This window comes from Ictidomys tridecemlineatus, chromosome 16 (genome assembly GCF_052094955.1).
Source record: "Ictidomys tridecemlineatus isolate mIctTri1 chromosome 16, mIctTri1.hap1, whole genome shotgun sequence".
Taxonomy (NCBI): Eukaryota; Metazoa; Chordata; class Mammalia; order Rodentia; family Sciuridae; genus Ictidomys; species Ictidomys tridecemlineatus.
The window spans coordinates 3,698,221-3,751,462 of record NC_135492.1 but is presented as its reverse complement, the minus strand read 5'-3'; the positions used below and the strand labels follow the sequence as shown (position 1 = coordinate 3,751,462).

General features: G+C 36.1%; 2 protein-coding genes and 1 pseudogene across 3 annotated transcripts; 1 reads left to right on the top strand and 2 right to left on the bottom strand.

Annotated features, from left to right (window-relative positions):
- The first annotated feature begins 9,837 nt into the window (after positions 1–9,837).
- Positions 9,838–35,524, top strand: LOC144371447 (cytochrome P450 3A9-like). Of its 2 annotated transcripts, XR_013431445.1 has the most exons (13): positions 9,838–9,997; positions 12,571–12,664; positions 15,910–15,962; positions 17,545–17,644; positions 21,536–21,649; positions 22,094–22,182; positions 23,545–23,693; positions 28,521–28,648; positions 29,778–29,844; positions 32,185–32,345; positions 32,570–32,796; positions 34,834–34,996; positions 35,327–35,524. XR_013431445.1 is itself a non-coding variant. In XM_078033763.1 (12 exons), exons 1-12 carry the CDS (start codon positions 9,927–9,929, stop codon positions 35,334–35,336), a joined length of 1,263 nt encoding a protein of 420 aa, XP_077889889.1. In that variant the 5' UTR covers positions 9,838–9,926; the 3' UTR covers positions 35,337–35,524. The 2 variants fall into 2 exon arrangements, 1 of the variants encoding a protein (XP_077889889.1); XM_078033763.1 differs by lacking the exon at positions 34,834–34,996.
- Positions 35,525–35,774: 250 nt separating this feature from the next.
- LOC144371448 (olfactory receptor 2AE1-like) lies at positions 35,775–37,317 on the bottom strand (annotated as a pseudogene).
- Positions 37,318–42,403: 5,086 nt separating this feature from the next.
- LOC144371446 (cytochrome P450 3A12-like) lies at positions 42,404–46,523 on the bottom strand. Its single transcript, XM_078033762.1, has 3 exons — positions 46,476–46,523; positions 45,276–45,342; positions 42,404–42,932 (listed from the first exon to the last, which is right to left on the bottom strand). The coding sequence occupies exons 1-3, from the start codon at positions 46,506–46,508 to the stop codon at positions 42,688–42,690; spliced, it is 345 nt and encodes a 114-aa protein (XP_077889888.1). The 5' UTR covers positions 46,509–46,523; the 3' UTR covers positions 42,404–42,687.
- Between the last annotated feature and the right edge of the window lie 6,719 nt (positions 46,524–53,242).

The following is a 53,242-nucleotide window of genomic DNA, read 5'->3' as shown; positions in this document are numbered from 1 at the left end:
TTCCCCATGATTCTAGAAGGATTAATGAAAGAAATGAAAAAGATCTGGGGAAAAAATGAGTGAAGTGTTCTTGAGAATGTCCCTGGAAAACTCACTCACTTTTTCTCAACTTTGATTTTTTCACATCCAGGTGGAGGGAATGATTCAAAGTTTGCAGGATTTAAAAAACAGTTCATGCACATGAGAAAATGATACAGAAAACTAGACTTGCTTCATATTTCTACTCAAGAACAACTAGTGAAACTGTGGCACACACCTGTAGTCCCAACCACTCTGGAGGCTGAGGCAGGAGTATTACAAATCCAGGAGTAATTCTGAGGACATTTAAAAAGATATATCTGCCATTTGTCCCAGATATCCCACTCCTGGGTCTATACCCAACATAGAGAACATGGCAAAATCTTATCTCAAAGAAAAAGAGGATAATGACTGCAATATGTACAATACTTCAAGAAAATACAAGATTGACTCTAAATTCCCTTTTCTAATCTCTCTTTTATTTTTTTTTTCTTTTTTGCTTTTAGATATCTTAGAATAAGATCTTCCCTCTGATCTTCCCTTTTTAGTAAGAAAATATAGAAGGTGGCATCACTGTACCAGAACTTAAACTGTACTATAGGGCAATAGTAACAAAAACAGCATGGTATTGGCACCAAGATAGACTGGTAGACCAATAATACAGAATGGAGGACACAGAGACTAACCCACATAATTGCAGTCATCTTACAATAGACAAAGGCGCCAAAAACAAATATTGGAGAAAAAAAGAGACCTTTTCAACACATGGTGCTGGAGAAACTGGCAATCCGTATGCAACAAAATGAAATTAAAACGTTATTTCTCATCATGCACAAAACTCAACTCAAAGTAAATCAAGAACCGAGGAATTAAATCAGAGTCACCGTTCCTATTATAAGAAAAAGTAGGCCAAAATCTCCATCATGTCAGATTAGGCCCCAACTTCCTTAATAACACTTTTATAGCACAAGAATTAAAATGAAGAATCAATAATTGGGTGGATTCAAACTAAAGTTTCTTCTCAGTTAGAGAAACAATCAGTGAGATGAATAGAGAACCTACATCTGGGTAGCAACATTTTACATCTCATACATCAGATAGAGCACTAATTTTTAGGGTATATAAAGAAGGCAAAAAGCTAAACACCAAAAATACTAATATCTCAACAAATAAGTGGGCCAAGGAACTGAGGAGACACCTTTCAGAAGATGATTTATAGTCAACTAACAAATATATAAAAAATGTTCAATATGCATAGCAATTAGAGAAATACAAATTAAAACTACTCTAAGATTTCATCTCACTCCATTTAGAATTCAGCTATTTAAAATACAAACAACAATAAGTGTTGGTTAGGATGTGGGGAAAAAGGTACACTCATACATTGCTTATAGGACTGTAAATTGGTGCAGCCAATATAAACAATAGTATGGAGATTCCTTGGAAATCTGGGTATAGAATCACCATTTGACCCAGCTATCCCACTCCTTGGTCTATACCCAAAGTACTTAAAAACAGGATACTTCAGGGAAACAGCCACATCAAAGTGTATAGCAGCACAACTCACAATAGCCAATCTTCGGAACCAACACAGACGCCTTTTAGTAGATGAATGAATTAACAAAAAATGATATATATATACACAATGGAATATTAGTCAGCAATAAAAGAGAATACAATCATGATATTTTCAGGTAAATGTATAGAGTTTGAGAAGATAATGCTCAGTAAAGTTAGACAATCCCAGAAAAACAAATGTCAAATGTTTTCTCTGATATAAAGAGGATCATTCATAATGGGGTTTGGGAGGAGCATGGGAGGATTTTTACAAACTCTAGATAGAATAAAGGGGTGCAAGTACTAAGGAGGGGGCATGGAGGAATAAAAAAATGGTAGAATGAGGATGGATATCATTACCTTAAATACATACATGAAGACCTTAAAGATGTAAATATACTTTCTATAAAAACAGAGATATGAAAAAATGTGCTTTATATGTGTACTATGAATTGTAACTCATTCTTCTGTCATATATAACAAGTTAAAATAAAAATAAATAAAACAGAGGATTCAAAGTGGGAGTAATAAACCAACTTTGTCTTGCAGTAGAGTGCACTGGGACCTGGACTTTATGTATGAGAAGATGCATGCACCAAACCAGAGAGAGACTGCAGTGAGGTGGGAGCTGCAAGTGACAAAGGAATTTGTCTTACACTGTGTAGAATGAAGCCATAGGATGTAGAAACCAGGATGATATTTTATTTATTCTAAGTCCCTGGGGAAATAAGGAGTGGAAACCAAATGTGATGCCAGAAATACGGGATAATGCGTTCATAGTGATAAGGAACTTTTGATCCAAGAAAACAAATTGTAGAAAATTTTTTTCTTTCTCTAATGATCTAGCAGCTAAAATTATTGAAATATACTTTTTTCAAAACAAGAGAAATCTAAAATCTTTCTTCATGATCATGATCACTCTGAAATTCCAAAATTTCTATACTTTAAAATTAAGGACCAAAATTTATGTCTCCTCTCATGAAAAAATGTGTATGTATGTGTGTATATGTATACATATTATGTGTGTTTGTGTGTGTGTGTGTGTGTGTGCGTGCGAGTCTGTATATATGGGGTTGTTATGTGTGTGAGCATGTGTGTGATTTATATGGTTTGCTGCTCATTTTATGAGTCAGAGTTTAAGAACAGGAGCTGAGCATCTAATATGTATGTGTGTGTGTGTGTGTGTGTGTGTGTGTGTGTGCACGTGCGTGTGTGTGTGTGTGTGTAAATGAGTATGCATGTGTGTGTTCTGGATTATGTTACAGAATCTTGGTCTTATACTGCCGCCCACAACCAGTGCAGGCAGCTAAACTTAAGGTCACTCGTGGGAATTTCCTGGGATACCAAATAAAACACAGACACACACACTTTACCTTTAAATCAAGCTTCAGGATGGCTCCTCTGCTCTCGGCCTCAAGCTCCCCAAATGGGAGAGTGAGGAAAGTCACCAGAGGCTGGCAAGAGAGAGAGCTAACCTGTTCAGAAGTGAGCTTTTATTGGGAGGGAGACCCTCATTCTTTAAAAAGTTTCATCCAAGATAGGTCAAGAGGGCCAGGGTTACAGGTGAGAAATTCAACCCCTGGGGCTGTGGGAAGAAACACCCATGCATGAAGACACATTCGGCTACGTCAAAGATTCAGGCAATATCTAGGTCCCTACAAAAGTAACCGACAGAACCTCTTCCAATCACAAGAAGGAAAATGCCAGTCATTGAGCCCAACAGCCCCCCTAATATTCCCACATTTTTCTTTCAAAAAGAAGGCGATGGGTCACTTTTTTGAATCCCTGAATCTTTATTTTGAAGGCTCACCATCCTACTATTACAATAGAGAATTAGTAGCAAAGAGAACAACACAAGAATATAACATGCAGAATGTTTAAGAATGTTTCCAGGGTTATTTGATCAGCTAAAAAGTAGAATCCAAAAAATCAATTTTACTTTTTTTTTTACATCTTGAATACAATGATGTAGCTCCAAAAAAATCAAGCTGTTATTATTATTTTGCCAAATACCAAAACAAATGGTTTTTAACCTTCTTCCAATCCATTGGGAAGCATTGTATTTGGCTAGCAAGACATTTAAGTCTTTCCTAGAATTTCAAAGCTGAAAGTTCATTACTAATATTAATGACAGTAGCCTCTAAAGCATTTAGCTTAGTCTCAATTCTTTCATCAGTATTTATTTGATTATGAAGAGCCTTGGAAGTATTCTGAGCCAAATTATTAAGAAAATTTGCATGTTGAATATTTTGAGATATGGCCACTGAAGCTGTGACCATTGAAGCAATAAAAAAAACCAAGGCAACAACACCCACTATTATGAGCACATTTAGATCTCACTAGATAGGCATATATTTGTTGTAAGATTTGAAAATCAGCTTCAATGTACCATGGCTCTGAAATATTAGCTGGTAATAAGACAAAAGAGGGCTGATGGAGTATTCCTTTTCCTCTATTATATCTGGTGATACAGTTAGTTAAATTACATTTACTACATGTTACAAGATATCTATAATCTTTCATTTAATTTATACATTCCAGTAATTAAGACATAAGGTAATTGAACACAGGCTCATAAGCCATAGCAAAAACTTTCCTTACAATTCTTGCCTACAAAGTCTGGTAAAGACTTGTCAGTAAAATGTAAGAATTCTGAGGCAGCAATTAAGTACCAAACATCTTTCTGAATGCCACCTTTGCTGAAAGTCAAGATGTTGCTAACAAATCCTCCAGGAATTTGGCAGTCCTCTTGCATAACTGCCTTTTGTCAATTTTAGGAGACCAGTACAAAATATACCTACTATTTTTAGGCACTTTATGTTGTAGTGTAAAAGTATTTATACAATCTATCTACTTAGGAAAAGTGCCTATTTCTATTGCAGAATGGTTAGGACAATGAAGTATTATTCATGGACGTTCTGCTGAGATGACTGGTTTGTTATGGGAAAGTCCCATAACTCATCTAATATAAGGTTTTAAATCTTCTTTAACAGTACAATTAGTTGGTCTAAGTCTCCTAATTGCTGTCTTTCCCTCAAATAACACTTTAGACAGCCAGCATGTTTATCATGGAACCAACACAACATAGCCAGAATAATTAAATCCAGTCACATCTTTGAGAGTAATATGAGTGTTTGTAAGTCCTCCCATCATATGTGAGTGATTAGTAGATACTGGGATGGATTCTCCAGTCCACACACCTGGGTGTACTAGAGGTGGATCTGGAAAATATGTACAATAAGTTTCTCTCTGATTCCCTTTTACTCAACAGCTCAATAGAGGTGTTACTGCAGCAAGCATCACCATTGGAGTTTTAGTTTTCCCTTGCTGTCAAATCATTCCTGTAGCCCATATTGTCAATTTCTTCAGGTCCTTCCATGAAATTAGCTTCCTTGTTCGGTTTCTCAGGGTCCCTATTCTCTTCTTTTGAGTTTTTAAAAAATTGTTTTTAGTTGTACAGGGACAAAATATGATATTTTCTAACTTTTGAGTGAAGGCTTCTCTGGGTCGATCTTCAGTCATTTGAATCTAGGTTCAAAGTCCTCCATGCCTGATGGTGTGTTCAGCTATCCAAAAGGACAAAAAGCACCTTCTGGAAAAATACAAGCATGACCTCTGCCCCACATAATCACTGTGTCTTGTCCTTTACATTGATCAGTCTGTAAGTCCTAAAGGGCCTGTTGCTATGGAAGACATGTGTCACTCAGTGCAGTGTGACCTTCTGAGTCATAATTTAGAAAATTTAAAACAAATAGAGCATTATTGAGGTTATGTTGGGGAGTCATAGTCCTATATCCCCCTTTCAGTTTTTGTAATTGTGTTTTAATAGATAAATGAGCTCATTCTACAATGGATGGACCTTGAGGGAATATGGAATATTCCTTATGGAATAACTGCTTTATGATCAATCCAAAACTCTTGGCAAAATTGTTGAAAAGAAGAGCTTACATAAGCCAGTGGATTATCAGTTTTAATCTGTATCATAGTGCAGTCCTAAGCAACTTAGCAAAACTCTCTTTCAAAATAAAAAATAAAAAGGACTCGGTAACAAAATCAGTAAGAAATGTTAAAAGATCCATTTTACAGGTATCTGCATGGTAGTGAGCAGGTCATTCCCTGGATAAGGCCAGCCTGCAGTCCCACCAGGCAAGTTAGAAGGTCACTGGCCCACATAGAGGGGACAGTGTGCAGGCTTTTCAGGCTTTTTCAACATAACCCCATGATGCACATTTTTGTCCTCACTGATTAATTCTCTCAGTTCTCTTTGATTTATTGGTTTTGACCTCTTTTCCTTCTTGTTTTCCTGACTATTGGAATGATTCTGATGGCAAAATGGCTAAACTCCTTTTACCTCTGACTGTCTGCTGACTCATAGAATTCAGTGAATTCACATTTAGTAATAAGTAAACAAAAGGTCGTCTGTGGATTTGTGTTTACAAGCAGTTCTGCAGCATTTTGTAACTGTGTTGGGAGTGTTCTGGGGGATGTGGAAACAAATATGTTACCTATGTGAGGTTGAAACATCAACCAGGGTTTCTAGAACGTCTCTTGAACTTTCAACGGAAAATGGAATCACACGATTTTGCTCCAGAGCCCTACTTTTTGATGATAGCAATTATCTATGTAACTGTATATGGTGAGTAAAAATTTCTGGGGCTAAGTTGCTCTTTCATAAAATGATAATTATAGCCATACATAACTCATAGAATTGTTGGATGGGTTGTGCCAGTTAAAGAAGGAAAAGTCCTTACAACAACAACAACAACAACAACAAAATATTAGAATAGAAAGTAGAAAAATTGGACGTCACTTTCCTATGCTCATATATGAATACATGACCAGTAAAATTCCACATCATGTAAACCACAAAAATGGTATTCTAATTTGAATAAGATATATTTCACATATGTATAATGTCAAAATACAATCTTCTGTCATATATATCGAAAAAATCCCAAAGAAAACTTAAAAGAGTAAAAAAATAAACACTAGCTAGTTTTTTTTGAGGTAAGGGGTGTGTAGGGGTGTGGTGTACCTCTCTCTCTGCACTCCCAGTTGAGAAACCTCTCTGGACTTTAGAGCTCAGACCTTCCATGGCAGGTGTATCTTCTTTGAGATCCTGCCTATTCCACCTTTGTGAATCATGATCATAGGATCTCTTGGTTCCTGACTGGACTGCAGGAACTTGTGGACTTTAATATACAAAATAAGTAGAATAATGAGGAAGTGGTGTGTTTTATATAAATCCTGAAAGAGGCAGGCAGTCCTGAGCAAGTCCTGTGATTCAGATAACAAGACCCACGGAAATCTTAAGTCAATTCTAGGCAATATCCATCACCTACATGAGGAAAGAAGTCTAGGCAACCCAACGTCTCACACTTCCCTTCTCTTTAGTTCCTTTGATTCTGTTGTTTTTATATTTATTTGAAAAAGGAGTGAGTTTAAAAAGGAAAGAATGAGTGAGTTAAATCCTGCTACAAGTTTCAGTAAAGTATTCTTTTACTTCACAGAACTCATTCAAATTTATAATTCAAAATCTGAATTTGTGGTTTTTTTTTTTTGTTCTTTGTTGTTTAGTGTTTCATTCCACCAACAACGGTTAAAATTCATGAAAGCCAAGTTTCTGGATAGTTCATGTGTAATGCTTGACACAGGTCCTGAACATAGAGTGGGCATACATCTCATTCAACCTGCAGTGACTATGGGGTGAAGAACATTCCTCTTTCAGTCCAAGAGGATGTGTTCCTGAACCTGATAGTCTTCACACCACTCCAAACACAAAGCCCAAAATACTTGGCCATTCCCTCTCTGTGCCACAAAGCTTAGATACTGTCAGCCTTCCAAAGTTGGCAAGATGAAAATAGTCGTCACTTAAAAGAAAGAGCATTTGAGAGCTGAGTTTAAAAAATCATATTTCTTTTTTTTCTTTCATCCTATTCTTTATTTTTTCTTTTTGCATACTTAAGATTATGACCTGTGAATTTTGAATGTAAAACAAAAGCCAAAACCATGTGCAATTTATTTGCCAGTGAAAGTAATAACAGGCTTCTCAAAAGAGATATTATGTGGGCTGACGATGCACAAGAGAATGGACTGTTCCATCCCAAGAAAGAAGCTCCACCTTTAAAATTGATAAGAATGTTTTTTCTCATACTTCTATGATTACTTTATTTGGCATCCTACAATTGCCTGTTCATGTGTACCCTACTCAAGTCAGCATGGTATCTGGGGCTGAGTCTCTATAACCAAATACGTGAGCAGATCTTTATACTTAACCTATAAAACAAATGTAGGTGTCCTTCAAAAGATGAATATATAAAGAAAATGTGATATGTATATATGTATATATATATATATATATATATATATATACACACACACACACACACACACACACACACACACACACACACAATGAAACATGACTCAGCCTTAAAGAAGAATAAAATGGCATTTACTGGTAAATGGATGGAGCTGGAGAATATTATGTTAAGCAAAATAAGACAATCCCCCCAAACCAAATTTCAAATGTTTTTTCTGATATTTTGATGCTAATTCACAATAAAGTGGAGTGTAGACAAGATTAAGTAGAAGTATGTGAAGGGAATGAAGGGGGTTTATGAGTAGGAAGTATAGTAGAATGAATCTCTTGGTTTTACATGATGTAGATTTACTTGGATTGTGTAATCATATATGCACATAAAGTAATACTGTCTGATTCATTCTATTATCCTTCCCTTTTTATATTTTATTTTGAGAGAGGGTCTATCTAAGTGTCATAGGGCCTCAATCAATTTATGAGACTGGTTTTAAACTTGCAATCCTCCTTCGTCAGCTTCCAGAGTCGTGGAGATCACAGAAAGGAATAAGTTGTCCTACTGCTCAAGATAAATTAGGAAAGACTATACCAAAATAGGTGCTGTGGGAGCTGGGTTTTGAAGGGTAAGTTGAAGTCTTTTGTGAGGCACAAAAACATTCTAGGTGCAGTAACCTGTATATCCAAAGATTTATGGATGTAGCTTGTTTTGATGAAGGTCTCGTGTATTCTCATGTCAGCAGCTATGGTGCCATGAACAATTAAGAAAATTAGATGCTAATGGCTTTGCTTGAGTTCAAATATCAAATATTACATAACATTGACATTATTGATTACACAGTGATATATTAATTTTTCCACCAAAAATGAACTAAGCATATGACAGAAGTCCCAGGCCAGATACAAAATCTAGGTCTGGCCACTCACCCCCAAAATCAAACACAAAGGGTAATTGTAAAAAGCAAGTAAAGAACTTTAATCTGTGTATCCACCCCAGGAAGATATAATTTTAGGAATGTCTTTACGGTGTGGACTTGACCTGAAGGCTTTGATACAAGAATTAGAGCAGTGGGGAAGAAGTATGCATTGTTAAGCAATCCTGCCCAAACTTTAGTCTCATGGATCACTATCTCAGTTCTAGCACTGTGAGGTAGCTCCTGAGAAGTCCTAATCACTTGAAAGGGGTAAATTTTTACTTACTGCTCAGGATGTTCATCTACCAGACCTTGGATACTAGAAAGGAAATGTAGATGTCATGATATGATTTCTTTTGTTCAGGGAACACTCTCCTCATAGTGATCTGTCTACAAGGCTCTGCCATTTCTAGAAGGAATTGAAAAATGAATGAGAAATTCTAGGCACCACTCTGGGGCTCTGAAGAAAAGCTACTGTAAAAGTTGAGGATCAGGACTGGGGCTAAAGCTCAGTTGGTAGAGTGCTTGTCTTGCATGTACAAGGCCCTGGGTTCCATCCTCAGCACCAAATATACAAACGACACAAAACAAAACCCCCAAAGCTGACAATAAAATGTTCCTTCAATCTTGCCTCAATCTCCAAGGTGGTATCAGATTAGGTATATTTGGGACTAAACATTCTTATTTTGCTAATTTTTAGATAAACACTCCTTAAATGATTAACATGTTTTGTGCAAAGCTGTGTAGTCACAAATATTAGGTTAGTAAAGGATACCTAATGAAGGCAGAATACCAAGATTTATTCTTCTTTTAGTTACCCATTGGACAGGTGCTGGCCTCAAAGTTAATGAAATTACCAAAGGAAGTTGGTTTAAGTCAGTTGTTTAAAAGATAAAAAAAGGAGAGTGCATGATTCTTTGCCAACTGCAAAGAGGAAACCTGACCCCTCTAATTCCAGAAGATGCATAGGTGGCCTTTCTACTGGCTGCATGCCTGGCCCCACCTCCTTTCCTAGCACATAAATTGGCCTCACTGAATTACAGCTTGACACATTTTGCAAAAAAAGCCCACATAGCAGAAAAAAACAATTCAGAAGACAGAACTGCTGAATAAAAGTAGTGATGGACCTAATTCCCAATTCTTCCATAGAGACCTGGGTCCTCCTGGCTATCTGTCTGGTGCTCCTATATCTGTGAGTAGCTGTCCAGCCTCCCCTCCTCTGTAACCCTGGTGGTGGGGACCTAATCATGTTTCTCTTTTCTTTGTCTATTTGAAAAATCAAAAGAGATGATGGAATTGAAATTTCTATAAATCCTTAAAAAGTTCCTATTGAGCATGCCTGGCCCCATCTCCTTTTCCTAGCACTGAATTACAACTTGACACATTTTGGCAAAGAAAGCCCACAAAGTAAAAAAAAAAAAATCAGAAGACAGAACTGCTGAAGAAAAATGGTGAGTTTCTTTGGATAGAGCAATTGGTGTTGAGATTTGTTTTGGGGGGTTATCTAATTGGCTCTGTGTTTGCACCTAGAGGAATAAACCAGAATTCAGCATATACAGATAATTAATAACTATTATCACATGTAGTGGGAACCTCAGTCCCTTTGAAGCTTAGGGAATTCTGGGGACACCCAGTTTACTTAGATTTGGTCTCTTTATCTTCTTGGATTTCTGCCTATTGCAGAAGACATGCAAGAGGACTATCCCCTGTGCATGTGGTGACTTCTGCCCCCTCTTGCCCCCAGCACCATCTATACAACACACCAATTTCCCCACAGACTCCCTGGAAGGTTGACTGCACAATTCCCTCTTTTTCTCCTGACACTTCCTTCCATTGTAAAACTCAATTATTTCACCCTGAAATTCACAGAACTGTTTCCTTCTAAATGATAAGTGTCTAGAGCAGAGAATACCTGACAGAAATTTTAAGAAGTTTTATTCTTTCCTTTTGTATTATTTTTCCTCTCTCTGAGATGTTAGCCTCATAAAGAGACTTATTTCCCCTCAATATGAAATCTTCTAGCAGCCTGAACAACATCAAAAAGCCAATTTGGCTTTACTTTTTTCCTTTACACTCCAACATAAACGCATGAATTAATATCATTTAGTAGGGAAATTGCTTTTACTAATGGGATCCTGACATCATGAAACAGAGGGAAAGAGGTTATTTTGATTGTAGGTAGTAGAGACTCCACACAGGTCACATCTGACATTTGTCTCAATTTCACTCTTAAAAATAAGGAATCAAAATAGCATGAAAAATAAAAATATAGACCTGGCTTTTATTCTCTGAAAGAAAAGGTACTAAGTCAGGGGTATTGTGGCAACATGATCCTCTCTCTGTAGAACTTTTCTAGTGAATCAATGTAGTTTAATTTTGCTTTATGTAATGACAGGATTTGTACAGAGTATGTGAAAACTATACTGCCTTAAACATTCTCCTACAAAGAAGAAGCAAGTTCTTATTTAACTATCTGGAACACATTATGGGTTCTTATTTTATATTGCATATTGTCTTCTCTGTCACCATGACTGTAACTGAAATTTGGAAGGTCACCTTCCATGTAGCTAAAAGGAATTGCTGGGCATGTTGAGCTATTTAAACATGCCAGACTTTTCTCTTCTGTTCTACTACGGGACAATCTTTGCAAAACTGGTTGTTTCATGATTGAAGTAGCTGCCAGGAATCTCTCGTTCACCATTTTTCCTTTCATCTATTATCAATTCTGATGGGGTGAAGATTTTAGGATCCAGAACCCTCAGGCACAGGGCTGTGAACATGACACATCTGTGTTGCAGGTTGGCCAGCCCAAGGAAGCACCAGCCTTTGTGGGTTTTAATACAAGGAGAGTTGATGCATAGAGGCAATAAACAAAACTATTTTGTGATTGATTGCCTTGGTAACATGAAAACATGCCTGCCTCTGTGCTGCCATCTGAGCATCAGCAGTTGGAAGATCGCACTCAATGAGAGGAGGAATGGCCTAAAGATGATTCCTCAGTCATTTATTTCTCACAGAACCATAAGAGTATAAGGGAACTCAGCCTTCCTTCTTGCTCAAGTCACTTAGATTGTCTGAAAATGGACTTGGGTGACACTCAACATGGCTCACATTGGTATGACACAAATGGAAGTCCCAGTTTTCTTAATGTCACATTTGTCATTCAACAGAAATAAGAATACTATGACTGCTTCCAAATATCCATGTGAAGTCAAATTTAAAGAAGGGCTGAATGCTGAACCAGAGACATGGCATAGAAAGAAGGAAAAGTATGAAAGGTTTATTTCCAAATTGCAAGAAACAATGTTACCATAGGTTCTCAATGGACACTCTGTGCTTGAATGGATTTGGTTACCCAAAATCTCATAATGAAAGTCATGTCAAAGCATTGGCCCTTTTTTTGCTAGGAATCTCTACATTAAGGAAAGGTTACCATACCAAATACACATAGCAACTGCAATGCCCTTGCAGAATGCCAGCCTGAACTTCTCAGGCACATTCAAGCCTGGGAATGTTTATTAAGAACAAACCCAATTATTGGGGCCATGAAGACTCAAGTTCTTTTACCTAATCATTGTGTCTCTTGTGGCAGGAAGTTATCTCTAAGTGGTGTTGAAAAACAGAATGTGTCAGTTGGAGTTTTTGTTGTTATGTATCACCTACATGTTACCTATCTCACTGTCCAGTTTCTGAGTCAGAGACTGGTCACGCCCTTATCTATAGAATGACAATGAGGATGACCTGGCTTTCTATTTCACTTTATAGATATGGAACCTATTCTCATGGGCTATTTAGGAAGCTGGGAATACCTGGGCCAACACCTCTGCCTTTATTTGGAACTCTTCTGTACTACCGCAAGGTGAGTGTGCTTGAGCTCCCTCTATTTTTTCACCTGAGTACAAATGCCAGTTTAGTGTCATCAGTAAAAATGTCCATCTTCAGGAGAAAGTTAGTAGTTTTTATCCTTTGAGAAACCATGTTCAGGTTCTTCCTGGAGCATGGCCAGGTTTTCCCTGGAGCTCTGATGTCAACTCTTCAAGAGCCTCAGTGGAACAGCTCGGATCTCTGGTACATCTGCATTTGATCTTCATGATGTTGTTCAGACTTTGAATTCGTCATAAAAAACATGTTTAACTTGCTGGGTGCACATTTCCAGGACGATTATATTGTGCTTAGTATTTGAGCAAAAAGTCTGTTAAAGCGAGCATGGTAAACACCTTCAAACACTCCTATTCTTCGCAAGATCTCATGAGTTCCTTTGTAAATAAAAAATCGTCATGAGTGTCTTTGAAACTACAGTTTCTGAAGTACCCCAAGCATTCATAAGTCAATAATTTGCACATACTTAATTTTTGAATGTGCAAATACCCTGTGGTTATTTCCATGGCTTCACCCAAGTTTTACTTCCTGTGACATATTTGGAGGATTTACCAGATGAAACAACAGCATTCTGCATTTCTTCTTATCATTCAAAGATAGCACCCTAGCAGTGAGTCTTAGCAACGAATAAGTATGAATGGGATAAGGTAGCCCTTGTCTATGGATTTCACATAATTAAACACAAGATGTGTATTGGTTTTTAACAAAGGCAGTATCACATATAAAATGAGCAGTAATCACATGATTTAAAAAAATTAAAATTTAAGTTAACTGAATGGAATGTAACATGTTTCACAAGAAATGTGAATTTTCATCAAGCCTTTGTCATTAACCCATTTAGATATCTGACTCAGGGCCTGACTACTGACAGAAGTTCATGAGGTCAAAACCAGAGGCCAGAAAAAATAGGCTACACTCTGCTCAGATTATCTCTTCCTGACACTGAGGCTTATTTATCATACTCTAATTCTATAATTCTGAGCAGAATTATAGATCCCCCTGAGAATTATAGACCCCCTGACCCCCTGAGAATTCCATTCTGCTATTCCTGCTGAAAAGGCATTATTTCCTATTCATGCTTTCCAGATCAACAGTATACTAGACAGGCTGTAAGATCCACATAATTGGGGGTCTCCCTGTGCATCATAAAAACATCATCCCTGAAACATAGCAATAGGAAGATTTCTTTTTAAGTGTTAGAAGAAAAAACTTAGAGCAAGTACTGTTACCGCTGTTGACCGGTGACGAGTCCTTGCTTCCCCAATGTTGAAGAATAACACCAAAGAAGCACACCGAGGCAAGGTCAGAGTAGAAATTAGAAGTTTATTAAAGGACAGCAGAAAAGACTTCTCTGGGAGGAAGAAGGGAACCCAAGAGGTGGAATCTGTGGAAGTGCGGTTGTTTCCCCTTTTTATAGTTTTGGTGATGGAATGTAGGTTGGAAGGCCGGAGGGATGGGACACAGGTAAGCCTAATTATCACCTTTTGGGATGGGATTATAACTTCTAAGGGATGGGCTATTTCTAAATCTGTTGGGGGCTATTCATTAATACTTCTTCCAGGTGGACTTCGGCCTAGGGCCTTTTTGGGGACTTCATTAACATTCCATGAGTTGTCCTTGTTTTTCCCTGAGTAATTCCCAGCATGGCCTCTATCTTAGATTTCACTGGATATTAGAGCCAATTCACCTAACTACACTAACTACCTAACTTTAAATCTTGCTTCAGTACTTAATTTGTTGACTCCCATGGGTAGGAGTGGAATCTCTCCATCTTTTCCACTTTGAGCTGGAAAAGCGGAAGGTGACTCCATTTTGACAATCCTTACTTATTCTTTCTCACTCCACAACATGCATGAGAATCACTGTTATGATTGTGGTATCCCTCAGAAGCTCCTGTGTGAGGCAATGTAAGAAAGTTCAAAAATAAAGTGATTAAATTTTGAAAGCCTTAATCTACTCTGCACTATTTCCTCAGAAAGAATTAACTGGGAGCAACTATAAGCAGGTAGTGGGTTGCTGGAAGAGGTGGGTAACTGGGGGCCTGGATTCAGGGCATACATTTTGTCCCTGGTTAGTAGAGTTTCTGTCTGCTTCCTGATGCCACGTCCTGAGCTGCTTTATTCCTTCACACTCTTCTGCCATGTTATCCTGCCTCACCACAGACCACAGCAACAGAGGAAGTGATGTATGAACTGATACCTCTGAAAATGTGAGCCCAGTAAATCTTAGTTTTCCACATAATTCTTGTCAGGGTCACAGTAGTGAAATATCCAGCTAAACTACTCACATCAACATGGTCAACTTAGAGGTGACTGATGCTTGAACTTCCTCATTTCCCCAGTATTCTAGGGAGATTCATGAGAGAAATGAAAAAAGATCTGAGGAAAAATGAGTGAAGTGGCCTTGAGAATGTCCCTGGGAAACTCACTCACTTTCTCTCAGCTTTGATTTTTTCACATCCAGGTGGAGGGAATGATTCAAAGTTGGCAGGATTTCAAAACAGTCCATGCACATGAGAAAATAATACAGAAAACTAGACTTGCTTCATATTCATACTCAAGGACAACTAGTGAAACTGTGGCACACACTTGTAGTCCCAACCACTCTGGAGGCTGAGGCAGGAAAATCACAAATTCAAGGTCATTATAGGAAACATGGCAATACCTTGTCTAAAAAAAAAAAAAAGAGAGAATAATTTATTCAATATGTACAATACTTCAAGAAAATTCAAGATGGACTCTAAATTCCCTTTTCTAATATGCCGCAGTCTGGCTGGGCACAAATTAACCAAGCTTCCACAAAGCCTTGTAGGTTCAAACAGCAACTCTTTATTCCCGAACTCTCACCGGCACTCTACACACACTTCCCAGGAACACACTCCCTCCACAGGGCTCCACGCAGCCAACTCTCTCTGAACCCCAAGAGAACTCAACGGGAACTCCAAAGTAGCGAGTGCCAGAGGCAGCGGGATCCACCCTAATTCCAGAGCCACCCTAATCACAGAGCAGGGTCATCTTTTAACCATTCCCTCTAGCAAAATGCCAGGCATCATTCCTACTAAACTGTGGCTCTCAACACTAATATCCCATTTATTTTCTCTTCTTTGCCAGTGATGGACCATATTCCAGTCTGATTTCAAGGGATTCTAATTATTGGTTCCTGAATTAGAAGCAGGGTTCAATATTTTCAAAATAACAATATAAATTCTCTTGTTTCTCCACCCAGGGTTTTTGGCAGTATGATGTCCAATGTCATGAAAAGTATGGGAAAATGTGGGGGTGAGTATTTTGGAAACGTCTTTTGGGTAGACTTGTTGGATGAGGCACTCCAGGGCAAGAGAACAATGCCAGCCCAGAGCCATTACTGGGAACTAATTACATAAAGCTTTTAGAGGCTCCTCCTCCTGCCAAGAGTCCCATATTTCACCAGATGTCAAGGTTCATGGCCAAGAATGTCATATTTTTGACTTTTCTCAGTCTCTGATGACCCAAAAATTCTTGGCCTCACCTTCTCTCCAGTGCCCAGCCTCTACCCTCTTTTCCAATTTTTCATTAGAAGCCTTTAATACCACATAGGAGGCATTAAGTCAGACCTTCCTAAAATGTTCATCATGCATGGCTTAATCTCCTTTCAAGATTGCCACATTGAACAAAAGTGACCTTTATATAAATTTTGGGGTTATTATGTACTTTTCAAAAAAAGGCTGAGAGAGAGGTTAACAGATTGGAAAATGATTTGACCTCTGCTTTCTTTTATTTTAACTTTCTCTGCAAGTGTGAAGTCTTGGGGATTTCATTTGTTTTTCCCTGACAATTAGGAGTTTTCACTAGAAGTATACACAGGGATTTCTCTGCCTACCTCATTCTACTGACTTTGAAGAATGGATGGCCAGTACATTTTAAACCATTGTGTTTCCATGGGCTTATGTACTTCATAATCTGCTAGGGTAAAATCAGCTAATTTCAGTAGCCATTTTCTTTATAATGCTTGATGAAAGCAGCTCCAGAGGTATTATTGTACTTCTTGTGTTCTATAAGCAAGTGGAAGAAGGCTTTGCCTCTTCCTCCCTCTTTATCTTCTCTCATCAAGTCCTCAAAACAGCAGAGCTGGCCACATCATCCTACCTAACTGGCATGGCTCATAAAGGCCATGTTGTTGATTGGAAAGAGCACACAGAACTGAGTCCCCACTGATACAACTTTAGCCATCTCTTGTATCTTAAGCACTTGTAAGAACTTAATAATTTACTTGTCTATTTTTCTCTAATTTAATATACTTTCAAATCAGAAGAAACAATTAAAGCATAAAAAGAGAACCTTCAGAAGTGGATAAAATCTTTGCCTCCTGCATTTCATTTATGGTGTTAATATTCACACTATACAAACAACCCAATAAGCTAAACACCAAAAAATCAAATAACCCAATCAATAAATGGGCAAAAGAACTGAGCAGACCCTTCTCAAAAGAATAAATACAAGTGATTAATGAATATATGAAAAACGTTTCACATATCTAGCAATTAGAGAAGTGCTGAATAAAACTGCACTGATTGTGAAATATTTTTAAATACAAAAATTATTGGAGAATGAGGTAGAAAATATGTACACACCATTTAGACATCTCCAACCAGGCTCTTCTTATAAAGAATTTTTTTCATCTTTAAATATCTCTTCCCTGCTTCATTTTATATGGTCAGAATCTTGTTGTGTGTCATCACCTAACTTGAACTTGTATCTAGTGTCACTGTGCATTCTACAGTCAGGCATATGGATTATGGAATATCAGTTTGGATTCCTGGGTGTTACTCTAACTGAAGAATATGGCTTAGTAGGTTTAATGAGCTCTTCTTTCCCAACACAGATTGTATGATGGTCAACAGCCTGTGTTAGTTATTACGGATCCAGAGATGATCAAAACAGTGCTGGTGAAAGAATGTTATTCTGTTTTTACAAATCGGCCGGTAAGTATTCATTTTTTTAAATTTCTTTTTTCTTTTTTTAATTGATTTTTTAAAAATAAATGACAGCAGAATGCATTACAATTCTTATCACACATATATAACACAATTTTTCATATCTATGGTTGTATATAAAGTATGTTGACACCAATTCATGTCTTCACACATGTACTTTGGATAATGATGTGTATCATACTCCATCATTTTTGCTAACCCCCGCCCCTTCCCTTTCCCTCCAACCCCTCTCATCTATCTAGAGTTCATCCATTCCTTGCATTCAACCCCTCCCTAACCCACTATGAATCAGCTTTCTTATATCAGAGAAAACATTCGGCATTTGTTTTTTCTGGGATTGGCTAACTTCACTTAGTATTATCTTCTCCAATGCCCTCCATTTACCTACAAACGGCATGATTGCATTCTATTTTAATGTGGAGTAAAATTTCATTGGGTATATATTCCCCCCTCCCTTTTTATCCATTCATCCACTGAAGAGCATCTAGATTGGTTCCATAGTTTTGCTATTGTGAGTTGTGCTGCTATAAAACACTGATGTGGCTGTGTCCCTGTAGTATGCTGATTTTAAGTCCTTTGGCTATAGACCAAGGGGAGGGATAGATGGGTCAAATAATGGTTCCATTTCAAGATTTCCAAGGAATCTCCATATTGGCTGCATCAATTTGCAATCCCACCAACAATGTATGAGTATGCCGTATTCTCCCCATGCTCACCAAAATTTATTGTTGTTTATTTTCATAATAATTGCCATTCTGACTGGAGTGACATGATAGTGGTTTTGATTTGCATTTCTATGATTGCTAGAGCTGATGAATAGTTTTTAATATACTTGTTCATTGAGTGTATATTATTTTCTGTGAAGTGTATGTTTAGGTCATTTTAAAAAATACAAATATTTATTGATTAAATTTGTGTCTTGGAGTAATCACAGCTTCATAGAAATTAGCTCCAAAACTGTTCAGGGAAGTTTCATATAACTTTTCTTATGTTTTTCCCAATTGAAATGCTTTGAATAGCATATTATTTATCTCTGAATGTAGTCTATTCCTCTTACTAGAGTAACCAGAAATTCACACTAATACAATCCACAGAACTTATTTAGATTTTACCAGTTTTATGTGCCCGTGTACATGTGTGCCTATGTACATTTGGGCAAAATTGCTGCTGTGGATAAATCCATGTAATCATCAGCTTTCTTGGGATATAGTGATCCCCAAGGCTCCCTCTTGCTAGTCTTTTCAAGTCCTGATGGGTCACTTGTCTTTTCCTCTTAACAGGGTCTCCATAAGAGCAAGTATTGTCTTTTATGGGGGACGCTAATACATGAAAAGCTTTGCCTCTAACTTCTGTGTTGTTCTTGTTTCTCTCCTAAAAGTTATAGACTTTACAATTTACATAAAAACCTATGATCTATGTCATGCTCATGGTAAAACACGGTGAGGGTTCATTTGTTGTTGTTGTCTTGTTGTTGGCCTGTGGCTCTCCAGTTGTTTCAGTACCATCTTTAGAAAGACTGTCCTCCCTCTGATCATTCTGTTTTCACCATTGTCAAGCATCCATTTGAGCTGAGAGGGTATGTCTATTTCTCACTCTGTTTTATTTTAGTTGTGCCTGTGTTCTTCTCTCCATTGTGTTTTTTCTTGCAATGAGTCTCATTACCATTTTAAGTACCTACCTTGGGAGATGGTGACTATGTTAATAAAGCAAAGGAAAAAATATATTATCATTTTGGGGCCAGGGTTGTGTGGCTCAGTGGTAGAGTGCTTGCCTAACAAGAGTAAAGTGCTGGGTTCAGTCCCCTCCACCAAATAAAAATAAATAAATAAATAAAATAAAGATATTGTGTTCATCTACAAATATATACATATATAAACCAAAAAGTTACCATCTTAACTTTTCTATGCATGCATTTGCCCCTTAGTTCAAAAAGATGTGACACCTCATCTGGGGGAGTCCCTAGTATTATTATCAGAACAGGGCAGACTAGTGGCCTCTCTCAGTGGGTTTTATTGTAATTAAATGGTCTTTGCCTCTGGCTTATTTGTTTTTCTGATGACTTCATAACCTCAGAATGCTGAGCTGACTTCTAAAACTCCTGTCTCCTGGTTTGTTAAGTTAGCATTAGAGACTATCATACTGTTTAACTCCTAATTTTCTTTTATGTTTGTTAACCTGCTAAGACTGACTCAGTTTGTCTATTTCACTCCCACTTTATTTATTTATTTATTTATTTATTTATTTATTTATTTAGTTAGTTAGTTAGTTATTCTTTGAGAGAGAGAAATTGAGATTTTTTAAATATTTAATTTTTTTTTAGTTTTCGGCAGACACAACATCTTTGTTTGTATGTGGTGCTGAGGATTGAACCTTGGCCGCACGCATTCCAGGCGAGTGCGCTACCGCTTGAGCCACATCTCCAGCTCTCCCACTTTATTTATGTTGGTCCTTTAATTTTTCATAAAAATTCAGAATAAGCTTGTCTGCAAAAACCCACTTGGTGAGATTTTGATAAGAATTCAATCAAATCTATTGATTGATTTGGATAAAATCTATATCTTTTCTGGGTTGAATCTTTTAATTCATGTTATGCTTCTCCATTTTTTGAGATTTTCTTTAATATCTTTGATCAACATTTTATAGTTTCCAGCATAGCATTCCTGTACTTGCATTTATTTCTGTTCCTAATGTGTTTCATTTTCTTTGGAGTGACAGTGAATAGTATTGTGTTTTTAATGTTTCTTTTTCACATTTACCTTGTTTTTATATAGAAATGTAACTTGTTTTTGCATGTTAATACTGTATCTTACAACCTTGGTGAACCTATTTATTAGTTCTAGAAGTTTTAAAATATTCTTTGAGATTTTCCACATTGATAATTTTGTCCCCTGAAGACATGGTCACTTCAGGTTCTTTCATTTCCAATTTACATGCCTTTTTAAAAACATTGCCCATTGCTCCAGTAAGGATTTACAGTATGGTAATATTGGATAAGAATGATAAAAGTAGAAAACTTTAAATTGTTACTGATCTTAGGAGAATAGATTCACCATTTCACCAGTAAATGTTATGTTAGCTGAAGGTCTTTGTTGTTGGTATTGGGTTTTTTAGTATATAGAGTCTCTTTCAGATTGAAGAAGTTTTTTTTTTCTTCCTAGTGTTTTGAGCTTTCATCATGAATGAGCACTGGATGTATACCTTTATAAACAAAACACAGTGTTGGAAGCTGAATGACAGTTTCGAGCAGGTTGGATTGACAGGCCAGTCTAAAGCTGGGAAACATAGTTATCTTTCCATTTCTTTCTGTCCCTCCATGTGTGTGTAGTGGGGGATGATTCAAAAAAAAGTGCTTCCATATAATTGCATTATTTTTGAAGAATTGAGAAGAAGTTCCTAATCTTTTAAATTATTAGCTACTATATTTAAGTGGCTATATCCTGGCATCCCTTGCAAGATATTCATGCTGTACATATATGGAAAAGTATAACTGGTCTGGGCAACCTAGTTTTCCAAGGTTATCTCAATGACTGTCATCAATCAGTTTTTTCCTGTGCTGCCTGTATAGGATGCCCTAGGTCATAATGCTCTCTGTCCCCTGGGAGAACAGTTTACCTACCATGAGGGGCCTTTGTATTTACACAGCAGCTGTAATATAAATACTGAACATGAATCTGGTGGCTGGGTACCCCCTCTACCCTCACAAGAGAAGAGGAATTTGGGATAAAAGTTTATGGAGCATCTAGCACAGTGCCTGCCCCCTAGTAGACACTCAGTAAAAAACTGATTAAAAAAACTGATGCCTGTTTAACAAGTTCTCTACAATGTGGAGACTTCCAAAACATACCTCATACAAAATGTCTTTTTCTTTGTGAACTTCAGGTAGTTTTGCCGTTGGGATTTTTGCAAAAAGCGCTCTTTGCAGCAAGGGATGAAGAGTGGAAGAGACTTCGAGTCTTGCTGTCGCCAGTGTTCTCCAGTGGGAAACTCAAGGAGGTAATAAACTAAGAGGACTTTAGTTAGAAACTTAAATAAGGATTTGGGGATGGGACATACATGAGAACATCATAGTTTTCCAAAGAATATTCCACTAAGTTTGAAATTCCTAATTAAAAAAAAACTAAAAGTAAATATCAGAAAGATCAATAGAGTAGAAGGAAGGGAACCGAGGCAAGGAAGAGAGGACAGAAAGAGGAATTATTGGGACTGAGTTAGGTCAAATTATTTTTCCATGCTTTTATAATTATTTCAAAAGGAAACATTGTTATGTATAAATAAAAAGAACTAATTAAAAATTTTAAATCATCTTTTGTCTTTATGTCCTAGAAGAGATATTGTTTGATTCATTATTAATATCTCATACTTTATAATCCTGGGAAAACCAGAGCCTCGGGGACTCGATTCTCCTCTAACTGTGGGTGGATTGTGTTTTGTGCTTAGATGCTCCCCATCATTAACAAATATGGAGATGCATTGGTGAAGTACCTGAGCCAGGAAGTGAAGAAAGGGGAGCCTGTCACTGTGAAAGAGTAAGTAGCAGGCAGCTCTGCGGTTCTGAGCTCTTTTAAGACCTTCCAGCAGCCTGCCAGGGAACTGAAATTACCACTGTTGAGCTACTCCCTTGACCAGACAAAAGTAAGTGTGTGGTGTCACAACCACAATGGGACACCCAAGGAGGAGAGGCTCCTAGGATGAGGCAGGTTGCTGGGACATCTGTGTACAAAAACAGAATTAGTTTATTTGCTTTATCGTCAATGTGGATATTATGTAAGTCAAAATACATGTTTTACAATGAAGAACATGATCACTAAGAAGTTGAGGGTAGAGTTTAGGGAATGTTGGATTGGGGGAAGTCTCTGGTACCTATTAAGCAGGGATAGAATATATAACACAGGGCTAGGGTTGTAGCTCAGTGGCAGAACACTTGCCTAGCATGTGTAAGGCACTGAGTTTGATCCTCAGCACCACATAAAAATAAACTGATACAATAAAGGCATGCTATCCTCTACAACTAAAAAAGTTATTTAAAAATTTTTTTAAAAAAAGATACAATGCAAAGATATGGAACAAAAAATCTCTTTATGGTTGCACTGAGAATATCAGCAAAGTACAAAATATGAAATATTCTCACCACTTCTTCCTCCAGTCTCAACAGAAGTAAGGTCCTGAAAGGATATGGATTACAACTACCATATCATTTGTTGTATAAAATGGGTTATTTTGACCCATGAACAACCACTGATACTGTCTTGGGAAATCTGAGAGAATATGTTCCCCAAGTTGTGAGCTCATCCAAGTACATTTCGAGAAAAATTTCAATGGTTTAACTGAGGATATTCTTTCTCATTTCCTTTTTCGAGATTCTGCCCTCGGGGCCACTTTGGGTCCTGGAGTGCAGGACCTCTCAGGAGCTGTAGTAGTGGGTGCAGAGAAGGGGGGACAATGTTTCTGCCTCTCAGAACAGGGTGTTGCTTTTATGTGATGTGCTAGAGAGGAATCAGCTCTGGGCACAGACTGTGCTTAGGCAGGACCTAGGTCAAGGTCAACTATCTTGGATCCCCTACCAGGAGTCAATTATAACACCTTGGTCTTGCTGAAGATCCATACTTAATCATCTTTTATCATCTGCACTCCACTCACTGAGGTAATTTATCTGATTATGAGTGTCTGTCTCTCTGCCTCTGAACTCCTTGAGCTCACTACCTTAGTGTTCCTAACTCCCCTGGCACAGGGGCAGCTGCCTCATGGCATTTGATAGGAGCATGGACTAGTCATTTGATCAACAGATATTTCTGACAGTGTGTGAATGTGCTCATATCACTTCTTCCAGCATGTGTAGTAGGAGAGTAAAGCAGTGCAGATTAAAATTTTACATTTCTTTCTCTACTCAGAATTTTGGGGAGCTACAACATGGACGTGATCGTTAGCACATGTTTTGGAGTTAATGTCAATTCCCTCAACAATCCACAAGATCCATTTGTGAAAAAAGCCAAGAAGGCCCTTCGTTTAGATGTCTTCCATCCAGTTTTTCTTATAATTAGTATGTATATCACCGTTGCTTTTTTTCTTTTAAAACAAAAACTTCATTAAGATATTATTTACATACTATATGATTCCTTAAAATGTAAAGTTCAATAATTTTTAGGATGATAAATGATATGTGCAGCCCTCACCATTGTCAAAACTCAGAAAACTCATTATCTTTTAACTGTCAGCTTTCAAAATTATTTACCCTAAACCAACACTACTGAATTTTCTATTTCTTTAGCTTTGCATATGATGTAGACATTATAAAAATGGTGACATGAAATATGTGGTCTTTTGTGATGCAAAGTGATATCATTTAGCATTTTGTTTCCAAGTGAAATATATATCAGTACTTCATGTTTATGGCCAAATAATATTTCATTGTATAGATATACTACAAATTAGTTATCCTTTCATCAGTTGGTAGACATTTATGTTATTTCGACTTTTTGGCTATTATGAATGGTGCCATTATGAACATTAGTGTGAAACTTGTTTGTGAACTCTACTTTTCAATTTCATCTGAGTGTATACTCAGGAGTGAAATTGCTGCCTTACAAAGTACTTCTGTCAGTGTTTTCCATGATAGCTGTACCATTTAATATTCTTACCAAAAGTGTATGAGGGTTCCAATTACTTCACTTATTTTCTAACTCTTCCTATTTCTATCTCTTATTTTAGACATTGTAGTGGATGTGAGATGGCAACTTATGTGGTTTTGATTTGCATTTTCCTTTTGGTTACTGATAACAAGCAATGTTAATCACTTTTTTATTTGTTCTTTTTAGATATGCATGATATATTTATAAAAACTTAAAGTATACCTTATTCTAATTAGGATGCCAGGCTTGTGGAGGTACATGATGTGGAGATTCACTATGAGGTGTTCATCTATGTACATAGAAAAGATAATTCAGATTCATTATTTTGAAGAATGTCTATCCATATCTTTTGCCCACAATTACCTGAAGTATTTGTCTTTTTGTTTTGAGGCTTAAGAATTTTACTGGTGTGAGTCTGTACCATGTACAAGCAGAGAAAGGAAATCTTGTGCTCCATTTGTGTATAATGTGTCAAAATGCATTCTACTGTCATGTATAACTAATTGGCACAAATTAAAAATAAAAGGAAAAATAATTTCTAAATAATTTAATTGAAAAAATACTTCTTCATGTATTGCTTACACAGTTTCTTATCAGATTATGATTTGTAACAAGTTTTTCCTATTCTATAGATATCTTTTTACTTTCTTGATAGTGTCCATTGAAGCACAAAGTTTTTAGTTTTTTGAAGTTTATTCCTATCATGGGAGGTATTTCATATTCCAACCATTAAAATGAATGAGCTGGATTTCAAAATCTTCAAATGTATTAATCTCAAAGCTGTAGTGTTCACAAAAGAAAAGCAATTGACAGTAGATGCATGCAATTTGATGCCATTTATATAAATGTTAGAAACTCAACAGGTCTTGGAAACTTAACATTTAAATGATATATGATTTATGTTATTTGCTTTTATTTTTTGTGCTTCAAGTATCAAATATAATAATTGATTGAAACCATATGGACTTACATACTTTTTATTGTTTACTACTAAAAATTGTAGTTTAACTCTGATATTAAGGTTGCCCAACCATTTTAATTTAAGTTTTACATTCAGAGCCAGGTGAGGACAACATGTTATTCTTTTGAATGTGGCTATGTAGTTGTTCCAGCACCATTTTTTGAAGAGTGTCTGCCACATTCAATGGCCAGGGCACCTTTCTCAAAATTCCATGGGCCATAGACATGTGGGTTAATTTCTGGACTCTAAATCCTGTTCCTTTCATCTATATGTTTACCCGTCTTCTAGGACCACATTTTATTTTTGCTTTGGAGTAGGTTTTGAAATCAAGAAATGTGAGTCCTACAACTTTAATCTCATTTTTCAACATCATTTTAGCTATTCTGTGTCCCTTTGAATTCTATGTGAATTTTAAATCAACTTGCCAATTCCTCAAAGAAGCCAGCTAAGATTCTGTTACAAAGTTTATTAGGATCTGCAAATCAATTTCAATACTATTGCCATTTGGACAATATTAAGTTTTCTCATCCACAAACGTGAGATGTTTTTCCTAGTCATGTAGATCCTCTTTCTTTTATTTCAACAATATTTTGTAGTTATTATTGTGCTTGTCTTGCACCTTTGTTAAATTGATTCCTATGTATTTTATTCTTTTTAATGCCATTGGATATAGAATTATTTTTAATTTTTTAGTTTTTCTTTTGGATTGCTTATCACAGTGTTGAGAAATGCAGTTTATTTTTGTGTATTGATCTTGTATCGTGAAATGCTGGTGAACTTGTTATTACTTACAGTTCTCCAAGAGAAGTGGTGAGAGAGAAATGCTTGTCATGTTCTTGATTTAGGGTGAAACTATTAAATTGTTAAGCTACAAGTTTTCATAGATATTCTTTATCAGGTTTACAAAATTTCATTCTAGTCCTAATTTGCTGAGGGTTCATTACAAAAGAATGATTTTGAGGATTATTTTTCTGGGGGGAAGGTTGGTTTTGATTTTTATCAAATGTTTTTTCTGCATCAATTGAAACAATCCTCTGTGTTGATTTTTTATTTCATGGATTTGGTGTATTACACAACTATATCCTGTGTTGTCTTTGCTTGGTGTGAGTATTAGGGTAATATTGGCCTTTTAGATTATATTCAGAAATGCTGTTTTAATTTTGGAAGTGTTTGTGAATAATTGGTATTAGTTCTTTATTTTGTAGAATCTACTATTAAAACAATCCAGATCTGGGCATGTATTTGTAAATAAATTTCTATTACTAATGCAATAATATTACATTTTACAAGTTTATTCAGGCTGTATATTTACTTCTCAATCAATTTCTGTAATTTGAGTCTTTTAGGATTTTCTGCACAAATATATGTGAACAATCAAATTGTTAGAATTCTTTCATAATTTTTCTCCAATGTTCGTAATAAATTCTCCTTTCATTTCTCTTGCTATTCTTTTCTTTTTTAATATTTATTTTATTTTTTCATTAACATGTATGAGTTATGCAAATAAATGGGGTTCCATGTGATGTCTCAATACATATACACAGCATACACAAATGAAATGGAGCCTTTCTTTATCCACATTCTGCCATAGTTCTTTCCAACCTTTAATAATCACTATTATACATTCAGGTCAAATATTTACATTACACATATGAAAAAGAACATGTGGTACTTGTACTGATGTGTCTAGTTTAGTTTGTAAGCTGAACGTCCTCTAATTCCATCCACCTTTAGCTACAAAATACAGGATTTCATTCTTCTTTATGGATGAATGTTCCATTGGGCATATATGTATGTGTGGGTATATATGTATGTATGTGTTTTTTATTATAATATATATTATAAATACATAAATACCTAGATTTAATGCACATCTCAGGTATTCAAAATAATATAGAAATAAATCTGGATGTACAGATATTCCAATCATTTAGATTAAAAATAGATTAATATAAAATATGTTTTATATATCTATAGAGTATTACATTTATAAATGATATATATTTTTATAATATAACAAATTTTAAAAAACTTAATGACTAAACCCCCAAGTAATGCAGTTTAAAAATAGAAAAATGCTCCAAATAGTTATTTCTCAAAAAAAAAATACAAATGACTTAAAAATACATGAAAAAACTATTCAATATCACTTGGTGTCAAGGAAATGCAAATCAAAATTACAATAAGACATCATCTCACCCTGGTTAGAATGACCATTATCAACAAAAGAAAGAATGAATGAAAAAATAACAAATGCTGGTTAGATGTGGAGAAAAAGTTCTCTTACATATTGTAGGTAGAAATGTACACCTTCTGAAAAAGAGTGTGAAGGACCCCAAAATAAATAAAAGTAAATATACCTTCTGATCTAGATGCACACTTCTAGTACATATTGAGAGGAAATATCATCATATGAAACTATTATCCCTTTGTATTTCTTGGTCAATCTGGCTAATGGTTAGGTGATTTTTATGATATTTTCAAAGGGGTAAGGTGATTTATAGACACCTTTTGTTTTTGTCAATTATAATTCTTTTCTATTTCATTTGTTTCAACTTGGGTTTTTATGATTTTTTTTTTCTTATGCTTGCCTTTTGTTAAATTTTCCCTTTTCACCATTTTATGATTTAACTTAGACTATTGACTTGAGAACTATCTTTTATAAAACCTATACATCTGTAGCTATATGTTTATGAGCGCTACTTTTGCTACTTCTCCTAAGTGTGACATAACATGTCTTCACCTTAATTCACCTAGAAACAACTTTTAGTTGCCTTTGGATACCATGTTTCATGCTTGTCAGTTGTATCTGGAAGTTTTATTGTTAATTTGCAACTTTTGTCTGAGTTTCCTGATTTTCCATCTGTTATTTATTTCTGGTTTTATTTCTTGACAGCTGAGGAACATAGGCCAAATTGTACCTATCCTGCCTACTTTTCTTTGAATGCATAATTAAACATAGCATAGACTATGAACTGGTTTACCCAGAAACCCTATTCCAATACACAAAAGGGTAAGGGGCAAGGAAATGTAATCTTCTTCCTTTTCTCAGTCCTGTGGCATTGATGGGGCCACTGATCCCCTGCTATGGTGGCTGCAACCTTATGTATGAAGTGCCCTTGCTCAGCCATGAACCAGACACCAGGTACAGGCCACAGAGGCAATGGCTTCTGGAGGAGAAAACTGATGATTTTTCTCTTCTTATTTTTTAGAAAATGATCAATGCTCCTGGGATGTTGCCTTTTCATCAAGGTTTCTCTTTATTTTTTCTTTCTAGTGATATTTCCATTCCTTAGACCAGTGTTTCAAGCATTAAGTGTCTACGAGTTTTCAAAAAGTGTTCTGGATTTTTTTAAAAATGCTGTAATGAGGATGAAACAAAAACGCCTAGAAAATAAAGAAAAGGTAAAACCTGGTGGTGGTGACATGACAATGTTCGCTTTCTGATCATTTATTTGCTATGTACATCTGAATTGTGCATATACAAATGTACATGTAATTTTGTAAATTGTGCTGGGGATTGAATCCAAGGCCTCATATATGCTAGGCAAATACTGAATCACTGGGCTTCATGCCCCAGTCCCTCTCTGTGCATTTTTTAAAGTTGATGGAATACTTTAAGATTTGCACTGGAGAATTTTTACATTTTGGTTAGAATAAAAATCAAATTTAAAATGATTGATAATGAGTAAGATTGACAATGTTTGATACAATAATAGACATGATGTTATGTCTTGAAAGAAATATCATTCAAATAAAAACCTTATCATTTCCCTTTCATTCAGTAAACTGTCAAAATAAAAATCCTATTTCAAAATGATTTTACTGTTAAAAAGTATTCCCCAAATCTTAGACTGGTGAACAATCATTACAATTCCAAGCTCTTTACATCTTAGTTGGCACATTCTTCAAAGGAAGGTCCTATTGGGCACCTGGTGAAGTATGTGTGTGTAGAATCTGAGTCTTTTCCCGTCCACAATCAGGCTGTGCTCTTCATGACCATCAACGTGATATGCTAACCAGCTTTGCTTTCTGCTTTGCCTGGAGATCAGCACAAAAATGTCTCCAGGTCAGGGAGGCAGGACAGCCATACCCAAGTGTGACTGAAGATTGAATCATGTACCTAATGGATGGAGAATTTGATGATACACAAACAAAAGCTACTAATCATCTTTGAAACTACCAAGTGTATTCAGTGTGGCCATTGAATAAGAATGAAGGCAAACTAAAAAAATTTAAGTCCAGGACCACATTCTGGGCAAGCCGGTGTGACAGGAAAAGAAAACAAACCCAGAATTAGGGAGAGCAAAGACCACAGATATTGGACACCATAGCTGGATTTCTCTCAGGAAAATATCCTGTTTTCCATGATTTATACATGCATGTTTTGTTCACTTGTGGTTTGTGCAACCCTAGCCAGACTTCTGGACTTAAAAGAGCCATATTCTAAGAAGGGAGGTGAAATGCTACATTCCAGATTTACTTCCTACTTTATGACTGATTTTGTCATTTCCATTTCCATTTCTGCTTCCAGCACCGCATTGATTTTCTCCAGTTAATGATTGATTCCCAGAATTCCCAAGACAAGGAGCCCTACCAAGGTAACCAAGAATGTTTCATGGTGAATTGCAGGGAAATTCAAATAAGCAAGTTATCCTGAAAATATACATGTTTTCTAGAGAAAATAGATTTCAACCAAAATGCAGGAAGATACACATTTGGACATTGCAAATGGTGCCCACAAGTACTGTCTAGAATCATACAGGTGTAACAAGGCTCAAAAATTGAAGGGAAACTAGGAGAAAGCATTTCAGTCATGAAGTTAGTCTGTTTTCTTATTACCATCAACATCAGAACAAATGCTGATTCGCAGTCTCATTCATATGCACTGAATCAGAACCTCTGCCTGGATATTTGCATTTGCACATCCGATCAGGAGGTTCACTGTCCCAGTAGTGGTGAGGGTCAATGGCAGTACTGGGTGAAAATGTGTTCACTAGCTTAATCTGATATTAAGATTAACTTTTCCCCATGTAATTCATAAGAATGTTGTAAGGGAAACCTCTTAAACTGCGTAAACATCCTATTCCTCAGCATACTTTCACCAACTAGTTTTATCATACATGGATGATTTTTGATATAAAGCATTTGAATTATGATCTTTACAAACTGCTGTCTTTATCATTCTATCACCCACCGTACATTTATGAGTTGGTATTAGATTGTAAGAGAGTTCCATTTTTATTTATATCAGTATGATGTTATATACTTTGAATTTATTCTCTTGCTATCATTTTTTATTTTGATGGTCAAATTCTCTTGGGCTTAAGTCTTTTAATGACTTCTCCCTTCTCCTTCTGTTCCTTCTCCCTCCCCTCTTCCTCATCTTATATTTTGATTGTTAAAATTGACTATATTTTATAGCAGTTTTAGTTTCATAACAAAACTGAGAAGAAGGCGTAGAGATTGCCCTTATCCATTTTTTTCTCTAAATTAATATGTTTCCCCCATTACAAACATCCCTCACCAAAATGATATATTTGCCATAATCAATGAACCATCACAGATAAGTCACCTTACCCCTAAGTTCATAGGTTAACATAAGAGTTCTGGACACATTAACATAAGGGTTCTGGCACTGGACACGTGGCTATGGAGCTTTTGGCATGTAGGTAATGTTACTGAAGAAGTGTACTTTCTATTGTTATTTAGATTTAATTCATTTAAATTTAAATTTAGATAGACACATATGGTTAGTGGCTACCAGATTGTACTGAACAGTTGTAACTTAAGTTTACAATCCAATTTCATCTCAGAATCATTGGGTTTATACCAGTAGTGGGGAAAACTCAATTTGAGTTTTTCCACAATAGCATCATAGAAACCTTCTGTAAGCTAGAATTCCATGTAGATGTTTCTCACACTTATTTTGCATTTTTTTTTGTTATGAATTACATGGTTGGAAAGTATACCATGTTTCTTTCAGGTATTCGAGTATCAACAAATTATAATCATTTCTCTAATCAATGAGATGAATACTTGAATGTGACTTTTCAGGAGAAAAGTCAAGAGAAACAACACCTTTTATCACAAAGGCCATTTGATGATTATGAAGTTCAGCAAATAGAGGGGATGTGTACTAGGAAAGATGACATTCAGCCCAAGATTGATAAGCAATGTTAATTCCACTCACTGAACACCATCGTCCTATGGCTTCTGCCTAATACCCTGTATCAACACATTCTTTCTTGTGTGATTTTAATACCACTCATTAGACTCTGGTTAATCACTACTCTTCAGAGATTTTTTTTCTCTGTATAGATTCTGCACACCCTGAGATCATCCAATTTTAAGACTGGTGCCCTAGGTCTTCTATTACCTGATGATTCTTAGGCTAATTTGTGAACAGAGTTGACCACATCTCATGAAAGTTCAGATTTAAATTTGGTAGCTCTAGAGCAAAGCTTGAAACTCTGTGTTTCTAATAAGCTCCTTAAAGCTGTCCATGCTGCTGGTCCATGGACCACAGTTTGTGCAGAAAAATTTCTCTGTGGCTTAGTATATTTCTGTCAATCATGGCCTTTATTTTTCCTGCAAAGATACCAGTATTGCAAATGCTTTCAAGGTTCTTCAACCTACATTCTAGTTAGAGTAAGTTTATTTTTTTCCCAGGGGAAGAGTGCTACCCACTATTTATAGCTAAACAACTTTCATGATATGCAAGGCACAGTTGAAAAATACTGTTTGTTTGACATCCATACTGTCCCTTGAAATCACCCAGTTGTGTTCGTGGTGGGGTGGTGGCAGAATGAGAAATATTATGAATTGCTCTTCCAGTTTTTCCTCATTGGATTTTGGATCATCATTCTGATTTATCTTCATGTAAACTGTAAAGTGTGCATGAACCTGCTTAGACCAAATTGTCTTTTCTCGCCTTTTAGGTCTATCTGATCTGGAGATTGCAGCCCAATCTATTATCTTTATCTTGGCTGGCTATGAAACCACTAGCACCACTCTTTCATTTATTATGTATCTACTGGCCACCCACCCTGATGTCCAGAAGAAGCTTCAGCAGGAAATTGATGAGACTTTTCCCAATAAGGTGACTGAATGGCACCTGGATGGGAGAAGAAAGTTAAAATCTCTGGGCATCTCAGTTTGCCATTGGGCAGTTCTAAAATCATGATGGTTATTAAATGCTTTGTAAATGCTATGGTATTTTACCAATATGAGTTATTTGAGGAGCTCTGAAAACATCAGTGTACTGTGTCAACAGAGTTTTAAGTCATTTCCAAATCTTAATTTACAAAAATTTCTTTCTTCCAGGCACCTGTTACATATGATGTACTATTTGAGATGAAGTATCTGGACATGGTGGTGAATGAAACTCTCAGATTATATCCAATTGCCAAGAGAACTTTGAGAGTCTGTAAAAAAGATGTTGAACTCAATGGGGTGCACATTCCCAAAGGAACTAACGTGGCTATACCAATATATAGTCTTCATCAAAACCCCACGTACTGGCCAGAACCTGAAAAGTTCTACCCTGAAAGGTACAAGGCTCCTGAGAAAAAAATCCACCCTTAAGAGGCTGTTTCACACATGTTCTGAGGACTTTTAGTGCAGATGGCATACATATGATTTTAAAATTTTCTTGTTTTAAGAAGATTTTAAGAAGTCTTTTACAAAGTGGTAATTGTTTTTGAAAACAAACATTAGAAAAAATAAATGACTATAGCCATTTAAGGCCCTAGAAAATCAAGATAAGCCCTATCTATTATTAATGTGATTAATTCAGTATGGATATTTTTATATAAATGTGTAGTTTTAAAGGACTGAAATGCTATCACATTTCATTTGATGTTAAACTGTTTTTTATTTTATTTAACAGTAATCTATAAACCTTTCTGCCACTTGACCAGTCTCTTATTTTAGGTGCTTATCTTTTTTAATCGTTTTAGGATTTTTGTCCTGTTTACTATAGCTCCTTGAATTTTCTACCAGCTTTAGGAAGCCCTTCTATCTTCCACTTGATTAAACATTGCTTTCTGGTTCCTCCAGCACAATTGTTAAATACAAGTTAAGGCCTGAGAACCACCCCCCACCCAGATAGTTTAAGCAGCCTCACTGAAGATAAAGAGAGCTCAGATCCTCAGAGTTTTGTCTCTGGAGTGTTCTGGGCCAGCTTCTCATACTCTCCACAGTTGATGACTCTTTCAAAGCCAAGTAACCTGCTCCCAAGACACCTGAGATATTCATCCTTAAATATGTCTTGACCTTGGTCTTCTGAAAATTTGGATCCAACCTCACAGTTTGCACTCTGGAAAGAGTTACTGTTTTCCTGTTGTTGTACTGAGGAGCAAAATAGAGAAAGTTTTCAGGGTAGTGTCTAGGGGGTCCAGTGGCATGGGATCAAGACTTCTCTTGGCCCCTAATGTTGCAGTTCTTGATTAGAGTGACCTTGTCTTGTTGGTTATGAGTTCCTCAATGCCAGTTTCCTCCAATTTCAGCACTTCCAACTTTTGAACTTCACAGATACAAAATCAGAGATTACACATCTCTTTGATTCACTGAGGCATGATAAGATACTACGTGCTTAAGGTGAATCAGGGACTAGACCAGGATGAGGAAAATTACAAATATGTGTGGTATGGAGGACTCTTGACATACACACAAGCATAATCTACAGACAGCAGTTTGGAAAACACTTTCAATGCTTCCGCATCTGCTCATCATCTGCTCAAACAATTATCAACCAACCTCATCAGACCCTCCACACACCACACACCCTCCAAGAGATTCCATGTTACTTTGAATCACAATCACCTGTAAATTTGCCAAAATGTTCTCAAATATATAAGAATACATTTAAAAACAATCACAATGTCATTATCACTTTCTCCAAATCAACACTTTATCCTTAAAGTAATAAAAAAAAACTAGGGCTCAATTTGAATACAAACTGGGTTCAACATTCCAGATATTATTTCTAAACTTATGAGACAGACTCAGAAGACAATGATAATATTCTAGGGGGAGAGAGGCAGAAACAGAAGGAGAAGGAGAAAATAGATGAATGAGGAGGAGGTAGAGGAAGAGAGGAATTGGGAAAAAGAAGGGAGAGAGGAAGGAAGGGAGACAATAAGATCCAGAAAAAAAGGAGTATAGAGAAGAGAGGTAATCATGGTGGGAGAATTTTCTCTTCCTTCATCAATAAAAATATGAAATGCAGGAGTGGAAGTTATGGTAGGAACACACTTTGCTTCATTTATATGCTCATTTTCTAATTTTTTTCAGAGTGTGTATGGATCACAATCCTGAATCTAATTTTAGTATTTAAAGACATATTTTCTTTTAAATAGCATTCATCACATCTTAACAAGACAGAGAGCTCCTCTAGTGTAAGGAGAATGAAAAAGTTCTGTAGGTTTCAATTCTTATAAGCAAAGTCACAGAAGGATTTCAGTGACCATTCCACAAAAGAATCCTGTGTTTTGCTTCTTATGAATGTTTAGGAGACAACCCCAATTATGTAGGTTTCATAGATTTATGTCTCAATAACTTGTTTTCATCTACTATTGTGAAATTAGGTTCAGTAAGAAGAACAAGGAGAACATCAATCCTTACATATACATGCCCTTTGGAAATTGACCCAGAAACTGCATTGGCATGAGGTTTGCTCTCATGAGCATGAAACTTGCTCTCATCAGATTACTGCAGAACTTCTTCTTCCATCCTTGCAAGGAAACACAGGTCAGGACACTTTATGAAAAAGTAAGGTCTTGTGGGTAGTTACATTTAGTTGAGGAACCTATTTAAAGAAAACTATCTGCTCACTCAAAGACTCTCTTTTGAGACACTTGTGCAATGTTAGGCTTCTTCAGTTTTAGAGCTCTATATCTGTGGCTTTATAAAAAACAAGAGATTAAAGATCAGGTAGCTAAGGAATCCCAGACACAAGAGGCTGAAAGTATTTTTTTACTTGTTTGTATAGCTTTATTGTCTGAAATGTACTTTTTCCGATTCTTTCTGTTGTTCGAGTTTCATTTACTACATCTAAATATACTTGCTTAATGTTTGCAGATTCCTCTGAAATTAAGCAAGAAATCATTTCTTCAACCAGAAAAACCCATTGTTCTAAAGGTTGTGTCAAGAGATGAGCCTAGAAAGTAGAGTCTAAATCTCCCTGAAAATCTCTGCTCTGTTCTTCAAAGAAGATGATTCTCAGAAGAAAAGACATATTGATTTTCTCTATAAATAAAAATTGGTCTTGAAAATAGATTTATGGGTGGATGATGCTCTTGAGTTACTAGGAGGCTGGACCTTTGCTGGGCTTGTTCATTGTCTGTGCAAAGAATTATGTATTGTTTGATGGAAAGGAGGTGACCATCTGTGTGACAGATATGAAAACTCAGCCTCTCTGGTTTTGGAGGAATTCTATCCACCCACCTCTGCACCCTCACCTCTTCATATCTGCCCTTATAAATTCTTAAACACTGATTCAGTAACTCAAAATATCTGAGTAGAAATATTTTATCACCAACTTTTTCTTTCAAAACACGCTTTATTTCACAGGTTTCTAATATTAATCAACACATTCTAATTTTATACTCCCTAAATAGTCTTTGTTGTCATGATTTACATATGTATTTTCAATAAAAATAATGATAGAAAAGGTCTTTATATATTTATCTTAATATTTTTAGAGTATCACTTAACTTCATATGTCTACTTTAAATGGGATTGGTAAAGGTTTTTTCATAATACTCTGAAGGATTTAGACACATACACAATGCTACTTGAATTCCTGCAACTCAGTTAAAATAGTGAAGGTATACATAAGCCACTTTATTCTTTGGATAGTCAAATTACATCATGAATCTGGATTCTTGAAAATTCTTAGAGGTTTACCCATAATAACACTCTATACTTGGGCCAAATACAGGTGTAGTCATTGGGTGATAATACCTCTCCTCAACACTCTCCTCAGAGCCTTAGCTACATCCTTACTCCAGAGAGTATAAATCAGAGGATTCAGTGTGGGAGTAATGATGCTATAGAACACAGAACCCACTTTGTCTTGCAGTGGAGTGCGCTGGGACCTGGGCCTCATGTACGAGAAGATGCAGGCACCAAACCAGAGAAAGACCACAATGAAGTGGGAGCTACAAGTGGCAAAAGCATTTCTTTTACTCCCAGCTGAACGCATCTCAGTGACACTGTGCAGGATGAAGCCATAGGATGTAGAAACCAGAATGATGGGGAGGAGGAGAGGCAAGATGCTACAGATATACACTGTGGTCTCATAGACGGTGACATCACCACATACCAACTTCACAACAGCTGGATACTCACAGGAGAAGTGGTACATTTTCCGAGATCCACAGAAGGGAAAGTGCATCCAGATGACTGTGTGAATTAGGGAGTTCAGAGATGCCCCCAACCATGAGGTGAGGGCCATCATCAGTGCCACCTTTCTGCTCATGAGCACAGTGTAACGCAGAGGATGACAGATGGCAACATACCTGTCATAGAACATGAGAGCTAGCAGAAGACACTCAGCACCACCCAGAGACAAATAGAGGAAGTGCTGGGTGGCACATCCCAGGAAGAAGATGGACTTGCTGCCAGACAGGTAGTTGGTAGCCATCTTGGGGATGGTTGTGCAGATGTGCATCAGGTCTATGAAGGAGAGCTGGCTGAGCAGGAAGTACATGGGGGTGTGAAGCCCACGATCCACATAGATGAGGAGGATGGTGAGAGTGTTGCCACTCAGTGCAACAAAGTAGACCACCATGGTCCAGGCAGAAAAGGAAAAGGTGCGTTGGGGAGTCATGGAAGAGCCCTTCAAGGATAAAGTCTGCCAGAGACGTCTGATTCCACAGCCACATGGTCCCTTCAAAGTCCTTGGGGAAACAGGGAGTGGAGACAAAGTGTGATGCCAGAAATATGGGATCCTGTGTACAGGGTGATAAGCTCTCTTGATCCAAAAAAAAATATTTGTGAAGAGTTTTTTCTCTATTTGTAAGTATCCAGAAACTGAAATTATTAAAATTCATTTTTCTTCAAAGCAAGACAAACCTAAAATATGTCATCACGATCATGGTCATTTGAAATTCCAAGACTCTATTAAGGGCCAGAATTTATGACTCTTTTTACTAAATATAGGCCTATGTGTGTGTAATCATGTGTATGATTTGTGTGAGTGTGTGTCTGTGTTTTTATGGTTGTTGGATTATGTTTCCTGTTTTACCAGGCAGGTTCTAATAAGAGAAGCTGAACCACTAAGATGTTGTTAGTTATGCATGTAATTGTTAATGGTTGTGTTACAGAACTTTGGCCTTATTTCTTTGTGGAAGCTGGTTAAGGAGTTGGTATACTGCTGTCATGTTTAAGTCTGATGTGGAAATTTAAAGTCTACAGGACAAGCAGTAGAAAGGGAAGACAGTACAAAGCAGGGCAGACAAAGACAGACAAAATCCTAAAGCATGAGCTGTGACCCCACAAGAGAAAACAAAAAGAGTCAGTCTGTTTGTCTATAGAATTAGGCACTAAGGTTCTTCTTTTTGTATTGGCTCTTTTGAATTCTACAAAATATTAGGGATTCTTTTGACATAATTAAAAAGCATAAAATAGTCCTCAATTCAGTCTCCATACTTCCCGTTTCCCTCTCCTCCTCCCTTCCTCTGATTCCTTCCCTCTGCTCTTCTGATATGCTATTTATTTATGTTTTTTTTTATTAGTTACTTGTGGCTATACATAAAGATGAGATCCATATGGTATGATCATACAGGCACATTGGAAATTTAGGTCAGATTTCTAATGAAGCTGAATGCACACCCCTAGCCCAGAATTCCAAGAGCTTAAGGGAGAATCCTGGGGAAGATAGAGTAACTGCAGGCCCAACCACTGCTCCCTACCAGTGAGGTGTGAGCCAGCAGACCAGCAAAAATGTATTAGTACTACAGGATGGCTGCTTCCCTTCTGCCCTCTAATCTCCCAGGTAGCTCCTCTTGAGACCCACCTTAAACAGAAACGATGGATTAGAGGGAATTTGGTGAGATGTAGTTCATCCTAGAAAACATCACACATCACAAAGTCACTGCAGTCCATCTTCTGTCTTTTTGGTACACATGCACACCTCCATAAGTCAGGTTAACCTTCAAATACAAAAATGATACCTGTGTAACTAAATACAATACATGCAGCATGAAGGCAAACACCTTAACCCTTTCTCCAGAAGAAAACCCAAAGTTCTTTACGTTGCCTATGGGAGACATTCATTCCTCTGATACATGTGTTCCCTTTAATATCCTGGAAGTTCAAGATTTTCTGGATAATATATATGAAAAAAATATTCTTATGAAAACCACCCATGGGATAGAGATTCTTATTCCAAAAAGGGTTAACCAGTAGTTTGGATATCAGCCCCTGTTTCCTCACTCAGTCCTGGCATCTGCCCAATATATCCATGAACAAACTGGACATGGCATCTGGGGTAAAGTTTATCCCTGGATTCATCATGATAAACTTACACTCACCAAGGCAAATCTGTCTGAAGCCACTGCTGAATACCCATGGCTAACAGCAAAGACAATCGTGAGTTCCCAACATCGCACCATTCCCTGGGTGATCAGCCAGCCACTGCATAGCACATTGATGACATTGGACCACATTCAGCATGAAAGGGACACTCCTCCTTTCTTTTTCTGGACTGGACACTCACTCTTGGTATGGATTTTGCTTCCTCTCCTGAAATGCTGCTGCCAGAACTACCATCTCTGGACTCACAGAATGCTTTATTCACCATAAGGGTAATCCATGCAGCATTGCTTCTGAACAAGGAGCTCCATTCACAGCAAACAAGTGTGTAATGTGGCCTGTGTTCATGGGATTTGTTATAATTAACATAGGTCCTCCATCTTCCTGAAACACAGAACCTGATAGAATGGTAAAATACCCTTGAAAGACTCTGCCTCAAGTAACACCTAGATGACAACACCTCTCATTGCTGGAGCAATGTCCTCCAGGATGTGATACATGCTCGACGTCTGCATCTAATTTATGGTACTGCTTCTCCCACAGCAAGAATTCATAGAATCAGACCCCCAAGAATTCAGTGGATAGAAATGAGAGTGTTTTCTCTCCCTATAAGATTGATGTCTATGAAACACTAACATTTCTGTTGTGCTGCTTTAGAAAACTCTTAGCCACAAAGGGAGAGATTCTTCCACCCAGACACAAAGTGATTTTATTTTCTTATGGAAACAAGAAAGAAATACTCATTACTACCACCCACTGGATAGAGATTCTTATGCAAAAAAGGGTTAACCTAAACTTTGGATATCAGCCCCTGTTTCCTCACTCAGTCCTGGCATCTGCCCAATAGATCCGTGAACAAACAGGACATGGCATCAAGGGTAAAGTTTATCCCTGAGAGTTGAGGTAGCTACTTTAGGATTCTCATTATAGCTGAATCAACAGGTGAAGAAGAAGGTCACTCTGTGGCATGGAGTGATTAATTCTGACTAGGAAGGGAAACTGAGTTGCTACAACACAACACAGAGAGAAAGAGCAAGTGTGACATAGGACATTTTCTCAGTAACTATTTAAACTCCCAGGTCCTGTGATGGAGGACAATAGGAAACTAAAGCCCAAGTCAGGTCACACTGATAAGGGCTCAGATACTTCAGAGAAGAAGGTTTGGGTCACCCACCTGACCAGGAACAATGATCAGCTCTGAACCAAGGCAGTATGGACTGTGGAGTGAAAAAGGATAAAGACCAATAATGACCATGTTGACAACTCTCAGGAACACACACTGCCATTCTTTTGCATTTCTTCTTAATGCTGATAAGAATCTGTATATTTATATTACACAAATTAAGTGTATATTTCATTGTCATTCTCCTATCAAACATGAGGTGTGGATAATACCTATAATCATATCTCAGTATTTAAATAACTGGATATAAATGAAAAAGTATGAATCAGTAGAAACAATATATTTCACACAAAATGCCAAAAAAAGGATTTTTCTCCCTTAATGAGGAAAGAGTTGCTTATTTCATATAATCTACTTGAGAAAAGATGATGATCTCTTAGGTTATACATAGAATAGTCATATCAGAGTAGGTAGAAGCAGCAAAACACAGGATTCTTTTGTGGAATGATCACTGAAATCCTGCTGTGACTTTGCTTATAAGAATTGAAACCTACAGAACTTTTTCATTCTACTTACACTAGAGGAGCTCTCTCTCTTGTTAAGATGTGATGAATGCTATTTAAAAGAAAATATGACTTTAAGTAATGAGATTATATTCAGGATTGTGATCCACACACACTCTGAAAAAAATTAGAAAATGAGCATATAAATGAAGAAAAGTGTGTTCCTGCCTTAAGCCCCACTCCTGCATTTCATATTTTTATTGATGAAGGAGGAGAAAATGCTCCCACTATAATTACCTCTCTTCTCTATACTCCTTTTTTTCTGGATCTTCTTGTTTCCCTTCCTTCCTCTCTCCCTTCTTTTTCCCAATTCCTCTCTCCCTCTACCTCCTCCTCATTCGTCTTTTTTCTCCTTCTCCTTCTGTCTCTGCCTCTCTCCCCATAGAATATTATCATTGTCTTCTGAGTCTGTCTCATCAAGTTACAAATAATTCCTGGAATGTTGAACCCAGGTTTTATTCAAATTGAGCCGTGGTTATTTTATTACTTTAAGGAGAAATGCTGATTTGGAGAAAGTGATAATGACATTGTGATTGTTTTTAAGTGTATTTTTATATATTTGAGAACATTTTGGCAAATTTAGAGGTGATTGTGATTCAAAGTAACATGGAATCTCTTGGAGGGTGTGTGGTGTGTGGAGGGTCTGATGAGGTTGGTTGATAATTGTTTGAGCAGATGATGAGCAGATGCGGAAGCATTGAAAGCATTTTCCAAACTGCTGTCTGTAGATTATGCTTGTGTGTATGTCAAGAGCCCTCCATACCACACATATTTGTAATTTTCCTCATCCTGGTCTAGTCCCTGATGCACCTTAAGCACGTAGTATCTTATCATGCCTCAGTGAATCAAAGAGATGTGTAATCTCTGATTTTGTATCTGTAAAGTTCAAAAGTTGGAAGTGCTGAAATTGGAGGAAACTGGCATTGAGGAACTCATAACCAACAAGACAAGGTCACTCTAATCAAGAAGTGTAAAGTTAGGGGCCAAGAGAAGTCTTGATCCCATGCCACCTGACGACCCAGACACTACCCTGAAAACTTTCTCTATTTTGCTCCTCAGTACAACAACAGGAAAACAGTAACTCTTTCCAGAGTGCAATCTGTGAGTTTGGATCCAAATTTTCAGAAGACCAAGGTCAAGACATATTTAAGGATGAATATCTCAGGTGTCTTGGGGGCAGGTTACTTGGCTTTGAAAGAGTCATAAACTGTGGAGAGTATGAGAAGCTGGCCCAGAACACTCCAGAGACAAGACTCAGTGGATCTGAGCTCTCTCCATCCTCAGTGAGGCTGCTTAAACCATCTGGATGGGGGAGGGTTCTCAGGCCTTAACTTGTATTTAACAATTGTGCTGGAGGAACCAGGAAGCAATGTTTAATCAAGTGGAAGATAGAAGGGCTTCCTAAAGCTGGTAGAAAATTCAAGGAGCTAACGTAAACAGGAAAAAACCCTAAAATTATTAAAAAAGATAAGCACTTAAAATAAGAGAGTGGTCAAGTGGCAGAAAGGTTTATAGATTACTGATAAATAAAATAAAAAACAGTTCAAAATCAAATGAAATGTGATAGCATTTCAGTCCTTAAAAACTACACATTTAAATATAAATGTCCATACTGACATTTATCACATTAATGATAGATAGGGCTTATCTTGATGTTCTAGGGCCTTAAATGGCTATAGTCATTTATTTTTTCTAATGTTTGTTTTTACCACTTTGTAAAAAACTTCTTAAAATTTTCTTACAACAAGAAAACTTTAAAATCACATGTATGCCATCTGCACTAAAAGACCTCAGGATATGTGTGAAACAGCATATTATGGGTTGATTTCCTTTCTCAGGAGCCCTGTACCTTTCAGGGTAGAACTTTTCAGGTTCTGGCCAGTACGTGGAGTTTTGATGAAGACTATATATTGGTATAGCCACGTTAGTTCCTTTGGGAATGTGCACCCCATTGAGTTCAACATCTTTTTTACAGACTCTCAAAATTATCTCAATAATTGGATATAATCTGAGAGTTTCATTCACCACCATGTCCAGATACTTCATCTCAAATAGTACATCTTATGTAACAGGTGCCTGGAAGAAAGAAATTTTTGTAAATTAAGATTTGGAAATGACTTAAAACTCTGTTGACACAGTACACTGATGTTTTCAGAGCTCCTCAAATAACTCATATTGGTAAAATACCATAGCATTTACAAAGCATTTAATAACCATCATGATTTTAGAACTGCCCAATGGCAAACTGAGATGCCCAGAGATTTTAACTCTCTTCTCCCCTCCAGGTGCCATTGACTCATCTTATTGGGAAAAGTCTCATCAATCTCCTGCTGAAGCTTCTTCTGGACATCAGGGTGGGTGGCCAGTAGATACATGATAAATGAAAGAGTGGTGCTAGTGGTTTCATAGCCAGCCAAGATAAAGATAATAGACTGGGCTGCAATCTCCAGATCAGATAGACCTAAAAGGAGAGGAAAGACAATTTGGTCTAAGCAGGTTCATGCACACTTTACAGTTTACATGAAGATAAATCAGAATAATGATCCAAAATCCCATGAGAAAAAACTGAAAGAGCAATTCATAATGTTCCTCATTCTGCCACCACCCCACCACGAACACAACTGGGTGATTTCAAGGGACAGTATGGATGTCAAACAAACAGTATTTTTCAACTGTGCCTTGCATATCATGAAAGTTGTTTAGCTATAAATAGTGGGTAGCACTATTCCCCTGGGGAAAAAAAATAAACTTACTCTATCTAGAATGTAGGTTGAAGAACTTTGAAAGCATTTGCAATACTGGCATCTTTGCAGGAAAAATAAAGGCCATGATTGACAGAAATATACTAAGCCACAGAGAAATTTTTCTGCACAAACTGTGGTCCATGGACCAGCAGCATGGACATCTTCAAGGAGCTTATTAGAAACACAGAGTCTCAAGCTTCGCTCTAGAGCTACAAAATTTAAATCTGAACTTTCATGAGATGTGGTCAACCCTGTGCACAAATTAGCCTAAGAATCATCAGGTAATAGAAGTCCTGGGGCACCAGTCTTAAAATTTGATGACCTCAGGGTGTGTAGAAACTATACAGAGAAAAAAAAATCTCTGAAGAGTAGTGATTAACCAGAGTCTAATGAGTGGTATTAAAATCACACAAGAAAGAATATGTTGATACAGGGTATTAGGCAGAAGCCATAGGACGATGAGGTTAAGTGAGTGGAATTAACATTGCTTATCAATCTTGAGCTGAATGTCATCTTTCCTAGTACACATCCCCTCTATTTGCTGAACTTCATAATCATCAAACGGCCTTTGTGATAGAAGGTGTTGTTTCTCTTGACTTTTCTCCTGAAAAGTCACATTCAAGTATTCATCTCATTGATTAGAGAAATGATTAGAATTTATTGATACTCGAATACCTGAAATAAACATGGTATACATTCCAACCATGTAATTCATAACAAAAAATAATGCAAAATAAGTGTGAGAAACATCTACATGGAATTCTAGCTTACAGAAGCTTTCTATGATGCTATTGTGGGAAATCTCAAATCGAGTTTTCCCCACTACTTGTATAAACCCAATGATACTGAAATGAAATTGGATTATAAACTTAAGTTACAACTGTTCAGTACAATCTGGTAGCCACTAACCATATGTGTCTATCTAAATTTAAATTTAAATGAATTAAATCTAAATAACAATAGAAAGTACACTTCTTCAGTAACATTACCTACATGCCAAAAGCTCCATAGCCACGTGTCCAGTGCAAGAACCCTTAAGTTAATGTGTCCAAAACCCTTATGTTAACCTATGAACTTAGGGGTAAGGTGACTTATCTGTGATGGTTCATTGATTATGGAAAATATATCATTTTGGTGAAGGATATTTGTAATTAGGAAAACATATGAATTTAGAGAAAAAAATGGATAAGGGCAATCTCTACACCTTCTTCTCAGTTTTGTTATGAAACTAAAACTGCTATAAAATATAGTCAATTTTAACAATCAAAATATAAGATGAGGAAGAGGGGAGGGAGAAGGAACAGAAGGAGAAGGGAGAAGTTGTTAAAAGACTTAAGCCCAAGAGAATTTGACCATAAAAATAAAAAATGATACCAAGAGAATAAATCCATAGTATATAACATCATACTGACATAAATAAGAATGGAACTCTCTTACAATCTAATACCAACTCATAAATGTAGGTAGATGATAGAATGATAAAAATAGCAGTTTTTAAACATCATAATTCAAATGCTTTATATCAAAAATCATTCATGTATGATAAAACTAGTTGGTGAAAGTATGCTGAGGAATAGGAAGTTTACACAGTATAAGAGGTTTCCCCCACAACATTCTTATGAATTACATGGGAAAAAGTTAATCTTAATATCAGGTGAAGCTAGTGAACACATTTTCACCCAGTACTGCCATTGACCCTCACCACTACTGGGACAGTGAACCTCCTGATTGTATGTACAAATGCAAATATCCAGGCAGAGGTTCTGATTCAGTGCATCTAAATGAAGCTTCGAATCAGCATTTGTTCTGATGTCAATGGAAAAAAGACAACAGACTAACTTCATGACTGAAATGCTTTCTCCTAGTTTCCCTTCAATTTTTGAGCCTTGTTACACCTGTATGATTCTAGACAGTACATGTGGGCACCATTTGCAAAATCAAAATGTGTATCTTCCTGCAATTTGGTGAAAATTTATTTTCTCTAGAAAACATGTATATTTTCAGGATAACTTGCTTATTTGAATTTCCCTGTCAATGGACCATGAAACATTCTTGGTTACCTTGGTAGGGCTCCTTGTCTTGGGAATTCTGGGAATTAATCATTAACTGGAGAAAATCAATGCAGTTCTGGAAGCAGAAATGAAAATGGAAATGACAAAATCAGTCATAAAGTCAGAAGTACATCTGGAATGTAGCATTTCACCTCCCTTCTTAGAATGTGGGTCCTTTAAGTCCAGAAGTCTGGCTAGGGTTGCACAAACCACCAGTGAACAAAACATGCATGTATAAACCATGGAAAACAAGATATTTTTCTGAGAGAAATCCAGCTATGGTGTCCAATATCTGTGGTCCTTTCTCTCCCTAATGCTGGGTTTGTCTCCTTTTCCTGTTACACCTGCTTGCCCAGAAAGTGGTCCTGGACTTAAATTCTTTTAGTTTGCCTTCATTCTTATTCAATGGCCACACTGAATACACTTGGTAGTTTCAAAGATGATTAGTAGCTTTTGTTTGTGTATCATCAAATTCTCCACCCATTAGGCACATGATTCAATCTTCAGTCACACTTGGGTATGGCTGTCCTGCCTCCCTGACCTGGAGACATTCTTGTGCTGACCTCCAGGCAAAGCAGAAAGCAAAGCTGGTTAGCATATCACGTTGATGGTCATGAAGAGCACAGCCTGATTGTGGACAGGAAAAGAGTCAGATTTAACATACACATACTTCACCAGGTACCCAATAGGACCTTCCTTTGAAGAATGTGCCAACTAAGATGTAAAGGGCTTGGAATTGTAATGATTGTTCACCAGTTTAAGATTTGGGGAATACTTTTTAACAGTAAAATCATTTTGAAATAGGATTTTTATTTTGACAGTTTACTGAATGGGAGGGAAATGATAAGGTTTTTATTTGAATGATATTTTTTCAAGATATAACATCATGTCTATTATTGTATCAAACTTTGTCAATCTTACTCATTATCAGTTTGCCTTTTTAAAATTTGCTCTTCATTCTAACCAAAATGTAAAAATTCTCCAGTGCAAATCTTAAAGTATTCCATCAACTTTAAAAAATGCACAGAGAGGGACTAAGGAATGAAGCTCAGTGATTCAGTATTTGCCTAGCATATATGGGGCCTTGAATTCAATCCCCAGCACCACTTACAAAATTACATGTACATTTGTATATGCACAATTCAGATGTACACAGCAAATAAATGATCAGAAAGCGAACATTGTCATGTCACCACCACCAGGTTTTACCTTTTCTTTATTTTCTAGGCGTTTTTGTTTCATCCTTATTACAGCATTTTTTTTAAAAAATCCAGAACAATTTTTGAAAACCTGTAGACACTTTATGCTTGAAACACTGGTCTAAAGAATGGAAATATCACTAGAAAGAAAGTGAAAGAAAAAATAAAGAGAAACCTTGATAAAAAGGCAACATCCCAGGAGCATTGATCATTTTCTAAAAAATACAGAAGAGAAAAATCATCAGTTTTCTCCACCAGAAGCTATTTCCTCTGTGGCCAGTACCTGGTGTCTGGTTCATGGCTGAGCAAGGGCACTTCATACATGGGGTTGCAGCCACCATAGCAGGGGATCAGTGGCCCCTTCAATGCCACAGGACTGAGCAAAGGAAGAGGATTACATTCCCTGGCCCCTTACCCTTTTGTATATTGGAATAGGGTCTCTGGGTAAACCAGTTCATAATCTGTGCTATATTTAATTATGCATTCAAGGAAAAGTTGGCATGATAGGTACAATTTGGCCTATGTTCCTCAGCTGTCAAGAAATGAAACCAGAAATCAATAACAGATGGAAAATCAGGAAACTCATACCAAAGTGGAAATTAACCATAAAACTTCCAGATACAGCTGTCAAGCATCAATGATGGTATCTTGAGGCAACTAGAAGTTGTTTTTTGGTTAATTAAGGTGAAGACATGTTATATCACACTTAGGAGAAGTTGCAAAAGCAGTGCTCATAAACATATAGCTACAGATGTATAAATTTTATTAAAAAATAAAATTAAATCATAAAATGGTGAAAGGGGGAAATTAAACAAAAAGCAAGCATAAGGAAGAAAATCATAAAAACCCAAGTTGAAACAAATGAAATAGAAAAGAAATAAAATTGATGAAAACAAAACGTGTCTATAAGTCACCTTACTGCTTTGAAAATATCATAAAAATCGCCAAACCATTAGCCAGATTGACCAAGAAATACAAAGAGATAACAGTTTCATATGATGATATTTCCTCTCAGTATGTACTAGAAGTGGGCATCTGGATCAGAATGTATATCTGGTGAAGGTGATCCCCCACTCACTGTCTTGACAGGGTCACAGTGAGAAAAAGTTTTGGCAAAGCCGCTCTCCCACTTCCTTGACAGGGTCACAGTGAGGATGAATGCTGGCAAAGCCATGCTGGTTGGTGGGTAACCAAAACCATGAGACCTTTTTTTATGTAATTGGGACTTTGCATTATCATGCTTATGTTTCTCACAGGAGGTATGAGTATGTTAAATGCCAAACAAATTAAATTTCAGATGGCTAGAACAGAACAGGTAGTTCATGCCTTGGAAGCTGTTCTGCTACCCACCCCTCAGCATATCAAGGACAAAGTAGAAGGCTATTCTTCTATCTTAGTACATTGTGGACAAACCTAATATCAGACAACAATCATCCTCTGAAAAACAAACTCTTTGAGAACTAGTGCACATTAACTGAAAAACAAACACTTTGAGAACTAGTGTACCTTGACTGAGTTACAAATTCTTTGAGAACTAGTGTACCTTGACTGAGAAACAAAGAAACTCTTTGAGAAAGCAGCTCAACCAGTTTTATGAGAATAAATTTAGGAATCAATTAAAATAGCTTTATAAGACACAGTTTTAGAATAATGTTATAAATATTATTTTATTTAGATTTTTAAGTTTAGAAATTCTTAAGTCTTTAGTTGTATAGGTTTCTGATATGCTTTAAGGATGACTCATAAACTTTAAGATATTTTAAATATAAGATTTAAAGGGACTTTTTTAGATGGGAATTTTAGATTAAAAATAAAGTACAAGTGTACTTTAGGGTAATGATTAGTTAGGAGAATTAGAGTCTGGTTAGGTAGTTTGGCATTAGTTAATAAAAAAATAAAATATCTTGGTAAAAATAGTAAATCTTGGGAAAATCTGAAGGAAGTAAATTGGTGACATGTTTTATTTATGATTCTGTACTTTGATGATTGTATGGCTGGGGGTCATATCCTGGAAGAATGTAGATCAGTGTGCTCTCAATCATGGTTAAGAAAATGTCATGTCTTGGAAAAGTTTTAAATTATATAATCAATGATGTATTGTGAATCTATAATGATGAGAAAAATTGTAATAAAAAGGGGACCCAAAAAAAGCAGCTTTAGCTCTCTCTCTCTCTCTCTCTGAAGATTGCTCAAACGGAACGACTCCTGTCTCATCATTTCGCCGACACCACTCCTCCTTCAGGACTCCCTGGACCCCGCCGGGGCTGGTCCCCAGCATATATGTATTTTTGTTTATTTTGGGTATCTTCACATTTTTTTCCAGAATAGTGTACATTTCCACCTACAATATATAAGAGAACTGTTTCTCCTAATCTAGCCAGCATTTGTTATTTTTTAATTCATTCTTTCTTTTTTTGATAATGGTCATTCTAACCAGGGTGAGATGATGTCTTATTGTAGTTTTGATTTGCATTTCTATGACACCAAATTATTTTGAATAGTTTTTCATGTATTTTTATGTCATTTGTGTTTTTTCTTTTGAGAAATAACTATTTAGAGTGTTTGCCTATTTTTAAACTGAATTACTTGGAGATTTTGATTGTTAGGTTTTTAAAAATTAGTTATATTATGTATCATTTATAAATGAAATACTCAATAGATATATAAAACCTATTTTATATTAATCTATTTTTATCTATATGATTGGAACATCTGTACATCCATATTTATTCCTATATTATTCTGAAAATCTGAGATGTGAATTAAATCTAGGACTCCATTAATGAATGGATAAAGAAAGTGATATATAATATGTATATAAATATATATATATATATACATATATATTTATTATATATTATAATATAAATTTATGTATTTATAATATAATAAAATATATATACACACATATACATATGTGCCCAATAGATCATTCATTCATAAAGAAGAATAAAATCTTGTATTTTGTTGCAAAAAGTAGATAGAATTAGAAAACATTCAGCTTATGAACTAAACTAGATACATCAATACAAGTACCACATGTTCTTTCTCATATGTGAAAGGTAAAATATTTGACCTGAATATATAATAGTGATTATTAAAGGTTGGGAAGGTTTATGGCAGAAGGTATATAAAGAAAGTCTGTATTTCATTTGTGTATGCTGTGTATATGTGTTGAGACATCATATGAAACCCCATTTATTTCCATAACACATACATGTTAATTAAAAAATAAAATAAATATTAAGAAAGAAATGAATAAAATTAATAGCATGAGAAATACAAGGAGAAATTATTACTAACAGTGGAGAAGGATTATGAGAGAATTCTTACAATTTGATTGTTCACATATTTTAATGCACAAAATCCTTAAAGACATAAGCTATAGAAATTGATTGAGAATTAAATATGCAACCTGAATAAACTTGAAAAATGTAACATGATTGTGTTAGTAGTAGAAATTATTCATAGTAGATTCTATGAAATAAAGAACTAATATCAATTATTCACAAACACTTCCAAAATTAAAAGAGCATTTCTAAAATGAAATAAATATATTTTAGAATAAAATATATTCTAAAAGGCCAGTGTTACCCTAATACTAAAACCAAGCAAAGACAACACAGGAAGAGGTTGTGTAATACACCAAATCCATAAAATAAAAAGTCAACATAAGAGGATTATTTCAATTGATGCAGAAAAAAAAACATTTGATAAAAACCAAATCCAACCCTTCCCCTGGAAAAATAATCCTCAAAACCATTCTTTCGTGACAAAACACTCAGCACATTGGACTAAGATAAAATTTTGTAAACCTGATAAAAGATATTTATGAAAACTTATAGCTTAATAATTTAATATTTTCACCCCAAATCAAGAACGTGACAAGAATCCCTCTCTCATCACTTCTCTGGGAGTACTGTAAGTAATAACAAGTTCACCAGCATTTCATGATGTACAATCAGTAAACTAAAATAAACTGTATTTCTATACACTGTAACAAACAACCCAAAAGAAAAACTAAGAATTGAAAAAATAATTTTTATAATGTCATTAAAAAGAATAAAATACTTAGGAATCAATTTAACAAAAGTGCAAAACAAGCACACTAATAACTACAAAATACTCTTGAAATACAAGAAAGAGGATCTACATGACTAGAAAAAAACATCTCAGGTTTTTGTATCAGAAAACTTAATATTGTCCAAATGGCAATAGTATTGAAATTGATTTGCAGATCCTAATGAATTTGAAACAGAATCTTAGCTGGCTTCTTTGAGGAATTGGCAAGTTGATTTAAAATTCACATAGAATTCAAAGGGACACAGAATAGCTAAAATGATGTTGAAAGATGAGATTAAAGTTGTAGGACTCACATTTCTTGATTTCAAAACCTACTCCAAAGCAAAAATAAAATGTGGTCCTGGAAGATGGGTAAACATATATATAAATGGAATAGGATTTAGAGTCCATAAATTAACCCACATGTCTATGGCTCATGGAAGTTTGAGAAAGATGCCATGGCCATTGAATGTGGCAGACACTCTTCAAAAAATGGTGCTGGGACAACTACATAGACACATGCAAAAGAATAACATGTTGTCCTCACCTGTCCCTGAATGTAAACTTAAATTAAAATGGTTGGGCAACCTTAATATCAGAGCTAAACTACAATTTTTAGTAGTAGATCATAAAAAGTGTCTAAGTCCATATGGTCTCAATCGATTCTTAGATTTGATACTTAGACAAATAATAAAAGGAAATGACATAAATCACACATCATTTGAATGTAAGTTTCCAAAACCTGTTGAGTTTTTAACGTTTATATAAATGGCATCAAATTTCATGCATCTACTGTAAATTGCTCTCTTTTGAGATCACTACAGCTTTGAGATTAATACATTTAAGATTTAAAAATTCTGCTCATTCATTCATGACAGGAATAAACTGCAAAAAAACTAAAAACTTTGTGCTTCAAAGGACACTATAAAAAAAGTAAAAAGATATCTATAGAACAGGACAAACATGTTACAAATCATAATCTGGTAAGAGACTGTGTAAAGAATATATGAAGAAGTATTTTTTTCAATTGAATTATTTAAAAATTATTTTTTATTTTATTTTTAATTTGTTACAATTATTTATACATGACAGTAGAATGCATTTTGACACATTGTACACAAATGAAGCACACGATTTTTTTTTTCCTCTGGTACATGGTACTGACTCACACCAGTAAAATTCTTAAGCCTCAAAACAAAAAACAAATGCTTCAGGTAATTGTGGGCAAAAGATATTGATAGACATTCTTTAAAATAGTGAATCTGACTTACCTTTTATATGTATAGATGAATACATCATAGTAAATCTCCACATCATATACCTCCACAAGCCTGGCATCCTAATTAGAATAAGGTATACTTTATGTTTTTATAAATACGTCATTCATATCTAATAAGAACAAATAAAAAAGTGATTAACATTGCTTGTTATCAGAAAACAAAAGGAAAATGCAAATCAAAACCACAAAAGATGCCATCTCAAATCCACTATAATGTCTAAAATAAGAGATGGAAACAGGAAGTTTTAGAAAATAAGTGAAGTAATTGAAACACTCATACATTTTTGGTAACATTATTAAATGGTACAGCTATTATGAAAAACACTGACAGAAGTACTTTGTAAGGCAGCAATTTCACTCCTGAGTATACACTCAGATGAAATTGAAAATTAGAGTTCACAAACAAGTTTCATACTAATGTTCATAACATCATCATTCACAATCGCCAAAAGGTGTAAATAACACATATGTCCATCAACTGATGAAAGGATAACTAAATTGTGCTATGTCTATACAATGTAATCTTATTTGGCCATAAACATGAAGTATTGATATATATTTCACTTGAAAACAAAATACTAAGTGATACATTTTGAATCACAAAATACCACATATTACATGTCTCCATTTTTTATAATGTATACATTATATGAAAAGCTACAGAAACAGAAAATAGAGTAGTTTTGTTTCAGGTAAGTAATTTTGGAAGCTGACAGTTAAAAGATAATGAGTTTTCTGAGTTTTGACAATGGTGAGGGCTGCATGTATCATTTAACATGCTAAAAATATGAAATTTTAAATTTTAAGGAATCATATAGTATGTAAAATATATCTTAATGAAGTTGTTATTTTAAAAGTAAAAAGAAATGGTAGTCCACATACTAATTATAAGAAAAAATGGATGGAAGACATCTGAACCAAAGATGCTCTTGGCTTTTTTTTACAAATGGATTGTTGAGAGAATTGACATTAACTCAAAAGGATGTGCTAATGATCACATCCATGCTGTAGCTCCCGAATATTCTGAGTAGAGAAAGAAATGTAAACTTTTAATCTGTATTGCTTTACTCTCCTTCTACACATGCTGGAAGAAGTGATATGAGCACATTCACACACTGTCAGATATAACTGTTGATTCAATGACTAGTTCATGCTCCTATCAAATGCCATGAGGCATCTGCCCCTGTGCCAAAGGAGTTAGGGACACTAGGGTGCACTCAGTGATCTCAAAGAGTTCAGTAACAGAGAGACAGACACCCATAATCAGACAAATTACATCAGTGAGTGGAGTGTGGATGATAAAAAATGATTAAGTATGGAGCTTCAGCAGGACCAGGGTGTTATAATTGACTCCTGCTAGGGGATCCAAGATAGGTGACCTTGACCTAGGTCCTGCCTAAGCACAGTCTGTGCCCAGAGCTGATTCCTCTCTAGCA

Coding starts and splice junctions, on each gene's coding strand:
- LOC144371447 (XM_078033763.1), top strand. CDS start 9,927: ATGGACCTAATTCCCAATTCTTCCATAGAGACCTGGGTCCTCCTGGCT. Junction 23,694..28,520: donor TCCAGTTTTTCTTATAATTA/GTATGTATATCA, acceptor TTTTCTTTCTAG/TGATATTTCCATTCCTTAGA. Junction 28,649..29,777: donor GCCTAGAAAATAAAGAAAAG/GTAAAACCTGGT, acceptor TTCTGCTTCCAG/CACCGCATTGATTTTCTCCA.
- LOC144371446 (XM_078033762.1), bottom strand. CDS start 46,508: ATGAAACAAAAACGCCTAGAAAATAAAGAAAAG. Junction 45,343..46,475: donor GCCTAGAAAATAAAGAAAAG/GTAAAACCTGGT, acceptor TTCTGCTTCCAG/AACTGCATTGATTTTCTCCA. Junction 42,933..45,275: donor AGACAAGGAGCCCTACCAAG/GTAACCAAGAAT, acceptor CTCTCCTTTTAG/GTCTATCTGATCTGGAGATT.